Below are 70,504 nucleotides of genomic sequence, written 5' to 3'. Positions count from 1 at the left end.
ATTAAAATTATATGAATGGGATAGTGCTTGTTGGATACAAATCATTGTATCATATCCCTGTTCCTTGGTTCTTTTGCTTTCCATGTATTGGCAGTAAAAGATATAAAATATAATATGGTTTCAGCTGATGTAGAGCTTCACAATTATAATCTAAACTGCAGAGAGATACAATATTCTGAACAGATTCTCCATTTCATATTTTGTCCCTCCAAAGGTCAAAGCAACTGAGATTTTTACGGAGAGGCAAGTGGGAAGGCACCATTTTATTCACTATATTAGTAGAGAATCGTTATATGGAGATTTAACTTTAATTGCTTTATAGCTACAAAATAATTCCGCTTCCCCAAATCTAATGTTACATGTCTGTTCCCAGGTTCAGCTGATGGTCTCCTTGTATTCTAAAGAACTGTTTATGCCTCAGTGTTCGGTTGGGTTGAAAGTGATTTGAGTGTCACTTTCAATCACTTTCAACCAAACACTGAGGCAGTTTTTCAGAATAAAAGGAGACCCAGTGAATTTAAGATAAAAGCAAACTTTATTGGTTACAATGTGTATTTAATTGCTCCTTCACATACGTACACACACTCATCCACACTTACTGTATAAATACAACTTAGAGGTGGTGGGCTTCAGGATCTCTTTTATCCCCAAAGTTCTTGCTTTGTTCTGGTTTGTGAGACTTGGGTGGGGGCTTCTCATGTGTTCAGGCCCAGCTTCTTTTATCTGATTCAGGTGAGATTTTTTTCTTTCTTTCTTTAAAGATTTGATTCCCTCTTAACTACTTTTTTCTGAGGGAGCTTTTCCAGTTTTTGTCCATCCTGTTTACATGTTTGCTTCATGGCAGCTTAGGCCTATCAGATTAATTAGAATTTCAGTTTCAGATTCTACATTTTTTTGGAGGATGAGAATTTACATAAGACAGTTGCAGTAAAGCAATTAAAGCTACATTACATCTTAAAAATGAAATCAATATACTTTCAAATATATAGCTGTTGTGTCACTCATGGTCCACTTGGTTCTGGAAATTTGAGCTTGTATAGATGCCCCACTCTTTCTTATAGCAGATGGGATCACTGTGGGGACTATCACAGCTTGAACAATTTATACAAGTGGCTTTCAGCAGCATCGAAGCCAAAATGTTCAAGGGAAAAATGTAACTGGCATTTCCTGAGATTTTTCTTCCATGGATAGTTTATTATTCATCACATTTTTATATCCTGTCTTTCCTTTCCATGAAGGACCATAAGCAATGTAGTTGACATTTTCTCAGCATTAGCCTCATAACCTTGTAACACAGATTAGATTGAAAGATACTAATCCCCCAAATATTAGTTCATCTAGCCTAGTTTTATTTTTTTTCCCCAATGCCAATGGCTCTCTTACTCTTTCCTTTTGCTGCATTTGAACCATTGTTAACTCAGAATGCCAGGGCTAGGAATTTCCATTGCTAAGCAAGTTGGTTGTTAAGTGAGTCATGCCCAATTTTATTATGGTTTTTTGCCATGGTTGTTAAGTGAATCACTGCAGTTGTTAAACGAACCATGCAGTCATTAAGTGAATTTGACTTTCCCATTGACTGCTTGTCCTAAGCTGGCTGGGAAGGTTGCAAATGATAATCACTTAACTCTGGGATGCAGCACCTGTCCTAAATATATGCCAGCTGCCAAGCGCCTAAATTTTAATCATATGACCGTGGGGATGCTATGACCATCATAAGTGCGAGAAACAATTGTTAAGTCACTCTTTTCTGCAACTTTGTAACTTGGAACAGCCACTAAACGAAGAAGTTGAGGACAGTCTGTATATCATAGTGAAACCCAGAGGTGGGTTTCAGCAGGTTCTGACCAGTTCTGGAGAACCGGTAGCAGAAATTTTGAGAAGTTCAGGTAGTAAAAATTCTGACTGGCCCTGCCCTCATCTATTCTCTGCCTCCCAAGTCCCAGCTGATCGGGAGGAAATGGGGGTTTTTGCAGTAACCTTCTGGTGGAGTGGGATGGGAATGGAGATTTTACAGTATCCTTCCCCTGCCACGCCCACTACGTCACGCCCACAGAACCGGTAGTAAAAAAATTTGAAACCAACCAAAACCCAAAAATGGTGAAAGCCCTCTAACTCTTCTTCTTCAGCGTCTTTTACCAATGCAGTCACTCCTTCTGCTTTACTCTACTCTAAAAGTCCACTTTACTCTTTCCTTTGACCTAACTTTAGTGGCTACTCCGTGAGCCACGACAGGGACCTCCGAGACGCCTAACTCCGGACTTGGCGCTCAGCCTCCCGCCTGTCGGAGATCGAGGAGCAGCGCCGCCACCCAGCCAGCCGCCGCCGCTCTGTCCCGGCCCCGCCAACTATTCGCGCCTTTCCACAACAACAAACCCTCCCCGCTGGAGATGAGTAAAGACAAGGGCGGAGAAAGCGGCTTCTAGGCCGGCCGACCCCTGAAGTCTCCTCTGCGGCTACCGACGACCGAAGCGGAGCTGGTTTTGTAGCCGAGCCGGGCGGGAGAAAAGGTGAGAGCCTCAGCCAAGGGGGGCGACGGCGGCGACGTTTGCCTGAGGAGTCGCCTCCCCACCCACCCCGTGCCCGCCCATGCTGCTTCCACTTCGGCTGCGGAGGGCCGTGCCCTCTTCCTCCTGTTTCTCTCCCGGCGGTAGCCGGAGCACACGGTCGTGAGAGGGAGCGGAGGCGCTTGAGAGCAGCGGCGACGGGCGAGGGGAGCAGAAGCCGAATCGCGCCCCGTGCCAAGAGGCCCGTCCGGAGGAGAGAAGATGCTGCTGTCGGTGCTGCTGCACACTTACTCCATGCGCTACGTGCTGCCCGCCGCCGTCATGCTGGGCACCGCGCCCACCTACATCCTGGCCTGGGGGGCCTGGCGGCTGTTCTCGGCCCTGCTGCCCGCCCGCTTCTACCACCAGGTGGACGACCGCCTCTACACCATCTACCAGAGCATGGTGCTCTTCTTCTTCGAGAACTACACCGGCGTGCAGGTGAGGGAGGGCGGCTCGCGGGCTGTGCTGAGGTTGGGGGACTCCGTTCTCCCGCTCGGCTCTCCAAGCCCGCCCCGTCCCAGCCAGAGAGGCCGGAAAGGGGCCGGGAGAGAGAGAGAGAGATGCCTCTGCAGGCTTCCCAGCCCGAGCAGAGGACGCTTTGTTGGGGCTGGTTGAGCGGCAGTCGAGAAGAGGCAGAGTCCACCTGTGTGCTCAGTTCAGACTCGACTAGCATTGCAAATACTGACAAGAGGAAGTTGGCCTCACTTGTCAGGGTCCTCTCCTACACCAAGGATAGTGAAGTATTGCATTTCAGGTTGTATTTTATCCATACTCATTTGGAATAAATTAACTGTGAATTCTTAGAGAGATATAGCCTTGTCTAAAGACAGGTAGTCCTCGCCTTACGACCACAATTGAGTCCAACATTTCTGTTGTTAAACGAGACATTTGTTAAGTGAGTTTTGCCCCATTTTACAACCTTTCTTCCCACAGTTGTTAAGTGAATCGCCGCAGTTGTTAAGTTAGTAACATGTCTGTTAAGTGAATCTGGCTTCCCCATTGAATTTGCTTGTCAACAGGTTGCAAAAGGGGATCACGTGACCAGCGGTCATAAGTATAAACCAGTTTCCAAGCACCGGAATTTTGATCATGTGATCATGGATATGCTACAAAGGTGGTAACTGTGAAAAACGGTTATAAGTTACTTTTTTCAGTGCCATTATAACTGAACAGTCACTAAATGTACTGTTGTAAGTCAAGGACTACCTGTACAGTTCTATTTGCAGAGGCTGATCAGGCATCCCACTTTATTATTTTTTTATTTTTCTTTATATATCAAATTTAAAAACCACCCATTTCCATCTCACAGCGGGATTATAGATGAATTCACATTCTCAGTCATTCTTACTATACACAATTGGGTATAATTGGGCACAATTTGAATATCAAAGTTATATGGTAATAGCATAACCCATCTTTAAGAATTGAAATAAATATATATAGGGATACATGTTGGCTTAACTGTAGTAATATACACATGATGACTTTTGCAAGAAAACATGATTTTTGAAATTAGATTTCATTTAAAACTCCACTATTGAATCACAGAATAAGCCTGTATATCTGTCGGTGCCTTTGATTATATAGTTTCAGGCTATATGTATTTATTTATTTATTATTGCAATTTATATGCCGCCTTTCTCCCAAGGGACTCAAGGCGGCTTACAAAATGACAATTTCCAATACAAATTACAACAAGATAAAAATTAAAATCAACACCCCAATTAAAACAGTTTAAAATTATAACAGTGTACACCCAACGGATCAGTTGAGTTGACGGAAGAAGAAGAAAGAAACAAAAGTTATGAAGAAATATGAAGAAGAAACAAAAGTTAACCCTTGGTTTTAAATTTATTTCTATATAATTAAGATAACTAAGTACTTTTTCTCCTTTCCTAGGTAATTCTGTATGGTGATTTGCCTAAAAGTAAAGAGAATGTGGTATATATATCAAATTATCAAGTAAAGGTTTGTACATTGCTGGTTTCTCTATAAGGCATTTTATGTAATGTTAATAATTATAACTCTGCATGATATGCTACATAGCATGGGAGGATCTGATGCTAAAATAATAATATAGGATCCAGATTGGGTTGGTCGTTAGGTCCCAGTGACCAACCCAAATTGGATCCCGCAACATTATCCTGGGACATATATATTCACCTTTATTCATAAAATAATAATTATAAACATATAGGGGGTGAAGTAGAACTATAGGTAATCTTCACTTTATGACCATGATTAGTTGTTCAGAGTCTTGGTTGTTCAGCAAAGTGGTCAATAAGCAAGATACCCACAACTGTTTCACTGAACAACTGCAATCCCAGCATTCCCCACTGTGCCGTTGCAGGATCTCACATGTCCTTAAGTGAACTGAGCCCCTCTCCATGCCTGTGTAGTATATAGTATATAAAAATACTATATCTCAATAAAAGGAGCCAGATAAAACAAGTATACAATAAATTAAAAATGTTAAAGGCGGGGGAGGGTCTTCAAGATGCTAGCCAATCCCAAGTTTACAAGCCCCATGTGAATTGGCAAACTCTTTCAAAAGGCCACGGGAGTGGGGGCTTGTCTCACTTCGGAGGGGGGGAGGGAAGATATTCCAAAAATAAGAGACAGCAGAGAATGCTCTTTTTCTGGACTCCACAAGTCAAAATTCTTTAACCTATGGGATCCGTAATATACCTTCTCTGCCTGAGAAATGGGCTGATGTAATGGGCATAACACCAGTGGTGAAATCCAAATTTTTTTACTACTGGTTCTATGGGCGTGGCTTGGTGGGCATGGCAGGGAAAGGATACTGCAAAATCTCCATTCCCACCCCACTCCAGGGGAAGGATACTGCAAAATCCCCATTCCGTCCCCACTCCTGGGGAAAGGATATTGCAAAATCTCCATTCCCACCCCACTCGGGGGCCAGCCAGAGGTGGCATTTGCCAGTTCTCCGAACTACTCAAAATTTGGGGATTTTGCAGTATCCTTCCCCTGGAGCGGGGTGGGAATGGAGATTTTGCAGTATCCTTCCCCTGCCATGCCCACCAAGTCACGCCCACAGAACTGGTAGTAAAAAAAATTGAATTTCACCACTGCCAGCACCCAATGCAGCTCACACAACAGAGGTGTTGCATGTGCCATCTTTAGGGTACCCAAACTTTTATGAAATGTATTTTATGCCCATCTCGTATGCAACAACTCTGGGTGGCAAATTTTTCTCATAGCCGCATTTTGTCCCAGCAGAACCTTCCTTTTTCTAGTGGCACAGTAGTTAGAATGCAGTATTGCAGCCTAATTCTGCCAATTGCCAGCAGTTTGATCCTGATCGGCTGAACATTGACTCAGTCTTCCCTCCTTCCGAGGTTGGTAAAATGAAGAGCCAGATTGTTGGGGGCAATATGCTGACCCTATAAACCACTCAGACAATGCTGTAAAGCACTGTGGAGCAGTATATAAATCTAAGTGCTATTGCTATTCAAGGGTAGTCCCATGTAGAACATTTCCAAACTGGAAATGACCAGGATCTGAGTGGCTGAAAGAAGGGCTCCCAAACCAGGAATGACATAACTGACTTCTCAAGCAGGAGCCATGAATCCAGGAGGATCCACAAATTACGCACCAGGATCTGTCTGGGTTAGTGCAACCCCAGCAAAGACCAGAGATGATGAACTCTTAGATACAAAGAAGCCCTCCCATACACTCACAGCCACTCCACCCTACCATGGTTCAGGGTGAAGCCTGTTGTTCCCCATCCAGATCCTAAAACCTCAAGGTATGGCAAAAGAACGTCCAGAGCAGCTTTTTCCCTAAAACTGGAAAACAAAAACCTTCATCTCCAAGTTAGCCAAGTAAAAACTTGTGCAAGAAAATGGAGAGTGCTGGGTCTGCGCAAGCTTTTGCTGTCCTTCCTGTAGCCCAGCTAGGACTTAAAAGGCTAGCCCAATGTTTCTCAACCTTGGCCATTTGCAAATAGGTGGACTTCAACTCCCAGAATTCACTTGTGGTTGTAAGTCCAGGACTACCTGTACAATGGGTTACCATTGTGAAATATTAATTAGGTTAATTGAATCCGGTGCAAATGAGTTTTAAACTAACAGGTTGGAAATAATAGCTGTGGAGTACTATTGAACTACTTCTGAACCAGAAAATTCTTCCACGTGGAACTTTTTGTATCACTGATTAGCTACTTTTTGTGAACCAACATTAAATACTCCTTTTGTAATCTATTCAAGGTAGCTAAATAATTTGGTGTCTGATATTTTCATTTTTTAAAATGCCCTCTTTAATTCAGCTTTTAAAAGAAAATTTGGAAAACAACCATCTATATCTACCTAGTTCTATATTATATTGAAATCTTGACCTTAGTGAAGTAGATTAAATAGCACATTAATAAATTGTATTAATTTAAAAGTTGAGAAGTAAGTGGAGAACAAAAGTGAAAAGACTAAAAAGAGAAGGAATGTGATTGTGGAAAGGTTATTTTACTTTGTATCTGAAAAGCTCCGTTTTTAACTTCAGCAGTATTTGTTTTTCATGGAAGAGAATTGCCATTGCATATACCAAGGATGTATTATGTTTGTAAATATTTGTGTTCTGGGTTTGCAGTTGATTGGATTATAACAGATATTTGACCATCAGGCAAAATGCTTTTGGACATACTCAATGTGTTTTGAAAGATAGATTAAAATGACTTCTTTTGTACAGCTGTTATTTTTCTCAGGTAATTCTCTTTCTGCAAATTTATTTGTTTATTTGTTTGTTTATATAGCTGCCCATCTCACAGAAAACTTTGTAGTAATGTAAAGTAGCTAAGAATTACTGCTTATTTTTGATACAATTGATTCTGCAAATATTTGGAAGTAAATCCATTAGTTTCAGTAAAATACCATCTCCAGTAAAGGACATGGGATCTTATCTTGCTGAGGCATAGGGCATAAGCACTATAAATAAATATATCTTAGTAATAAATTACCATTGCATATTTTGAAAAAAAATAAATAGAATATCATTTTACTTTTCAAATTAATTGATTTTGTTTTTATGTTCCAAAAGAACTGTATGCTTGGTTTTCAATCTGATTTAGTTCTCCTCCCAATCATAAACATAGCTTACCCCATCTTCTACTCCACCCTCCCCTTGTTAACTGAAACTCACCTTAATGTGAATGTTTTTGCCATAATAAATGGCTAAAATTGCTACAGTACTTTCATTGTGCTGCAAGATTATCTTCGTTAATGCCCAGAAAAATGCTAAATATTTCAATCCTAATTAGATTTCCTTTGATTTAGAAAGTAAATTACATAGCACTCATTACAGCCAAGCAAATTGGCATCATCAATTTATGTAGCCATTGAACCAAACACATTTTAGGATTCTCATGTAAGATATCTATTTTAATGTTAACATCTATTTCATTAATGTCAATAAAGCAAAATAGAGTTCTCTTACAGAAGAATGAAGCAAAACAGTTGAACACATGCTGGATATGTTAAATGTGGCAATATACCATAATTGATAATAGATTTAAAGAAGTTGAATCTGTAACACAACCTTGCTTGACACTTCAGAAAACTTCAATTGGTGATGTGCAAGGGAACATCTCATTTGCATACTGAAATTCTTGTAAATATTTTGACAAGAATTAAAGGGTATATTCTACATTTGTGCCTCCTAATTTTATCCATAGCTTGCTTCCATCATTAAACTAAGATATATGCTAAAATAGCAGTGCCAATATAGATTTTACTTTTGCTATAACGTACTTGTTAATTCCAAATATTAACAATGGTCAAATGTTGAAAAATAGTTGTAAACCCAGCTTTGTTTTTCAGTAGAATATGCTCCCAGTTTATGTAATGGTATATAATTTAGTAGCAATATTAATAAGGATAAATAATCTGTAATTTTAGGGGTTTGTGATCCCTTTTTTGTGAAGAATCAAATGATTATCCCCATATTAGATCTCTATCACTATAAACAACCATTTTTCATCCTGCATGAACTATTTACTTACATAAATTCTTACATATTTTTTTGTTTTCAACTTAAACTTGATGGCAGATTTTGTTCCAGTAAACTCTCAAAGTTCCATTAGATGGAATGATTGAAATTTATAAACATACACTTAGCAGACTACAATTGCAGTGGTTAAATTAGTGAAACCCCTTTTATGTGGAGATAATCTGGCAATGTTCTTCTATTTTTATGCAGTTTTCCTATTGTAATTCTGATAATTACATAGTGGCTATTTATTTATTGTGTGTGCACACAATTTTGAGCTATTGACTGGACTAGTCATTATAAACAGTCCTTCCCTTGTCCTAAAGAGTAGGACTCCCATTTCAAAATTCATCCTAGGTCTATTACTATAGCCTGCCTGCCTGCCTTCCTCCCTCCCTCCCTCCCTTTTCCCAACAACTCTAGGAATAGAATAAAAAATAAAGATTTTTAAAAAATTAATAACTATTTCTGTCCTATAACTCTCTGGCATTCATTTTCAAAATACTGTCATTTTTAACTCTGCATCCATTTGGCCAATAAGTGAAGTCACAGTGTCTTTCTCGTTGCCTGTGCAGCTTCAATAGAATCAGCTGCTGCATGGAAGATTTTTTTGTCTTTTTCCCAGAAGGGGAAACTGGTAAAGAACATCACATGTTGTTTGATCACATCAAAAACTCTATATAATCCAACATCCTCTTTCCTACATTGACTGTCAGGTGATAGTCCTGTTGCTGCTGATTGTCACCAGCTTTATATCCTACATGGCTCAAAATGGTAGAAGTCATGTATACTATAAAATACATGGAAGTGTTGATTTCATGCATGATTTTATCTGCATTATTCTTTTTCTTCTTTTCTCTTATATCTGTAGCTACAAAGGAATTCGATGGTACAGTATTTTTTCCTTATCTATTTCATTTAATTTTTCTGAATATTAATTCAGAACAATCCTAAACATACAGTACATGATGACACAAAACATTTTTTTTCTTTAAAGGCACGTGGTGCAGATTTGAAAATAATATATTTTTATGCTGTTTGGGGAACCACAAGTGAAATAACTCAGTGGCTGAATTAATAACTCAATGCTGGAAATAGTGCTTGCTGGTATTTAAGAAATAATATTGTACTGGCTTATGAGAAATCTGCAGTGCCAAGTGATATGTATATTTTACTCTCATTTTTATGCCCGAACCCTGTGCCAGATCTGCATAAACACGAAAACACTTCCTCTTCTTCCTGTTGATGCTGTGGTAGTGATGTCACTCGCACTCAAGTAAAATTTCCCTGTGACAGTTGATTACAGAATTGTGATGGAATGTATATTTCCTACCTCTAATAAACATCCTGTTGTGGAATGTGTGTATGTTCTCAATATGCAAAAACAGAACGTTAGTTCAAGGAAAGCACACTAGTAAACACATCTGAAGCTTTGGTTTTGATCCACAAAACAGGTCCTTATTGGTGGCGTAATAAGTAATGTTTAAAAATTAGTAACAGATCTTTAAAAAAGATTCTTTGACACAGTTTCATATTGCTTCAAAAAAATACGTGGATGAAGTGATGGTATATCTGTATCAAATATAGGGTTTTGTTTTGTTTTGTTTTGTTTTGTTTTGTTTTGTTTTGTTTTGTTTTGTTTAAAAAATACATTCTCTGAAGAAAAAACAGAGCATAAGGGAAACAATACGCTTGATTAGAAAATTGCTGTTTCAGACAAAAAAAATGCAATCACATGACCACAAAATGCTGCAGCCAGTCATAAGTGTTAGCAGGTGCCAAGCACCTCAATTGCAATCATGTGATATGAGGTGGCAGTGTGACGGTTATCATAAGTCACTTTTTCAGAGGCCACTGTTACTTTGAATCATTACACATCATAAATTGAGGACTGCCTGTACTCCCTTTAAAAGAAATGTATTCCTTTCTGATGCCTCTTTTTCTTTTAAAAGTTATGCAGTGTTTCAGATTACCAGTTCCAGGCACAAAAATCAGATTGAATAACCTGACAACAGTTTGAGTCATTTCATTTTTTTATTATTATATTTATGCTTTCGTGTCTGAAAAAATTGAGGGTCGAATGGATAGGAATTCTCTGAGTTGAAGACTATATAACTGTGAAATTTCCCTGTTTTACTGATAGCTGGAAGGAGACAAGTTTACAGGATTCAACAAAAATAATAATTGACAGCCTTGTTTGTTTTTTGCAAGAGAGGTGGGAAAACGGCATGATGACATTCACATTTTCCATTTGTTTTAGAATTTTATTATGACCAGCAGATACAGCTTTGCTTATTCTTGCTATTTGATGTATATAAGTGTGCACCTGTATGGAGCAGCTAATCTCTTCCAAAATGAGGTGCTTTCCACAATGAAGGCAATTTAGTCCAACTGCCATTCAAAAAGGCTTGGCTGACACAAAATAATGTTCCAGTTTTGCTTTGTTTTTTGGAAGCCAGAAGGAACAGAGAAAATTGTGGAGACATTACTTCAGAAAGCTGCTTCTGTTAAAAGTTGGTTGAAGCTTCGCCCTAAAAGCTTTCTATAACGCTAATAAAGCTGGTGTGAGATGTTTGGCTCCTTAGCAACATAATGATAGAATGAGACTGGACAAAACATCTGAGGGACTTTCATAAAAAACAAAACAATCCAAAATAAGAAATAAAGTCTTTTTGACCCCAGCTACTCCTGATGATAAAAATATTTTTGTTAACTCTTGGTATCATAATATACCAATCTCTGCATTAGCTCTTATGCAAAGCAGCATTCATGAAATCCGTATTGTATACAATATTTTAAATGAAAAAGGTGTTCCTAAAACTCAACAGCTTCTCTCTTTATTCTTCTTGGAGAAACCATTCCAAATTATTTCTTTATAAGAGCATTAAAAATGTTCTAGTGTATTTAATCAATACTTTTTATTTACTTGGACTGCAGACTTTTTATTTACTTGGACTGCATCTATTATTAAATGGACTTATACAACAGGACTTTTAACTTTCTCGATCTCATCATAAATTTTGCCATGAGACAACATAGAGCATGATTTGAAATATGGTGGCCTGCAGGAATAAGGTGTACATTCATTGTCATTTCCATTGTTAGTGAGAGAACATTGTTAAAAGACTATTGTATGTAGCTAAATATGGTACACTCAGTAAGAATTCAATTCAAGGATTCAATAATTTGCTGAAACATACATAAGTGATCTAATAGGTGCAGGTACTCCTCGACTTACAATAGTTTAGTGACCGTTCAAAGTTACAACAGCATTGAAAAACGTAACTTTTGACCATTTTACACAAGACCATTGCAGCATCTCATGGTCAGGTGATTTACATTCAGATGCTTGAAAAATTGACTCAAATTTATGATGGTTGCAGTGTCCTGGGGTCGTGTGCTTCCCTTTTGCGACCTTCGGACAAGCAAAATCAATAGAGAAGCCAGATTCAGTTAACAGCTGTGTTATTAATTCAATAACTGCACTGATTCACTTAACAAATGTGGCAAGAAAAGTAATAAAATGGGACAAAATTCACTTAACAAATTTCTCACTTAGCAACATAAATTTTGGGCTCACTTGTGGTTTTCCATTGAGAACTACCTGGACTTTGTATTCCAAAGCAAAACTCTAGACTTAGATAAATTTTTCTTGATGTATCCATATGGAGTCAACTGTCTTTGGGTTAAAAACGACATTTTTTTCTGTTTTCTTTTTTTAATAGAAAAATATTGTAAAATAAAAACAAAAAAAAATATCTTCATGCTCCTATTGTTGCAAAACCAAATTTAAGAGCATAGAAAGCTGCTTACCCTACAGCAGTTAAAATGCTGTTACATTATTTTTTATTGTTTTATTAATCATTAAAGAGTTATAAATATAATCAATTTGCTTATATAGTAGCACAAGTGGAGTGTACATGAAATTAAGTGCTAGATTTAATGAAAAGAAAATGAGGAACACAATGAAAATCCAGATGAAAGCAAAAACTCTAGTAACCTTCCTTATTTCCTCTTTATACAATATATGTTTCCCCCCCCTTTCTTCCCCTCCTCCTATGCGTGTGTGTGTGCGTGTGCGCGCACGCTTATATTTGTGGTATCAGCTTCCACAAATGCAAACTTCAGGAGTCAATTCCCTTTTCAGAAAATACTGCTTTATACTTTTCCTCCATGAAGTCAAGCAGGTATTCTAAGCAGTTCTTTTGATTTGGTTGCTGGAAAGATAAACATTCGTACTTTTCCAGGAAAAGTCCTGATATTCAGATGCACACCTGTGTTTATATAGAAAATTTAGACTAATACCTCTTAACCTAAATTAAACAAAATTTATTTAGGGACAAAGTCTAAATTTAATTTAAACTAGAGTATACAACTAGTTTTGCAAATGTTATAGGAGATGGACAATTGGCCCGATATAATAAACTGAGTTTTGCTTTTAGTACAGCAATTCTGGCTGAGCTCCATATTTCACAAATTACATTTGTGAGAACTGATGGAAGCACAAAGTAATTGTGTTATGCAGGGCTGGAAGAAAAATGAGACGTTTTTGACTGGAGCAACCTCATTGAGGCTCAGTCTTAAGACTGAACTGTTTAACTTAATGAAACTGTACTATATATGTTTAATTCCATAGATATATTTTGCGATTTATCCAGAAGGAACATTTAATAATCCAGAACTGCCCAAAGTAATTGCCTATAGCCACTCATATGAAAGGTAATGAAAACTACCAAGAGCTGACAAGCTCAGTGTCTTTAACCATTGAGCCATCATGCCTCATCTAATTCAGTTTAATGAAGGTCAGAGAGATAACAGCCAAAGCATGCAAACCAAAACAGTCTCTGGCAGACACATGCCTGAACAGTTTACTCTTATTGGGAGTGCACAGAATAGCCCAAAATCAGTCCAAGATTCCAAGAGCCAGTTCAGAAGAGCACAGGCATAATTCATATGAATTGTCATACAAGAGCCAGAGATTAAATAGTTGTTTCCAGTAAAGGGCTATAACTCAAGGCTGGCTCTTTAATCAGGCTGCAGCCAACTGTTGCTAATCAAGTCATTTACTCACTTGCTTGACAAGATGCTTCACAGAACGTCTTTGCTGTTCTCTCTCTACACACCAGGCTGTTCCAGCTGTGCAGGAGGTGCCTGCTTTTGATTGGCCTCTTGTGATTCATGTGGTTTACAAAAACAGTTTCAAATCAGAGTCAAAAAATCCAGACCTAAAACTTGGATCAGTTTTTAAAGATTGTAAAATAAGTTTGCCTCTAATTTTACAAATAACTGAAATTAATCATGTTATAACTAAAGAATTTGTGGTGTTCTTCTGGATTTTAGACTTTCTTTGTAAGGAGTGCTCAAGAATTCATATCCATATTGAACAAATTGAACTAAAAGACATTTCAGAAGAACAAATGTTTATGAGAAGGTGACTTCACAAATGTTTTGAAGTCAAGGACAAGTAAGTGGTAAAAGGCCTAGTGCTGTCTCTGGAGTGTTTGATTTTTTTTTCTTTATTACTTGCATTAAGAAATTAGTAGCTGTGAGAGTGGGAAATATCACCCAAACTGCTTTTGTGATACTTGTGGCTGTAACTGTGAATCAATATGGAATTTAATATTCTCAGGCCAAAGTACTTGGTCCAATTTGAATCAGAATAGCCACATCTATAAAATAATGTTTTATAATAGATATGGCTATACTAATTAAAAGTAGACTAGTTACTTTTGCCTGAAAATAAAGGATATTCATTCCATATTGATTCACTAGAGTAAGGTAACTTGATTGATTTTGGCTTTGAATGTTGTATATATTCACCCAGTGGGAACTTAATCTCATAAACGTGGGTTTATTATATAAATGTGCTGAGAATTTATAGCTTAGCTAAAGCTCCAGTCATTTTCATTTGAATCCATTTAGCTGCTTTAATTATCTATATTTGCTTACTTCAGGAAAATATAGCTATGCAAAGCGTTCAGAATTAGTCCTTCCCAAAGCACATCAATATGCACGAAGCTGAAGTTTAAAGCAGCCACATCCTTTGTGAGATTCATGCAGCTGCTTCAAAACACAAGAATGCTTCCATTAGAATTGCTAACAAAATTGTCTGTATCTACACAGAGGCAGCTGGCAATATTCCTTCCAGGGGTTGTGACTGCTTGAATATTTCAGACAGAGAGGCTTCATAGGTGCTAAATTGCTTTGTATAATACCTCTTTGAATGCTTTGTACAACCCTAAAAATAAGTCTGGCCAAATTACACACTGTAATAAAATTTGTGCTATTTGCAGATGAAGATTAAAAAATTCAATCCCTGATGTATGAAAGAAAGAATTCCAAGTCAAATGTTATGGTTCTTAGAGGAAAGTATTTGTGATAAATTATCAGAAATAACCAGAGAATTGTATAAAAACTTCTAACCAAAAGTTTGTGATAAATAAATCTCGTTTTTAAACCTTTTCCTTGCTCTTAGATTGCTTAATAGAATTTTATGATGCAAAAGATTCTAAAAGAAGAAATAAGTTCCCTGGGGAAAGTGTTCACTCCAAACTAAGTCCCCAGAAAACATTGTCATCCTTATTATTTTTAAGCAGTTTGACTGCCAGCATGCTACAGACAAAGTCTGGAAGGAAACTTTACATAAAACATGTATATATGGGAGCTTACTAGGCTGTCTCTGGGTCAGTATTAAAGCATAAAAATTCTGCACTTTCATTCAGTGGCTTTTCTCTCTTGATGCACATCACATCAAATTCTTTCCTAAATTTTATATTAAAATTTTAAATAAAGTCTTATCAATTGAATAAGTCAAATTGCAAGTCCATCCTTCCTGATTACAAAAGCTTCAGGAACCAGTTGACTCGAGCCTCTTGCTTTGATCCTCTCTGAATTCTTTCAGTATCCTTTGAATGATACGAGATAACTCCCAAGTAGTTTTAAAGCTATTTGCACAAAGTCACCCAAGCACACCGTGAACTTCCTACAACTTCCTGCAGAGTCATGTGAGGCTGCAAAGGAATTTAGCAAAAAGGATTACATTTCTGACAGATTACTTGGCCAGGATAGAGTTTGGTATGATTAGCTCTCAGTAGGTATATACTACAGGCCACCCAATCAAGCACAGGAAATACACTGTGGGCCGTTTTTGGCTGGAAAAGGCCCTGAAAAACGGCCTGGTTTTTTGGCCATTTTGGGGGCGTTTTCTGGCACTCCAGTGCCTGTGAAGACCAGCGCCAGAAACTAGAAGAGCAACTGGTGACGGGCGCGTGCCCACAGAGTGGGCTCTGGGTGCCACCTCTGGCATGCGTGGCATAGGTTCACCATCACAGACCTATGGCAATGTCATTCTTTTTTTTTCCTTTTACTCGTATGCATTCAAGGAGGCTTTCATCCTTTGTTTTATGCATTTCTGTAGAAGTATAGTGATTTCTTACATATAATGCAACTCCACATCCTCTTTTGTTAGATCTGTTCCTTTTGAATAGTTTATATCTCCCCAACAGTATATTTCAGTCATGGTTTTAATTCCACCAAGTTTAGGCAACTATATTATACATGCCCTCATGTACTAGACCTAATTCTCCGTGTTTCTTCCTCATACTTTGAGCATCAGTGTACAGACATTTGAATCCTTTATGGCTGACCCTGCATTTGTTTCCTACATCTCCTGTTTTGAGTTCCTTTTCCTTCCCACCACTCCCTACCTGATTGTTTGATTGGTTGTCTTGGGGTTTATGCTTGGGATCAAGTCCTAAAAATTGGTCACCCTCCCCTTCCTTTTTTAGTTTAAAGCATAAGCAAACACAAATACAAATACATTCTTCCTGGTTCTTCCCAATATTTTTTACAGATACAGTTGTTTCAGTATAAAGTTTGTTGGGTACAGTCCACTTCATGGATGGTTATCCCAGGGAAGGAATGTTACATATACATCCATGGTGCAGAATAATCATAAAAGTAGATGAGAAACAACGAATTGTAGTACGTCAAAAGTATTTTTCAAGCAGGAGACCTATGCCATTCCAGACAAATGGTTGTCCAATCCCTTCTTTAAAAACTCCAGTGTTGGAGCACCCATAACTCCTGGAGGCAAGTCAAATATTTTGTCAGGTACCTGAGGAACGGGGACTTCAGCCGTTCAATATGTTCTGCATTCTTTTTCATCCGCAGTAGCTGGATTTGCAGAAGGGCACTGAGTTGAGCAGAAATAAATCTTGTTGTTCAGTTCTGTCCCAGGAACTAAAATGTTCATCTAAGGCAGGGGTGTCAAACTGGCAGCCTGCGGTCCAGATGCATCACACGCAAACTACACACACACACACACACACACACACACAGCTTTGCAAAGGGGAAAAACATTGTGAAACATCACACGAGGGCAATGTGACGCCATGAGTTTGACATCCATGCTCTAAGGCATTTGGAGCACTCTAATTTTTAAAGTTAGTTAGATTGTTGTTAATTATCTGGTATTACTTGACCATGCTGGAAATATCAGTGAGAAATAGCCGAAGAACATAGCAATATGTTCTTCTGAGCCAGGCATTTTCTTCAGATGAACTGCATGAATGAGGGAAAATGCAAGAACTCTTCAACTTTTTCCTTATTTTGCTCGTCAGCCCCCTTCCTCTTTTTACTAAGGTATTTAGGTGTTCATAAAACACAAAAAGATACAGAAGCAACTGTTAATTGCTTTAATTTTAGGTTGAATTAGAAAAGAAACTGAAAAGGAATAAGAATAGCAATTACATATAATGACTGTCAGTCAACAATAACTAACGTAACACTGAAACATTTTCTTTCTTATACATCTGTTCGTGCGCAAATGCACATACGTAGTCTACTTTCTGTTGAAAGTTCCCAGACTGGATAAAATAAAGTAAGACGATAAAATCCAAAATTATAAACATTGAAATCATACAAAATTCTGAAACCATAGAAGAAGACCATGACAGGGCTGGAAGCAGAAGCTGGACCACATCTGGAAAGCATTGTGCAGAGGAAGACTGGGTTATGTTGCACTAAAGTTGATGGCAAATAATACATAGAGATTTTTGTAAAAAAAAAAAAAAATCCTGGCACTGCACTGGGTTGAACATTTTGGGAGCCAATTTTATGACATGGGTTGAATTGCAGCGTAATCAAGTCATCAATTTAATTTTCCCACTAGGAAGAAAAGAGTAATTCCACGCAGACATCAATTTAAACACCTTTGGGAACTCTCGTTTTATGACCTGCAAATGTGCAATTCTAAGCCAAAAAATCCTTGTTAACAAAATATAAATGAACTTTCCGATACAGATGGTCCTCGATTTACAACAGTTCATTTAGTGACTGTTCGAAGTCAGCACTGAAATGGCACTGAAAAAAGTGAGTTATGACCATTTTCACACTTAGAACCATTGCAATATCCCCATTATCACTTGATCAAAATTCAGATGCTTGGCAACTGACTCATATTTATGACAATTGAAGTGTCCCGAGGTCATGTGGTCTCTTGCGGCCTTCTGACAAGTAAAGTCAATGAGGAAGCGAGATTCACTTAACAACTGCAGTGATTCACTTAACAACAGTGACAAGAAAAGTTGTAAAATGGGGTAAATGTCACTTAATAAATATCTCACTTAGCAACAGAAATCTGTCGTTCAGTAGTGATCATAAGTTGAGGAGTACCCATAGTCTATGAAGCCTGAGTTCTAATATTTTCTATGAATGTTGTGGTGTACTGTATGTAATGACATCTGCATTAGTTTACATTTCAAATATTTACAAACATTTTTGTTTCAGTGCCAACCGCCCCCCCCCCTTTCTTTTTTTTTTAATCTATCAGTTATAACTAACATCAACACATTGTGGTACATTCAATGATTTATTACAGCATTCTTAAACTAAATTTCTTTGGCTAGGACACCAAAAAAAGGTGTAAAGAAATATATTTGGAGTGGGTTGTTTTTTCCCCCCTTTGATAGCAAAATATGTGCTCTGAATTGTTCCAAAAAACATAAAGCAATATAAAGTTTCTCTGAGGATGACCTCAAAATCTCCTAGAAAGTTTTATGCAGATAGTCAAATATCCAGGTTACAGAGGTTGCAGTAAGTGTTAACATTCTTGGCTGATCTTACTTTATTGATGTCTTTGGTCTTCAGAGAAGACAGTTAAATACTGACTCTTGCACAATTAAATTAAGAGAGTCAATAAGTTGTTTACAACATGTGGAAGTAAGTAATCTGAGGCCTGTCTGAGTAAGTCCTCAAGGTTATTGAGAGGGAGAGAAAGATCCTCCTCAATTCTGGGATGGTTATATTCAAACTCCCCTTCTCTGAAACTGGGTCAGTGAAACAAATGGAATGTGGGAAGCATGTAATACATTCATTTATTTCATTGGCAAAAGATACCCTTCACAGTAATTTCAATATTGTTCCGAAGGTGCTTTTTCAAAGAAGCTTCTTGGCTTAGAAGCAAAACATCTTTAAAGAAAAACCAGAAAGTCCGGTTGCCTCTTGGAAAAAGCACCTTTGGGACAACCATGATCTGGATGACTGAGAATCTCCATAGACTAAGGTGACCAGACGTCCCGCTTTTGGCGGGACAGTCCCGCTTTTGAGCAATTTGTCCCGCGTCCCGCGGCGTTTTAAAAAAGTCCCGATTTTTCATTCTGCCTCCTGAGTCCCGGCTGCCTCCTGAGTCCCCGCTGATGGCTAGAGAGAAAAAACCTGTTTAAACTCTTGCCGCGGGGCTTCAAAGGGCCGCCCTACGTTGATTAGCTCGGCTTCCCCCTCTCAGCTGATTTGCGCAGGGCTCTGCTCTTGCTAAATTGCTCAGCAGTTTTTTTTTCTCTTTATGCAAACCAAGCTCAAAACGAAACTGAAAGTAAAACAGGCTGTTGGCTTTGCTGTTTGCTTGCAACGTTGGAAAATTAGGCAGCAGATTTATTTTCCTTTTCCTTACCAAAAAAGGTAGGTGCAAACAATGGGAAATTATTTAGGGCAAAAGAGGAGAGTTCAAGATTTTAAAACACAAAAGAAAAAAAAGCTCTTTTTAACTAGGGAATTGTAATAATTGAGATACTATTAATTGTATACTGTGTTGAAAGCAGAAATGGTTAAGTTGTTTGGAGGAATATATGGGGAAAATTATTTGGTTTATTATTATTGGTAAATATAATTAATTGATTTGTAAGAAATTGGATTGCATGGAAATAATTGGAATATTCATGTTCATATTGATTAATATACAAAGAAGATAGTTATATAACTAATTGATTTATATTAAAATGTTGAATTTGTATTAAACAACTCATATTACATAATTAACCAATGTGAGGATGGATATAAAAATAGATGACAATGGGAAGGGGTATAATATAGAATAGAAGGGAAAAATTGAATTTGATTAAGATTAGAGATGAGGATGAAGGGTAATATTGTTTTTTTAAAAAAATAGATGAGGAATAAATATGGCAAAAAGGAAATATAGAAATTGTAAATTAAATTGAAATGACTAACTAACTAACTAAACACTGTTTAAATTTGTGAACCAGCCAAATATTCTGTTCAAAGAAAATACATTGTATGTTTGTATGTGTGTTTCTAATTATTGCTATTTATTCATATTTGTTCTCTTTTATTCTTTAAAGTTTAACAATTCATTCTTTATCTTAATATCTTTATATTTGTTTGGGGTTGGCTTTCTTCCCTTTCATCTTTTTTATTGTACAGCAATCTTTCTCCTCAAACCTACCACCTCTCTTTTCTTTCCTTCTTACTTTCTCTTCCCCCCACCCTCTTCTTCTCCTCCCTATTTCCTCTTCCTTTCTCCTTCTCCTCCTCTCTTCCTCCCTCTCTTACCGTCACTCCTACTCTAATTTCCCTTCCCTTCCTTCATCCCTCTCTATTACTGTATCCTTTTATGCATATGGACTACTCAGAGGGCTGAAAAAGTTATTTTTGACTGGTCCTCACACTTTTGACCAGTCCTCGACCTTACGACTGTCCTCACATTTTACGTTTTTGCCCTATCTTGTCACCATGGTGAAGAGAAGCAGTTGTGAAATGAGTAACATGGTTGTTAAGAATGCTGCACGGGCATAAATGTGAGGATGGTCATAAGTGTGAGGACCAGTCAAAAGTGCGAGGACCTGTCAGAAATGACTTTTTTCAGCCCTCTGGTTAGTACTTTTGTGCATATGGACTACTCGGAGGGCTGAAAAAGTTATTTTTGACTGGTCCTCGCACTTTTGACCAGTCCTCGAACTTACGACTGTCCTCACATTTTACATTTTTGCCCTATCTTGTCACCATAGTGAAGAGAAGCAGTTGTGAAATGAGTGACATGGTTGTTAAGAATGCTGCACAGGCATAAATGTGGGGATGGTCATAAATGTGAGGACCAGTCAAAAGTGTGAGGACCTGTCAGAAATGACTTTTCAGCCCTCTGAGTAGTCTCTATACACATAGCCATGGCCACCCGGTCACATGACCAGCTAGCCACGCCCACCCAGTCACATGGCCTCCAAGCCACGCCCACACAATAAGCCACGCCCACAATGTCCCTCTTTACCAATGTTAAAATCTGGTCACCTTACCATAGACATGTAGTTTCAATATGTTCACAATATCAAGTGAAACTTCTCAACCTTGGCAATGTTCTTTACAATCTAAAGTTTGGCTTTTCGTATTCCAAACAATGTTCAATATTTGCCTTTAAAAATCAAACGATTTTGTAGCAACAGCCCTGTTCACTATTAACTTGCAGAATTTGATAAACCCATACCTTTAAAACAATTATTTCAATCCACAGATATCCAGAAATATTGAGATTAACCTCAGTTAATAGTATATGAGTTTTAACCTTTAATGTCATCTAGTAAAAAAACAATGTTTGAGAACTTTATCAACTACAGCCAGTCCTAAATTGTGCTTGAAATTAAGTTACTCTGGGAAATATTTACTTTTTACAAGTTACGTATAAACTGTACACTTGTTTCTACATGACGTAGTAGCCTTTGAGCATGAGGATATTTGGTAACTACAAGAACATCTTGTATCTGAAAATTTAACTTATGTTGAGCTGTTATGGAGAAATCATAACTGCATCTTTGTCCTAGGGACAAACAACAAGGATAACATGTGAAATATATTTCACTTCTATATGCACAGCTGCCTATATGTAAGACAGAAAACTAGCAGTTTGAAAGAAATCAGCCCCTTGAGGATGGAAAGGATGTAATGAAGAGGAGAGTGGTGTATCATAATTTAAAATAGCATTAGGAAACAGGATCATTGATAACCTGGAGGAATTTGTGGTGCGATAGCTAGTTCTTCGTTAAATGAATGGAAGTGACAGATATTGTGAACCAATCATACAGCATTTCAGCACCATTTGGTGTGTATTGAAAAAATATTTTTTGAATCCACCAACTATTTACTTGCATCTAGACCAGGGCTGTCAAACTCCCGGCCCACGGTATAGATGCGTCATGTGCTGGCCACAGCCACATCCATTTTAGCAAAGGGAAAAAAGTCTCAATATGTCACATAACATTGCTGTGACAATGTGAGTTTGACACCCCTGATCTAGACCATCAACCTTAGGAACTTTAAGAAGTATGAACTTCAACTCCCAGAATTCCCCAGCCAGTGTGATATTGAGGAATTCTGGGAGTTGACGTCCACACATCTTAAAAATTGCCAAGATTGAGAAACACTGATCTAGACATCATTGATTTTGAAGCAGAAGCACTATATACTTTAGCCAAGATGCATCCTTCATTTAAAAGTGCTGAAGCAGTGGATTTTTGCTGGTGCGAGCCTGGTTTCTTTGGAGACATTCGTTATAAGGTGATATGTGATTCCCAATTTTTTAAAAAAATTAAATACTCCTAGTGAGGGCCATAGTCTAGCTACTTGATTTATGCTCAGCACTGTATAATCACAACTATCCTTGGACAGATATATTGGTATCGAATACAAAAAAATATGAAGTCCTGGAGTTCATTCCTGTCATGAATCAGGCCTCTGAGTGCTGAATCTAGCAAAATGTGTTTGTGGAAAGCCTGTGCTATGTTCACAATTGACCTATACTGGAGAGAGGAGCTTCAGCTAGATGGTCCTTCTATAAATAGATGACTTGTCCAAGAATAAATGCACTTCTGTACCCGTTAATAGAACACCATGCTCTGCTTAATCTTCATTGCCTTATCTTGTCTCCAACATTTCATTTCATTTCATTTCATATTTCATGTTTACTTATTTGGCTGCATAACTTGCTTTTTCCTGATAGCTCAGTCCAAACAATATTCATTAAGGGAAGAAAAAGGAAAGGGGAAATGGAATGTCTTATTTGTAGATTTTTTTTAAAAAAGGAGGATGTTTGAAATAATCCCAGAACTGAAGAAGCTTCTTGGATGAGAAGTGAAATGTTTTCAAAGAATAAAACCCAAGAAAAACCAGTTGTTTTTGGAAAAGCACCTTTGGGACAACCATGACTTAGATAATTGAGAAACTCTATAGGCAATCCCAAAAATAACTTTAGCTGGGGATCTAACTAATTTGGCAAAAATAATACTGATTCTCTGAATGAGTTAAAGAACCCTGAAATATTTACTGTGGTCAGATGTAGAGCCTTTCCTCATTGGCCACTTGTAGCAACATCTGAACCCCTGGCAACCTAACTTTACCTCCAACCTTGACCCCATCTCATCCCTAGCCTATGTTTTAAATTATGTTAGTTTCCCATTGCATTCCCAGAAAATCTCCATTCTTTCTCTTGAGCTGCTGAAGCATCATAGAAGTAAAAGCTTTGTAGAATTTCACCTCTTTGTGAAGATGTCATTATTTTAGTCAAAACACTGTTCCATCACAATGTATAAAGTTTGGGCTGTTGCATCTGGGTTGCAAAAGGAGAAGCTAAGAGATGTCTAGATGACAGCGAGACTCATTACCTACACATAGTAGCTATGCATCCCATTTGGTTAGCCAGCTAGGATAGCAATGAGGCCAGGGCAATCAAAGGACAATATCTGGTGGACAATATCTGTGACATCAAAATATACAGTCTGATGTGGATTGCAACTATTTGTGGTAATATTTCATTGTTGCATCACATTATTCTGGCCATCTTGCAAATCTTATCCTCTGTCCCTGATGAATTCTTCAACCTGATAGCATCAGCTCCCAATTCCATGACATTGCAATTTTGACAAAGTTCTCACCCCTCCTCTCTTCAGTTGGTGTCAATAGGGAAGATTTTGTTAGAACGTTACTAGCCTTTTTATTTGTGAATAAGAGTGAATGGTGTACAATTTTTTTTTTAATACACAAACGACACTTAGTACATCAGTTAATCCTTTCGTGTGTCATCTCGGTGTTGTTTCTTCTTTCTTCATTTTCTCTTAATCTATTACAACCTCTCTTCAACAATACAATATTTTAAGTATATCATACTCTTGCATAACTATTAATTTGTTTATATCTCTTTTCTAGCCAATGGTAGAATTGACCCCATATCTTAAAATATTCTGAATCCTCTCTTTCTTTAATTATCATAGTTAATCTATTCATTTCTGCACAGTCTAAAATTTTCTTAATTATTTCCTCTTCCAGAGGTATTTTCTCTGCTTTCCAGTTTTGCGCAAATACAATCCTCGCTGCTGTTATTACATGAATAATCAAATATATCTTTTCTTTACTAATTTTCTCTGGAAGGATATCCAATAAGAACAGCTCCGGTGAAAATTGTGTATATGAATGTGCATTGGTTGTGGATTTCTAGCTAATTATTTTAGATTATTTCTTTATTTTCATGTTTGATTTTAATCTGGATTTTAATTATGTTTCTGTTTAGGGCAGGGGTGTCAACTGGCGGCTGGCAGGCGCCTGATGCGTCACATGCAGCCACGTCCACCCCAGATCCGCAAAGGGGAAAACCATCGCAAAACATCATGTGACAGCAACGTGACACCGCAAGTTTGACATCCATGGTTTAGGGTTTGCCTTATATTTTCTTTGCTGTTGCAAGCCACCTTGTTTGTCAAGGGGATAGAAAGATGAAGGTACAAATGAAATAATTAATAATCAAATAAAAATAAGAGGGATTCAATTCTTGGGCTAAAATACAATTTTATTAATGAGCCAGTGTTATAATGCTGGATTTATGGAACCATTTGCTATTTTCTGAATGTTATAATAAGTGCCATGACTACGAGTAACATACTGCATGTATTTCCAATAATATTAATTTTCCATATATAATAGTAACTCAAAGACTGTTGTCAAATATGAGAATTATTATGATCATGGATATCTAAGGGCATTTTTTAAAAAACACAAGAAGAGAAACTACTATAGTATACATATTAGGTGTTCTCTACACAAAAGGCAAATGAAATATATGCACAAATACATCTCATAAATTTACTTTTATGATTTGTATTGATGAAGCTTAACTAAGGCTATATGTTACACCTTCAAACTTACAGAAATAGTTGGACGGCATTAAAAAGTTACATTTTTACCCACCAATTCAAATACTAGAACAAGTTTTTCAAGTTCTGAATGCAAACTGAGTCTGGTACTGTAAAAGTGCTGAAAAAGAAGATGATGATGATGATGATGATGATGATGATGATGATGATGATTAAAATTTATTTGCCTATCACACTGTGGGGCTAGGCAAGAGAACAGCAAGTTCATTTCCAAACGCTACCCCTAGTGCTTTAAGGGGAAGTGCCAACTAACTCTCCTTATCCAACTCCACTCTTCTAGTACAGGTAGACCTCGATTTACGACCACAATTCAGCCCAAAATCTCTGTTGCTAAGCGAGACATTTGTTAAATGAATTTTGCCCCATTTTACAACCTTTTTTGCCACCGTTGTTAAATGATTCACTGCAATTGTTAAGTTAGTCACATGGTTGTTAAGTGAGTCTGGCTTCCCCAATGACTTTGCTTGTCAGAAGGTTGCAAAAAGTGATTTCATGACCCCAGGACACTGCAATCGTCATAAATATGAATCGGTTGTCAAGTATCTAAATTTTGATCATTTGACCATGGGGACGCTGCAATGGTTGTAAATGTGAAAAATGGTCATAAGTCACTTTTTCAGTGCTGTTGTAACTTTGAACAATCACTAAATGAGCTGTTGTAAATCGATGACTACCTGTACTTCAATCTTTCTTTTTTAGATTAAGTTTCAGTTTGTTTGCTCTCATCCATAGTTTATTTAGACCTTCTTCAAATTCCTGAGGATTTCCCTATTTTTCCAGTACTTTTTATTTCCCTTTGTATTTTATGTTTTGATACACTAATAAAAAAAATTGTAAAGGTATTTTTTTCCCCTCATCCATTCCTAATCCTAAACTGGTTTGCTAACAAGAACATGCAAGTTGCAGAAAAATATGGCCATATAGACCCAGAAGGCATAGTAGATATCTCTGGTATATAAATGATATGGTTTGTATCAGCAAGCCATCAGCAGAAGCTAAGTTATCTATTTTAAAATGTGTTTTGTAGATATCCTGTCTCACTGAGATACAGATTATGTTTTATGACAGTCTCCAGGGACAGACGTGCAAATGGAAATCTTGAATTATCATCTCATCTCATACAGGACTATCTGTATTAAGAAAATTTCTGGGCAAAATCACCCTGTAAAATCATCATAACCCTGAGTAATTTTCCTGGCAAGACTTCTCTCAAAAAAAATAAAACTAGATAACACAGAGTTGTTGTTTTTTTCTTTTTGCCCTGCTCATAAATTCAATTGGTTATGAATTCCAGTTCCGCGATGTATTTCACTTCTAAAAACTTGTCTCTGAAAGTATGCTGGATAGTGTTCTGAAGTTGCCACATTACCAAAGGTTTTCAAGTTGTGTTCTGCAGAATCCTGAGGTTCTCAAGGGACTATGGGTAAAAAAAAGTTCATTCAGACTCAGCCAAGAACCTCCCTAGCCATTTTTATAAGAGCAAGGCCAGTGGACATTCAGGAGCCCCATCTCTCCCGAGGGACTTTCTTCTCATCATGACTAATCACTCTGTGGGTGTCTGCATGGCAGGCAGTGGGGATTCCAGGAAAAGTTCTTGTTGACTAATAGGATCTATGGCTAGGAAAATCTGGAAAACCCCTCTAGATCTCATACCCAAAAATATATGAAGTGCCTCCACAGATCCAGTGAAAACTCTCCTTGGTAGTTGATGTATCGAATGAAGCAATGGATGGAAACTAATCAAGGATAGAACCAACCTAGAACTAAGGAGAAATGTCCCGACAGTTAGAATAATCAATCAGTGGGACAATCTGCCTCCAGAAGTTGTGGGTGCTCCAACACTGGAGGTTTTTAAGAAGAGACTAGACAGCCATTTGTCTAAAATGGCCTCCTGCTTGAGTAGGGGGTTGGATTAGAAGACCTCCAAGGTCCCTTTCAACTTTGTTAATGATCATTTCAGTGGTTGCCCCTGGATGGAGAAAGCCCAGCTTCAAATCTCTAAATAGTTTGTGATAATAATGGAAGGATCTCTAAGCCAGTCAACCAGTCAGTTTATCACAGTTTTAGACCAGTACAAGGCTCTCCAAGCTAACTGACACAGGACAACCTTCAAAGGACAATAAGGTTTAACTGCTTCCACCAATTCTGTTTGAACATTAATTCATATTTAAAAATCCATTGTCTCCCCATTTCTTCAATGCACTAAAGATGGCCACAGATCAGTCGCTGGAAGAATGTATGTATCAGTGTTGGAGAAAGGGGAAAATGTTGCAATAGAATCCTTCTGAGGGCAGAAAGGTCCCTTGCTTTATGCTTAAAATCCAAGGATCAGTTTCTTCTGGCATGGTCCAAGCAAATAGAAGTGAAGATTGGTGCTTGGTTGCTAGGCCGTCTCTGTTCTGTAGAAGTTGACAAAGTTAGCAGCCAATATATGCTTCTTTTGTTATTATTAAAGACTAACACTTGGATCTCGGGATCAACTTACTTGAGGTTCATGGAAGAAAAGTTTCCCATCTCTTCCCACAAGCACCTTTGATCTTTAGAAATTGTCTCCAGCGAGGCAGACAGGAGGGGCTTTCCTATGAGCCCAACTCAACCGCCTATTCCTGAAAGCTGTAAAAATAGACCTGAAAAGGTTATAGACACACATCAGATGAGTGGGTTCCTATGGTATGTTGAGCCACAGCATGATTTGCTTGGTTCTGGCTCTGTGCATTGGGTGATACTAGACATCCCGGTTTTTAAATCATGACCCGTGGCTTAACACTTTCAATGAGTCCATGTAAGGGCTGCCCATCCATCGAAGCATGGATAAGGCAACAGTGGATCAAAGCAATATTTGAATGAAGTCAACGCTAGTGAATTTAAGAGATTGGATGAGAGGAGAATTGAAATTGGGATAGCTTTGATTGAAAGAAGACATCACCTTTTAGTTAAACCCAAACCAAGTTTTGTTACATATGTTACATGGGACTTTGCAAGTTATTAGACTGAGCTTACTGAAGGTGTACCTCCCTTAGGGAGGTACAGTCAGAGTCCAGGAGAATTGTGAAGAACCTTTTACATCGTTAGAATAAATCCATCTTTCCTAAAATTTCAGTGTGTTGTTTTTATTGTTCATTTGTCTTTATTCTGGTGCTTAGATTCTTAGGGAAGGTGTGCGTATTAAGTATACATTAAAGGGAGGTATAATGGCAAAAGGTTTAGGAACTCCTGTTTTAGAACATCACGGATACATTAAATCAATGCCTTCGTAGGCCGGGATGGGAAAATATTGGGCACCAAAGGATTATAGGTAGTCCTCGACTTACAACCATTCGTTTAATGACCATTCAAAGTCACAACACTGAAAAAAGTGACTTATGACTAGTTTTCACACTTACGTCCATGGCAATATCCCCACAGTCACATGATCATACTTTGGGTTCTTGGCAACCAGAATGTATATATGATGGTTGCAGCATCCCAGGACCTGGAATTGTCATTTGCCACCCTCTTAAGGAGCTTCCGAGAAGCAAAGTCACTGAGGGAAGCCAGATTCACTTAATGACAGTATGATTCACTTAGCAGCCGTAATGATTTGCTTAAAAACCATGGCAAAAAGATAATATAATGGGGCATAACTCACTTAACAAATGTCTTGCTCAGCAACAAAAATATAATTTTCCATTATTATCTAGCTTTGCAAGCAGATTTTTTAAATAATGGGGCATTTTATTGCACTACCATTTTTGTGTGCTTCCAGTTGCATATAACAGCAGGACACTGATAGTTTTCAGCAATCAGGGTCAGAGAAAATTCAAGGAGCATAAAAAGAAAAATTAGGGCGCTAGTGGCCAACCTTAATTAATACAGCAGTTGATCTGACAAGTTAAAACTCCCTGAATCTGCCTCCTCTTAGTCCCACCATGACTCACCTGGTTAATATTTTGAAAGATAGAAGATCACTCTTCTGGTAGAGATCCTAGCACATTTTGTATTAATAAAGGGGATCTAGAATGAGGAGATCCCTACTTTAAAAGTGACACACTTCCAGATGGAGGTTCAGTTAATACTTTGATACAGGTTTTCATTAATTGAAGCGCTCTGATTTTCCTCCAACCAGACCTTGTTTTAAAAGAGATAAATGTTTTAGACTTTTAGGGAAGAAGATATGGCAAATTTAAATTACATAGGAAGATTATATGTAAGAAATTAATGGATGGGAATTATTTTCCTTTCTACATTTAGTTCATTTCTATAATCTTAGGAATATAATTGTATTAGAAAGCTGGACCATCTTGAGAATGAGGTTTTCGCCTTTAGCTTCTTCCATTTGGAGTATGGGATATGGTTTTGGTAATAGGAAAGACTTTGAGCATCTCTCAAAACCCGGTCAGATTTCTGTATTTAAATTGTATTACAAAATGGGAATGTTGGATTAATATCCAAAGAAATTAATGTTTTTGAGGTGGGTCCCAAAGGTGCTTTTTCAAAAAGCAACTGGGCTTTGTTTTTCCTTGAAGACATTTCGCTTCTCATCCAAGAAGCTTCTTCAGCTAAAGAAAAAGGAACATTGAAGCTTCTTGGATGACTGAATATTTCCATAGAACATGTTTGAGGTATGTACATTTTTTTCTTGCGGACGAAAACAAGATAATTTTTAATGGACTGAGCAAAACTTTTTTCCACCTATTTAATGTATGTTCTTCTTGTCATTTCTTCTCTATACACCATCATGAAAAAGTGGTCAGAAATCATTTGTACTGGATTCAATGGAGTTTGCTGCCCAGGGCTGGGTCTGCAGCTGGAATCTTTGCAAATCAAGTTCTGTCTTTTCGCTGGACTCCATAGTAAAACACATGCTTCATTCTCTAAATTCATAAAACTATTGGAAAGAAAGATATGATAGTTTCATTGTAGCCCCATAAATCTCTCTTGATTTCAATTCCGAGTCTCTGAACTCCAACAAAATTCTCATGAGAAAACAAGCATCTATCTATAAAAACTCCTGAACTCCCTGTGGGATCTGGCTGGTTTAGAAGAGTTCAAGGGTTGAAAGCTGTGACTTGCTTGCTAAGATTTTCTCAGTAAATACACAATGGTAACACAGCAATAAGAAGTACTGCACTCAGTGTAAGGAATGCCCATCCTTCTTTATATGATTTTGGAGCCATCAGATAAAAAAAAAAAAGAAATTAAGATAATCTTAACTGTTTGGATTCAAATGAATTATCATAACTCTTTCTCCTTTTAATAGAGTGTATTCAAATTATTAATGCTGCGCTTCCTGTTTTGAATAAATTTAATCTTGCATTTAGATGATGAGAATAAGGATCAGAGACATGTGGTGACTGCCATTGTATCACTAAATCTAGAAGAAAGTTCTGATGGCCATTATTAAGTATTTTCCTTTTTCTAGAAAATTCACAACCAATCCCAACACTGCATGGAACATGTTAATAATGATTCTGTAATCCCTGAGAAAGCTCCGAGAGATCACGTTCAGCTGTCATTGTGTATAGATGTCCTTTGAGATTTCCATTCTTTTCAACATATCTTTCATGGAATACATTCCAGGTAGTGCTTTTCTTGTTTGAGCTCTTCTGTGTACTGCACGAGTCAAAAAGAGGACTGTGAAAATATTTACAGACCCCTCACATCCTGGACATAAACTGTTTCAACTCCTGCCCTCAAAATGATGCTATAGAGCACTGCACGCCAGAACAACTAGACACAAGAACAGTTTTTTCTCCAATGCCATCACTCTGCCAAACAAATAATTCCCTCAACACTGTCGAACTAGTTACCAAGTCTGCATTACTATTAATCTTCTCATCGTTCCTATCACCCATCTCCTCCCATTTATGACTGTATGACTGTAACCTTGTTGCTGGTATCCTTAAGATTTATATAGGCTGTTTCCTAATATGATTTGATTGCTTATTTGTTCCCTATGACTACCATTAAGTGTTGTACCTTATGATTTTTGATGAACATATCTTTTCTTTTATGTACACTGAGAGCATACGCACCAAGAAAAACTCCTTGTGTGTCCAAACACACAATAAAGAATTCTATATTCTATTCTATTCTATTCTATTCTATTCTATTCTATTCTATTCTATTCTATTCTATTCTATTCTATTCTATTCTATTCTATTCTATTGACATTTTGGGAACTAACAGAGCTCCTCCAGTTCTCCCAAATACATACAAATACCGGCTTATAGATATAGCAATTCCACATCCAACAAAGGAGGTGCAATATGCGTGTTATTATGGGCATGGGTGTGTATTCTTATTCTTGAATAATATTAGAAAATTTACAGAAGGCTGAAAAGGAGTATTAGAATTTAAATGTCATTTGTCCTTTAAAACACAGTTTATATAATATTAAAAACAATTAAGGACCCTTCCTATTAACTGAACATATTTATTTTTAAAAAGATCAAATCCTGGTTTAGAGAAACATTTAGCAAATATCCAATATTTTTCTTACCAAATTAGGAAAATAATATTAATTTATTAAACTCATAGGCCAGCCAAGTAATGAAAAAATACAGTCTATTTTCAGTAGTGAAATCCAAATTTTTTTACTACTGGTTCTGTGGGTGTGGCTTGGTGGGCATGGTGTGGATTGGTGGGTGTGGCAGGGAAAGGATAGTGCAAAATTTCCATTCCCTCCCCACTCCAGGGGAAGGATATTGCAAAATCTCCATTCCCACCCCACTCTGGGACCAGCCAGAGGTGGTATTTGCCAGTTCTCCGAACAGCTCAAAATTGCTGCTACCGGTTCTCCAGAACCTGTCAGAACCTGCTGGATTTCACTCCTGATGGTCTATATATAAGGTATGTTAAAATGTACTAAAAATCATTTTAAATAAATATTGGTGCTACTGCTAATGCATTTTTTGATTCTTAACAAAAGAGAATGCCATAATCTCAAAGTCATTTGATTAAGGGTAAACTAGATTTAATTGTTTTGGTGACCATATTGTTGTCATATATTTTCCAAAATACAATTTGAAAATAAGACCCCTTTCCTATTGCATTTCCATAGGCGCCTTTTAAACAGTGATACCAGTTGCCACAGTAAACTACCCTCCAAATTTGATGCATGGAGTTGATTCTAGATGAGAGTGGTGGGGAAACCTCTTTTGGGCTCTTGCCTTGAAATGGAAATCAAAAAGCCTCTCAAAAAGTTGAACTTTCCATGACTAGACTTCCACTGGACAACAACATTTTTTCAGCTATCTGGTGAAAAAAAAATGTTCTTTTAATCCAAGCTGATAGGCCTAATAAAGAAAACAGTCAGCAGAGTTTTTCTGGAATATTTATTATGCTTAATCTGAAAAACGCGATGCTCAGAGTAGACAGGTGAATGGTTACCAGGCCGGCCTCAATTTTAGAGATCCCAATAGTAGAATTGTTAAACAACGGGGTGGGGGACAGATTTAGATCATGGTTGACTGAGTTTAGGCTGGCAAGCAAAGCAGCCTCTTCTCCTGAGACAGATGCCAGCATCGAGTAAAAAAGAAAAAATTAGTATTGAAAAATGTGTAACATTTGAGACAAGTATTATACACAAGCGCGAACACACACACATACATATATAATATGCATACCGATATATATTGCATATTACTAAGTGCAGTCATGTTGGGATATATACCATATCCATTATGCACGTATGTAAATGTCCATGGGACACATGCGTGTATTCTAAGAAATTACTACAGAGAATGAAAGCCCATTTTACTCAAGGCGAGTGAAGAATGTAGAACTGGGACTCATTCTGTAGTTGTTCTTGTCAGAAATAACCATTTCAAATAAATATAACCTCAAATTTGAGTTTATAGTGGAACACTGACTATTAGCTTTGGCACTGAAAATACCATTCTGATTCTTTTTTTAAGTGTAGATTCTGAAGCTGAGAATATAGCTAAAGTATTAAAAGGTTCCATGGGACAGAAGTAGCTCTGTGGTAAAGTTGATTGGCTCATATTGCACTGTTTGCTTTTTCTTTTCTTTTACCCAGTAGAACAAATGGACACCCTGTAGAGCCTCTGGCTTTGCTTTTGCTTTTCTCCCTCCAAGCATAGGTCCCATCATCACCCTCCAGAGAGAAAATGTAAGGAACCTCATTCTGCCAATTCAAATCCAAATATTATCCATTCCTGGAGCATGGGTAGGCATAGAACCAGCTCGGGTAGGCCTTCTACAGAACTAAAACCAAAAAGATGTGGTGTCAAATGCATTCATTAACAATAACCTTTGTGAAAAAGTTTGGAAACCAATACCTTAATAGCAATAGCACTTAGACTTATATACTGCTACACAGTGCTTTACAGCCCTCTCTAAAGGGTTTACAGAGTCAGCATATTTTCCCCAACAATGTGGATCATCATTTTTACCGACCTCGGAAGGATGGAAGGCTGAGTCAACCTTGAGCCAATCAGAATCGAACTGCTAGCAGTCGGCAGAATTAGCCTTCAATACTGCATTCTAACCACTGAGCCACCACGGCTAATGGAGAGGTGATACAGTTGTATAGTATGCCACAGATCTGCTTCTAAGAATGTTTCTGAACTCCCATTTAACAAGCAGCTTATCTCAATCAAATTCATCCAAAATAAGTGTATTATCTCACGGCAAGGGCAAGGTGAAGGGGATTAACTTGCATTACAGCAAAAATTAATATCTTTTTAGCTCAAAACAGATGCTGATTGGAGGGATGATGAGAAACGAGAAAGAATTGGTTTTTTAAAAAGCAATTTTCAACGGGTCCATTGGTTTCCAATGCTGGAGGATTTCAGTATTTGGGCAGCTGTGCTGTGAAGGTTTTCAGCCATTAAAATTTTATTTTATTTATTTAGTACATTTATATAGCTGGCCCTCTTTAAGACAACTCTGAATAGCTCTCAGTAAAAATAAATGAGAAAATAGATTAAAAGGGCTAAACATATGTAGTGTTTGAAACAGGAAAGTATGATATTGTAAATATCACATTAAGTGTTGAGTTTAATGAAGGATGAATATATTATAATTGTTTCTTAAATGATAAACCCCAAATATTCTATATTCTGTTTGGTTTAAGGTCTGGTTGCTTGGGGTTTTTTTTAATTGATATCTTTTTTTTTCATTTTCTGTCATAATCGTTATTCCAGAGCAACAATATCCAAATAATCTAGAAGATTACATATAGTAATATACATAATTTAATCATAAATTATAAACCATGAATACACAATCCTATCATAATTTTAAGCCAAGAGAAATAAAATTGTAAGTTTTTTTTAATATAAAAAATCAACTTCTAGGGACATGTTCAAACCAAAGGAATTATCACACACCAAAACCAAAAATAGAGAACATTCTCAGAAAATATTTATTCAACAGAGTACTAATGGCTTCAGCTGGATTGCTAAAAAGAAGCAGTTAAGGTAGGTTACTTCTTTCTGCCAAAAACATGCTTAGCTTCTATTCCTGGCCCCAAATCATAGTGTGGGAAGTCGTTCTCCCCAGAAGAATGAAATATTTTGGGAAATATTAAAAAGGCAAATTATTAAAGGGCAAAATTATTAAAAGGCAAAAAGGAAATATTAAAAATATTATTTTTTCTTAATAGCCCACAGCAGATGTCAGCACTTAAGAGATAAAGATCTTATTGAAAGAAGAAGCCAACTATATAGATAGCCCTATTCATAAGCAAAGCAAATACTGCAGGCAGAAATCCATTCGAGATAGGATATTTCGAAACTGCTTGTAGCAAAGTTTGACAGCTAACAAAAGCAGACTGATAGGATTAGAAGCAGCCCCTCACCCAAAATCCAACACAGGACGAAAGCCATTAAGCCAGAGGTTGACCAGATTAGCTCAGACAAGCACCTAGGATTTGCATTTCCTCTTTTGCCTCTAGAGCCAGCTATGACCCCTACATAACCCCTGCATGACCCCATAGGAATCTGACAACAGCCAATAGAATACTAAAGTAAATGTTCTTGCACAGGAACAGGAAGCTCAAATGCAAAGCCCAAAGAAGGTATAAAACCTACCCACTCTCAACTCCATTTTGTCAGCTGCACCAGAACCATAAACGCTGGTGAACCATCTTTTCAATCAGGCTCCATGTTTCCAGTGTCTTTCCCCCAGCTTGGAACTGAACCAGATGAATATTTCTTCCAACAATTGCAACCTTGGGAGAACCAAAATATACTAAAACTATCTCAGTGCTGATAAGAGTTTACCGTATTTTTCGGAGTATAAGACGCAGTAAGACGCACCTACCTTTTTTGGTGAGGAAAAGAAGAAAAAGAAATCTCCCTCTGCCTCTGAGCAATTTTGCCTCTTTGCAGCAAACAGCCTGCTTTACTTTCATTTTCGTTTCAGCATAGCTTAATTAGCACAAGGGGGAAAAAAAAACTGCTCCAGCAATTTACCTCTTTGCAGCAAGCAGCAGAGCCCTGCACAAAACAGCTGAGAGCAAATCAGCTGAGAGTCGGGAGGCCGATCCTATCAACTTGTGTTAATTAGGCTGTGCTGAAGCTGAAAGGAGCTGTTTTTTCTTGCTGTTTGCTTGCAAGGAGGTAACTGCTGTGAGGCAGAGCCAAAAGGTGGGGGCCAGTGGGTGGGTGGGGCTACATTCAGTGTATAAGACACACCTAAATTTTCACCCCCTTTTAGGGAGAAAAAAAGGTGCGCCTTATATTCTGAAAAATATGGTAATTTGGAAGCCTAAGGTCTATTCCTGTATTTGATCATAAAAGGCCTTTACGTTCTGTAAGCATTTAGGATTGATTCCTGCAACATCCTTTCCAATGCTTCAGGAATCCTCCGTGGTTCATTTCCCTCTTCCACAGAATCCTCCACAATCCACTCTTTCTTCTCCCCTGCTCTTCTGAGAATAGCCGTTAACAAGACCCTACTAGATTTTAAAATACCAGGGGTAGTTTCAGAGACAGTGTTTCCTAGCCATTCTTCTCTAGGGATGTTCAAAATATTGTGTGTACAAACCATTCCCTGCACTTTTGGCTGTCCTGCATTCAAACTAATCCATTCAGTCCAGGCAGCCTTTAATTCAAGTGCTGCAGATCCCACTTGGGGAAGTAAAAAGAGTAATCTTGGGTGGTGGGGGGGGGGAGGCAAGAAAAAGCTATTTCCATAGGTACCCAAAAGACACCAGCAACCTCCGAGGAGATTTCAGTTTTGAGGGGGGGGGGGAGATCCTTTGTGTTTATTATAGGAGGGGCTGGGCAACTATGGCCTTTTTACGACCTGCGGACTTCAACTCCCAGAATTCCTGGCCACATGAATTCTTTGAAGTCCACAGGTCGTAAAAAATTGAAGTCCACAGGTCGTAAAAAAGAGGGCAGAGTTGTCCGCCCTTGCTTTCATAGCCTTGTCCAAGTGCTCTTAGCTTCCTTCTCCCACGGGGTGGCAGGCTCGCTCTATCCTAACCGGGCCAGCCTTTAACCCGGAGTTAAAAAAAAAAAAAAAAAAAAAAAAAAAAAAACTAGGCCAAAGGACAAGAAAAGCGAATCCGCCCGGCCTGGGGAAAGGAAAGCGCCGCTTCCCGCTGGACGGCAGGGGGCACCCGCGAGACTCGCCCCGTGGGTGAGAGGGAGGGAGGAAGGGATTCGGAGGAGGATTTTAAAGCGAGAGGGGCGGCCTCGCCCTACGCCCGTCTCGGAGTCGAAGGTATGCGGAGGGACGGTGGAGGAGGAGGAGGAGGGGGGTGTAGTCCGGAAGCCCTTCTCTGGGCGGAGGGGGGGAATGCAGCCTCGGTGCTCAGCCCAGGGAGGCGGCGGCGGCGGTGGTGGTGGTGGCGGCGGCGGCGGCCGCTGCTGCTGCCGAGAGCTAATCGCCTCCTTCCTTGCCGCATTAACGCCCGGCCTAGAGTGACATGGTGGGGGAGTGGGGGGGGGAGATGAAAGGGGGAATCCCCGCTTGCTCGGCGCTTGCGGGACGATCCCGAGAGCTGGGAATGAAGCCGCTTTTTTGCCCGCTGCCGTGTAAAAATTAAGCATGGGTTTTGTAGTCTTGTCTTGCCTTGCAACTTCGAGCGTGCCTGGAAGCCAGGGGGGTGGGAGTCAATTGCACGCGTGCAGTCAACAGGATCGAGGGACTGTTGCACGCCCGGAGTTTCTGCGTGGGAAGTAGGCGGCTATATAAATGTGTATGTATGTCTGTGTGACATACGTATGTATCTACACATGCATGCATAAGCACAGACAGAAAGGTGTAAGCCACGAGTTGGGTGGCTCTCTAAATTTGTTTTCTGTATATGTATGTATGTACATAGGTGTGCCTATACACATACATAAAAACACAGGTATAAAACAATGTGTTGGGGTGACTGTAGTAAATTTGTTTTATATGCATGTGTAGGTGAGTGTACACACATTATTATATCTTTTATGTGTGTGTGCGTGCGTGCACACACCCCTTGTTAACTTTATATCTGGTTAACTCTTATTATTTGGGCATGCATTGCATTGTACACAATCGATCTTTCTGGTTCCTGTTGGTTAGTAGGATCTCCCGAAGCCACATTCCTCATCTTTCGGAATGTCATCAGTAAGTCTTGCCTGTGTATAAGGGTTTGGGTGCTTCATAGAAAACGATCCAACTGCATTTCTAAGAAAAGGATCTGGCCCTCATGAAAGAGGCTACCAAGTTCACATCAAGGATACTCCCCAAAGACAAAACCAAACAGTAGAAGAAGCGATCAGTACAAGTGTATATCAGTCTTATATAGATTCAACCATGGTTTATTAAATAAACAGTAATTGAGTTTGTACAGCACATTGAATGTCCAACTGATGAGCATCCATCAGCAGCACTGAAGCTATTGGGATTAGCCACACAGTAAATTATATGGGAAATAAAATAGGGCAGCCAAACCTCATTTAACCTCCTGGTTTATTGCAGTGTCACCTGTTCACTACACCTTAACAGGGAAGGTCTTGTCATCTCCGGAGTTTGCCAACCTCATCTCTGAAGAACACTCATTGATTTTGCCATAGGAAGCAAAGTGCAGAGGAATGTACTATGGCCACTCCCATTATGTAACAGTGGGAAACTTGCATACGTTTGTATAAGACTACCAGCATTCCTTATATTCCAAGGCATGGAATCAGATATGCAAAAATCAAAGTGAAAAGAAAGTCAACAAACAAATGACAAAGGGAAAAGGGTTACTTAGCTTGAGGAAGGGATGCCATGTCTATTTAAATATCAATACCCTTACATCATTCCTTAATTGTAGTGTACTACAATTACATGTGCATTTAACTTTATTCATAAAGTTTATATGCTGCCCATCTCACTACTGAAGCGACTCAGGTAGCTTACAAAATGATACGGAGAAACCCAAAGGATCCAATTTTATATGTATTGCCTTGGTCCAAGAGAAGAAATAAGTCATCAGGAAGAACCTAGGAAATTAAACCTACTGGGAAGAAGATCAGTTTGATCCCAAATAGGTATCCAGATACTGGATTCAATCTTGCTAACACCAGCTTTGTGACATAATCGCATGGAATTTGGAATAAGTCCTGAGTAACTAAATCCAAAAGAGCAAAAGAAGTCTATGGAATTCTTTGGGCATCAACTAATAATTTTGCTTGGACCTAGGCTGAATGCACTCCCAAGTGCAGCAGGAATATACAGTGCCCTTTGGGTATAAAGCAGGCATGTCCAATTCATGGGTCGCACGCAGCCTCACACACCCACACCCAAATAAAGGAAGTTTGTTATTTGTGAACATTAACTATATTTTATATGCAGCCCAAGACAATTCCTCTTCACTCAATGGGATCCAGGCAAGCCAAAAGGTTGGGCGTGTGTGGTATAAAAAGGAATGCTTGGAGGGCCAGCAATATGAGAGCTTCACATGTTTAGTCACAGCACGTGAGCTGGCATTAAGCCAGGAAAGGATTGTCCCATCTTTGATTGCAAAATTGGGCACAGAGTAAGGCTATTTACAGTCCTAATCCTTACACAAACCAGTGAGTTAATTAATACCTCCCACAACTCTGGTCGGTTTTTCTCAGAAGATCTGGTTTCACTTTTACTGCTGGATGATTGTTAGGGCATTCCTAAAATCTTTCTCTGGTTTCCCTCCTGTTGAGTTTAATTCCTGGTAACTACATTGCCACATTCACATTTTTTTGTTGGTAACAGTGTGAATTCCCATCACCTTTTTCCTGCTATTTTTTTTCACCAAAAAAAAAAAAAAAAGTCCAACATGCCTTGGGAAATATTAAATGTATTCATTCTGACCTTTCTGAGATAGCCATGATTAATTACAGGTTGCTTCTTGCTGTGACACAATTACCCTCTCCTCCCTCCTCTTAAATATAGTTTTAGCATGTTCATTTTGCTATTCTGTTTTGTTCTCCAGACTTTTCACCATGAGTGTGGATTGGATTGGCTTTGGTTATGGGCTGGTCGTGGCTCTTGGCGGTATCGTAGGATATATTCGCAAAGGTAACAGCGAACTTGTATAATGGAGAAAATGATGTAATTGTTTTCTGCTGTTTCTTCTGTATTTTCTCAAATATTTTTGTTAAGTTACCCGTTGTTTGGCAATATGTTACAGCTCAGAAGAGGAATACGTGTAAGACAATTAAGATACTAAGATAGATCAAACTAAATCTATATACCACTAAACCTCTTGTGTCAGTCTGATACTCTGTAACCTTCATCATAGAGCAACAATTTTTGAATCAATGTATCTCAAATGGGCTCGTTTACAGAATACGTTAAAAATTGGGAACCTGTATGTTCCTATGGGATTGAAATTTGCCAAAGTTGTGGCTGCTTCAGTGGCACATGCCTTCCAACTACATTTCCCAGTTACCTGTAGGCTGTGTGACATGAGAGAACGGGTGCCCTCATTCTCTTTCCCACCTCCCTCTGACCCCTGCTCCAAATTGACGGTAGCAAAGCCCAACAGGTGAGCAGCCATTGGCTACTTTGGAACCAACTGAAAGTTGAAATCTCTTAATGGTGGTGACCAGTAAGGGGAGAACAAGGGAATAACTTGGAAGCTTGCTGGCAAGGTAGGGCTGGCTTGTGGGATATTGGCAGTTGATGAGTGAGCCATCTTCCTCCCTGAAAGGAGGATGATTTTGGGGAATAAAACATTGTTTCAGAGATCTGTTTCTGGAATGTTAAAGGCCAAGTGAGGAGAGGTAGATTCCTTTTTCTCTTTTTGTCTCTGTAAAACAGAAAAATGTATTTAACATTGATTTCTAAAACTTTCCCCTTCCCAAAACATACAATTCATCATATTTTAATATGTTCTTGGTGCAACCGCATTATTTTTCCCATTGAAAACTAATAGTATCTAATTCCTTCCTCTCACTGACAGAGTGAGTGAGATAGATTCTCTATCAGCAGAATTGGAATAAATTTGGAAAGAAACAGGAAGACGTGGGAGAAACACACTATTAGATTACAGAAATGCCATGTGCATATTAGATTGGCTGCATGATGCACATATGCTCTACCCCTGCTAAACACTTAATTCCAACAGCACTGTCTTATATCTAAAGATATTTCCCCATGTAGTAGAGCTGTATTACTGTTTGTTTGTTTGTTTGTTTATTTATTTATTTATTTCATGTATTTATATGCCGCCCTTCTCCAGAAGGACTCAGGGTGGCGAACACAAGTTAAAAACATGTACAACAAAATCCCATTTTAAACCAAATTAACTAATAAATAATAAATAATAAAACCCAGAATTAGAGTCAGCCTATTTGCTTGAACAGCCAAGTTTTCAGGTCCTGACGGAAGGAGTGGAGATCAGGAGCCGTCCGGAGCTCAGTAGGCAACTCATTCCAGAGGGTGGGAGCACCCACAGAGAAGGCTCTACCCCTGGGCGCCGCCAGAGGACATTGGCTCACCGTCGGAACCCTGAGGAGAGCAGTCCTATGTGACTGAATAGGACGGTGAGAGGCAGGCAGAAGAAGGTCCTGCAAATATCCCGGACCTAAGTCATGTAGGGCCTTATAGGTGAGAACCAGCACCTTGAAGCGGACCCGGAGAACCACTGGTAACCAGTGCAGCTCATGCAGGAGAGGTGTTATATGGGAGTAATGAGGGGCTCCCGTAACAACCTATGCGGCTGCATTCTGGATCAACTGGAGTCTCCGGGTGCATCTCAGAGGCAGGCCCATGTAGAGGGAATTGCAGTAATCCAAGCGGGAAGTAACCAGGGCATGAGTGACAGTGCGAAGGTCATCTCGGTCCAGGAAAGCATTTGCATAATGCTCTTTGGGATCATTTCTCTCCTGTAGTAGGATAGTTACTATACATAAAGTGATTGCTGTAACTGCAACTTAACTCCCCCAGAGTTACTAATGGGTTCAGAACAGATCCTGAAAATCCCAGGAAACCCGAATACACTATGTCTGCCAATGTCAGTAATAGTTTAGATTAGTCACTCCTGTTAAACCACCTCTGTGAACACAGTAGTATCAAGTCACTCTACTATAACAAAAGAATGAAGAAAAGAAAATGATTGGGATACAAGGACACAGAAGCTTCCGAATGAATCTATCCCTTGTTCCGCTACGGACTGCACACTTTTGAGTTTCATCCCTACAATTTTTTTTTCAATAAATTGGAGTATTGTTCAAAATAGCTGTTAATGTTGCACTGGCAACAATTGGCATAGCCAGAGATCTCAAGAGCCTAAGCCTCTTTCTCCGTCTCTCTCCCTCCTTCCCTCTCTTGCTCTCCTTCCCCTCCCCACCTCTACATTGCCATGTTATTCTTGGGTCCTAGCCATTCATGTATAAGAAATAAAACTCTTGTTTCTGTGTAGCTTTTTCAGAAAAAGTCTTTGTCAAATTTAGTCACTTGGCATCCTTTATTGTCCCTTTTTGCTCTTATTATCTGCCTGCAGAAGAATAGTGTTGAAATATGTCAAATAATTAAATACATTTTTCGGGTTCCAAAAATCAAAGACATGTCTTTCAAAAACAGAAGTACATATTCTTAAAGAGTACAATAAAACCTTTTTTTAATTTATTACAGGAAGTAAAATCTCATTGGTTGCTGGCCTTTTGTTTGGCTTGCTGGCTTGTTATGGAGCATATTGGGTAACACACGATCCCAAAGATGTAAAGATATCATTATGTGAGTATCCTACTTCTTTAAAAGAGAGGGTATGTCTCTTTAGCAGAAAGAGTTTTAAATGTACTTTCATTATATATTGGAGTTATCAGAATAATCGGAAACTGAAAACTAGTTGCTGTCATATGCACTATTTGTAAGATCAGAACATGCAGGGTTTTATTTTATATTATTTTATTTTACAGCTTATTGCTGTCTGTAAATTGCATTGGTATTGCATTTAGTCTGGGAAGCCATGATGAAAACCTTGAGGCTTGAGAGCACTCCCTCTCTGCCTAATTAACTTGTTAGTCTTCGGAATTTTTTTGTTTTGAACTTTGATTTCCATTTTTAACTTGCACATTTTAACCGTGTCCTTAATTCTGTTTTTAATTGTGCTTTTAGTCATGTGTTGTTTCCAGAGTCACTTGATTGAGATGGGAAGCTATGGAAATTGAATAAATAAATGAAATAAACCATTTATATTTTGTTGTTGTAAACCGCCCAGATTCACTCTCTCTGATGAGATGGGCAGTGTAAAAGTTAAAACAAATAAATAAATTTAGTTTTGAACTGTAAGATTGAGATAGGATGGTTGATTCATGTTCCTTAAGGATGAAGAAATAATAATTGGCTTACTTGTGCAAGCCTGCATGTATTGGGACATTGAGAATTTTTCCATCCCGTGGATGGAGCAAGCTTTGTAAAACATGGAATTACAGATGCTTTATCGTTCTCATCAAGCCTTGTTACTGGCTAGATTAGCTGGAATAATGGAATTTATAGATCCACATTTCTGAAAGGCTCCCAGGTTGAAACTAGGTTGTGCACTTTATGGATTCACATTAGACACCGGGTTGCCATTTAATTGAAGTCCGAATTTGCACATGACTTGGCCAAAACATGTCTGGCTCACACAGTAAGATGCTTTAATTTAATCAAAACACATTCTTTGAAAGGTACACGAGCTATTTCTTGTTTCATAAGTGAAATATTATGAGATATAATTAGGAAAATAGTTATGGAAAAAGAACTCTAGAGATCACTATTGCTGAGATGTAAAGATAAGAGGTTCAGAACAGGCAGAAAGACACAGTTTGTCTTGACCTCAGTATAAAGATTTCTAATTATAAGATGATGATGATGTAGAAAAAAACTTACCTTTTTTGTTTTGGAATATTATGACATTTTAGTGATTTCTTTCTGTCTCAATATCTGTCTACTTAATTTGGAATAATTTTAATTTGTTGCCATAAATAATTATGAGAATATAGTTAAAGCACAGCATAATATTTGCTAAAATAAACATCCTGTATTTTTGCCTGCAGTGACAGCTTTTACACTTACTACTATAATGGGAGTGAGGTTTAAGAGGACCAAGAAACTAATCCCAGCTGGAATTATAGCAGGTCTCAGGTAAACCGTTTCTGCTTTAAAACACAATCCAAAGCTTACTTATCTAGCCCCCAATCACTACAGTGGGTCATACTTGAGATTACACTTGTGTACGAGTACACAGTGTGTGATTTTAAATGCTATAAAAGAGTCCCTGGATGTAATGGGACTGATTGACATAGAATCAGTTTATAGATGACTGGACACTTGTTGTCATCCAGATGAAAGTATGCTATTTCTGAATTTACATTCTAGAGCTGTGATGCGAACCTATGGCATGCGTGCCACAGGTGGCACGCGGAGCCATATTAGTGGGCACGCCAGCTCAGCTCTGGGGCGCATGCGTGCGCCGGGCAGCTGGTTTTCGGGCCTTCTGGGCCCACTAGAAGTAGGGAAACTGGCTGTTTCCTGCCTCCGGAGGGCCTGGGGGTGGGGTGGGGAAGGCCCGTTTTTCTTTCTTACCTGGCTCCAGATCCTCTCTGTGTATCTGGGAAGGACAAAAACAGCCTTTCCCACTCCCTTGGAGGCCCTACGGAGGCTGAAAGGGCCCATTTCCCGACTTCTGGTGGGACAGGAAGTGACGGTTTTTCCTGTCCCCAGCCTCCAGAGGCTCCTAGAGACTCCTAGAGAGGCTCCTAGAGACTCCTAGAGAGGTTCTGGAGGCTGGGGGCAGCAAAAAATGTCACTTCCTGTCCCACCGAGAGTTGGGAAATGGGCCCTTTCAGCCTCCGTAGGGCCTCCAAGGGAGTGGGAAAGGCTGTTTTCGCCCTTCCCAGATACACAGAGAGGATCTGGAACCAGGTAAGAAAGAAAAACGGGCCTACCAGGCCATCATGTGCCAGGAGCAGGGGGAGGGGGTTGCGCATGCATGCGCGTGGGCACATGCGCGCGCGACCCTCCCCCGCCCCCCCCTCTCCTGGCACGCGATGGCAAAAAGGTTAGCCATCACTGTTCTAGAGTATTCTATGATTCTACCGTCACTAAAATAGGTGTGGACGGGTGGGTGGGTGGGTGTGGGTGTAGAAAGAGAAAGGGGGGGGAGGTTGATTGGTTGGTTGTGGAATCTATTCTCCTGACTTCAAAAGGAACTATTTACATAAGAAAATTATCCTTAAGAGTTGAGGATTTGCTTTCAGGTATTCAAAATCAAAGACTTCAGATACTGTGATTCCCAGGCAGAGTCCATGCAACCTTAGATTATACCCTATTTTCCCCAAAATAAGACATCCCCTGATATTAAGCCCTATCGGGCTTTTGAGTGCATGGCAATAAGGCCAAGTGCTTATTTCAGGGTTCAAAAAAATATAAGACAGGGTCTTATTTTCGGGAAAACACTGTAGTGGTTGAGACCCAACATATCTGCAGCAGCTGCCAAAAAAGCCAACGCAGTTCTGGGCTACATAAACAGAGGGATGGAATCAAGATCACGTGAAGTGTTAATACTACTTTATAATGCCTTGGTAAGGCCACACTTGGAATACTGCATTCAGTTTTGGTCACCACAATGTAAAAAAGATGTTGAGACTCTAGAAAGAGTGCAGAGAAGAGCAACAAAGATGATTAGGGGACTGGAGGCTAAAACATATGAAGAACGGTTGCAGGAACTGGGTATGTCTAGCGTAATGAAAAGAAGGATTAGGGGAGACATGATAGCAGTGTTCCAATATCTCAGGGGTTACCACAAAGAAGAGGGAATCAAACTATTCTCCAAAGCACCTGAGGGTAGAACAAGAAGCAATGGGTGGAAACTAATCAAGGAGAGAAGCAACTTAGAACCAAGGAGAAATTTCCTGACAGTTAGAACAATTAATCAATGGAACAACTTGCCTGCAGAAGTTGTGAATGCTCCAACACTGGAAATTTTTAAGAAGATGTTGGATAACCATTTGTCTGAAGTGGTGTAGGGTTTCCTGCCTGGGCAGGGGGTTGGACTAGAAGACTTCCAAAGTCCGTTTCAACTCTGTTATTCTAATATGTGAACTGCATCAACTAGAGAAGCTTGTTTTGAAACATATTGCAGTAGACATGTGCAATTTCCAAATTTTTTTGAGGATGAAATTTCACACAGATTCCCCATTCCTGTTGAAGCTCTCCATTCAGAGCACTCTCTCTCTCTCTGTGTATGCAACTGTCAATATAAAAATATAAAATTGCTCATGTCTTAACTGATCGCTCATTTTTTTTCTTTTCTTTTCTTTTAATACAGCCTGGTGATGGTTGTGAGACTTGTCTTCCGGCTCATATGAGAAAAGAAGCACTTCCAGATTTCCACACAATCAGACAAAGTACTCATTGAATTACAGATGTCCCTTCTGAAAGATCAGCCATTTTTGTTGTGATTAGGATGATATAAAGACAGTGTTATTCCTCATGGACACAGAAATGCATTCATTCCTTATGTATGTGGGGTTGCATTCTTTAATGTTTTAACTAACATTTTGTTGATTTATGTCCTTTTCAGACCAATGACTAACTTGGCCACCTAATTATTATTTTAATTTGTGGGATAAAGTTTCAATTTATGCTTTATTCTCCCTGGAATGGATAGAAGTCACAGGATTTTTAAAACTCAGGTTTGTCATATATGGTGGCATCTAATAAAATCATACCCAGTCCTGGATGAAGATAATTACATAGATCAAGATATGGAATAATACAAATGTATGTATATGGTTTATATTGATTTTTATCTTTGTAAGCCACCCAGAGTCACTGAGTGATTTGGGCGGCCATATAGAGTTTCATAAATAAATAAATATTGTATTTCCGTTCCATTAAAATATTAATGAATGCTGTATTAATTTCTTATAATGCTAAAAAATCAGTTCCAAAACAGGTATGGCTTATGTCTTGAAATGCAAACAAATACCATATTAAAAATAAAAACACTTTAATATTTTGGATACAAACTCTCTTGTAAGTTGTTGACTTTCAGTATTTCTTAGTGATTTGAATGTGATTGACTGGAAAAAAATGCTAAATTATAGATAGGGTGGGACAGAATATAATATATATATCTTCTCTTCTCATTACTTGACCAAGGCAAAGGTTTATTTAGCAGGAATCCCCAAAAATGGGGAGGTTGAAGTGCACCTATTTTAAACTGTTTTTTATCAAAATACCATAGTGTCTGGCCAAGGGAGCTACTACAGGTAATCCTTCTGTTATTGCTGGTGTAGATATTTGTACTTACTTTTGTAGATACCAACCTATTTATTTTAAATCAGTGCTCACCATCCAGCAAAGATGTTAGACCACCTTAACTTGTGGGTCAAGGCTATGTTTAAGGTAAATACTAATTATGCTTACATTGGTTTGAACATATGTCATAAATTACAGAACAAAACTAGTTTGGTCAACATCTAAGCATAAATAAGAACAATGACTCCTTCAAGTTGAGGTGAATATATGAACACATCCGTGTACTTTTCTTGCAACACTTAAATGATGAAGGGATTAACAACTGCCTTTTCAGGGATTTTTCTTTAACTTCCCAGACTTTCTGAGAACCCTAATATTTCCTGGTGGATTCCCATCTTAAACTGTAACGATTTTAAGCCTTTTTTTCAAGATCAGCCAAAGTCACCAAGATGCTGCTAACTTACTGAAACTGCTTTTTCTGTTTCAAACAATACCTATAAAAATTGGAAAAAAATTTTTTTGAAGACTTGAATAAATTAACTTTGAAATTTATTTGGCAAGGAAAAAAGCGAGAATAAAACTGAAAATATTACAAGAATCTAAAGTAAATGCAGGGGAAGGATACTGTAAAATCCCCATTTCCTCATAGATCAGTTGGGACTTGGGAGGCAGATAATAGAATTGGGCAGGGCCAGTCAGAATTTTTACTACCGGTTATCCAAACTACTCAAAATTTCTGCTACCGGTTCTTCAGAACTGGTCAGAACCTGCAGAAACCCACCTCTGATTTAGAAGGACATGACCTACAATTGGGATGGCACGCCTTCCTATGGTATGAAAATTCACAGATACTTTCAAAATCATTATATAAGAAACTCACTAATATCAGTATGGGAAAATGTAAACCCAACATATACACAAAAATTCCAGAATGACTCTCAACGATGGAAGCCTTTACATACCCAAATTTGGTGAAGTTTCAAAAAATTGTGACAGATTTTGTGAAGATTTTGAACTCGGAAGGGAAATTAAAATGGAAACAAGAGCTTGAAGACCAGGACATTAAATACAATCTAGATATGATTTAGATATGAAAAAGTATGGGTTTTATAAAGGGCAAACACACTTTGATCAAACACTGTGGAAATTGGATTAAAAATTAATCAAGATTTATAACTTTTTATTAAAATTAAAAATGTAAAAAGGACAAGTAAAAGATACAATAGTACAGTGGGAAAGTTTTTTTGGTCATAATATAGAATTAGAGGAATGGCAAAATTTACGGGAAAGGAATTATAAATTAGCAATGACAACTTCGTATAAAGAAAACTTACATAAAATGTTTTATAGATGGCACTTACCACTGGCTAGGTTAGCAGAAATGTTTAAAAATATGCCTAGGAAATGTTGGAAATATAAACAAAAAACGGGCACATATCATATGTGGTGGACTTGTGGTAAAGCAAAAAAAGAATTTGGGAAAAATATATACCATATTTTTCGGAGTATAAGACGCAAAATTTAGGTGCGTCTTATACACCGAATGTAGCGCTGCCCACCCACTGGCCCCCATCCTTTGGCCTCTGCCTCCCAGCAATTTACCTCCTTGCAAGCAAACAGCAAGAAAAGCAGCTCCTTTCAGCTTCAGCACAGCCTAATTAACACAAGTTGATTGGATCAGCCTCCCAACTCTCAGCTGATTTGCTCTCAGCTGTTTTGCACAGGGCTCCGCTGCTTGCTGCAAGGAGGCAAATTGCTGGACCAGATTTTTTTTTCCCCTGTGCTAATCAAGCTATGCTGAAAACGAAACTGAAAGCAGTCTGTTTGCTGCAACAAGGCAAAATTGCGCAGAGGCAGTGGCAGATTTCTTTTTCTTCCTCACCAAAAAAGGTGCATCTTATAGTCCGGTGCGTCTTATACTCCGAAAAATATGCCTAGAAAAGATTGGAAAGCATGTAGATTTTAAACCTGAACTATTTTTATTAGGTATAATATCAGATAAATTTGAAAAGAAAAGTATGTATTTAATATTGCACATCTTGACAGCAGCAAGGATTGTATTTGTGCAATGCTGGAAAAATAAAAACCATGACAAAGAAATAATTAAGATACTAGAATATGCCGAAATGGACATTAAAAATGAAACAGAAAGAATATGCAGAATATTATCAAACATGGAATCTATTTTATCAGTGGTTGGAAAAAAGAAGTGGAGATTAAGAAAGTAATACGTATTGTTAAGCAAATTAAATACCCAGACAACACGATGTGTATTAAGCACTGAGAAATGTAATTAAAAAAAATTTAAAAAGATGGTGCCACCTGCTATGATTAGTATAAATTAGTGAACTATATACAGAGGTGACAAATGGTCAAAGGATACCAACAAATTCAGATATGACTCTACTTGTGTCCCAGGAGGTTGTTTGTAAGTCTATTTAGTTCACAAATCCAGCAAGCATAATAATATGTGTATTACAGATCTTGCCTCACACGGATAGCAGTCTGGGGCTTTGAGTGGTGGCCGGAGAGGGCATGGAGGGAGAGAGTCAGTTTCTGGCATGCCTCATATGTATAGTAAAAGCAATAGCACTAAGACTTATATACCACTCCATAGTGCCTTACAGCACTCTCCAAGCAGTTTGCAGAGCCAGCATATTGCCCCCAACAATCTGGCTCCTCATTTTATAGACCTCAGAAGCAGTGGTGGGTTTCTACCAATTCGCCCCGAACCAGGGCAAACTGGTAGTGGCGGCAGCAGGAGGTTCCACCCACCCACCCGGACATCGTCATGGACGCTCTGCGCATGCGCAGAAGGTTCTGTGCATGTGCACGCTCCCGGTTCTGAACCGGTAGCGAAGGTAAGTGGAACCCATTACTGCTCAGAAGGATGGAAGATTGAGTCAACTTTGAGCCAGTCAGGATCGAACTCCTGGCAGTGAGCTGAATTAGCCTGCAATACTGCATTCTAACCACTGTGCCATCATGGCTCTTAATGTATGTGGCACACTAGAAGCTGGCCCTTTCCTGTCTTCCCCACCGCTGCTGCCCAAGTCAGATTCTTCTGCAATGCTACCGTTTATGTGGGGTGAGAACTGTGTTGTGTCTGTCCGCAGCTCCACCCTAGAGGGTCCCAGGGGTCAGGAGGGGGACGGGTTTCCAGTGTGCCACATGTGTTTTTGCCATAACAAACTTGTCCATTTTCCAACTCCCAGGTGCGGACTGGTTTGTTCACATCAGCAAAAGTTTGCAATTTGAAGATTCATTAGTAGAGAAATGTTTGTAGGCTAGAATGCATTGCTGTAAATCGACAGGTTTAACTTCTGTAAAGATGTGCAGAATTCCATTTTACATAGTAACAACTACAGAGACAGGGGTTAATGGCATTACAAATAAGGAATCACTGGGGTTTTTTTTAAAGGTATAAACTGCAATAACATAATATCTGGAGGGTAAAATAGAATTTATTTGCTGGTGTGAAAAAAAAACAGCATTATACACAATAATTTTAGATGCAAGGCCTTCAAAAAAATTTTTCATCTAAATTACTGATTTTACTGATTATAAAACTAAAAGGAATTGCAATTTTACTTAGTTTATCTTTCTAATAATAGGGTCAGTTAAAATCAGCAATATATTGGGGAAAAACATGTTAGTAGAAATATGTCAGTATTTGGAAAAACCCTTTACAAATTGAATATTTTTTTTATTTGTGCTAGCATGTTGTCATCCAGTGGAGGTTTCCTTTGACTTCCAGGCTGCAAGAATTTCTTTATTGTAGGGATATTGCTTATTCTTGTTTTGAAAGCCTAGGAAAGAGAGAGAAAAATCCTCTAAGAAACAATGAAAAATAAGATACGAGTTTACTGACTGAAACTGCTATCTATTTCTAGATGCAAAATGAAAATGTAAGGCTAGCAATCATTAAATGTTGAAATACTAAAAGTTTTAAATGCTAATATTACAAAGTACTGCAAGGAAATATGTCAATGGGTGAGGTCAGAAATCTTAATTTCAAAATGTTTTTCTGAAAAGTAAATAGGAAATTAGCAGAAAAACACACACTCCGTAGAAGCTTGAGGAACTGATTGTCATCACAGAACTATTGTGAGTTTAGGTCTTCCTTTTCCCTCGTCCTTCAAATCTATACAATAAAATTGGTAGGTTATTGGTGTCCATATAATTCTTCTACATCAGGGCTGTCAAACTCGTGGTCCGCAGCCCGGATGCATCCTGCACTGGCCACACCCGGTTTAGCGAAGCGGAAAAAGTTACGATATGTCACGTGTTGATGACGCTGTGACGACACGAGTTTGACACCTCTGCTCTACAGAAACAAGATTCTTCAAATAAAGCTCACTAATTAAGCAAGTTTATATTGACCAAGAATCATGTATGACAGATAATATGTAGGTTTGTGGTTCTCGATACTAGCTTTGTAATCTATCTTGGATGTTCTTGGTGGAAGACTCCCAAATCCTTTCCAGTATTTAGATTGCCAAGAAGTCATTGAAAAAAAACCCCTACAAATTTATTTCTTTTTTCCCCTTCTCCCTCCCTTCTCTGGTCTTCCTTCCACACTCCTTTTTGCCCATCAAATCACCTGATGGTTGAGCAATTGGAAATAGTGCTTAAATATTGAGCAATCTGTACAAGTTCAAACTGCAATCCAGGCTAAGCTGCAAAGAAAGGATCTGGCAAAGCATCAAAGAGCTTCGTGATGTGTGCAGGGAGTGGGTGCAGTTCTTAAAGGGAACCTTTGCCTTCTTGGATGTTTTTGATCTATAACTAATAATCAACTTCAAAGAAACATCAACTAGAGATAGTATTGATGAAAAGTGCCACACGATTCTTCTGCAGCTAAACCGGGGAGATCTACCGGTGCAGATTCTGGTGAATTAGATAATATGCACATTTAAGGAAGAACAAGAAAGCCTGCTTAAGTTCTGGGACCTCATGAAATTGAGATTCAAAATCCTGATTGCTCTTGGAAGAGGTGATGGGTTTTTTTTCCAATCATGTGCCATGTATCAGCATAGGCCCATGATGGCAAACCTATGGCATGTGTGCCCGAAGTGGCACGTGGAGCCATGTCGCCTGACACGCATGGTGTCGCCCATTCCTCTTCCAGGTTTCTGGTGCGCATACATGTGTGACGATCAGCTGGCCTTTGCGTGTGTAGCAGAGCTAGTCTTCCAGTTTCTGGCATCCACATGCATGCTGGCCAGCTGATCATCGCGTGCCAGAAACCAGAAGACCAGCTGTCCAGTGTGCATGCACGTGCCGGAAACTGGAAGTTCATTTCCCAGTGTGCATGCCCCTTGTGCCACTTCTCTTCCGGGTCACTTGGTGCCAAAAAAGTTCGCCATCACTGGCATAGGCAGTGATTAGAAATGCCTGCATTTCAAAAAGGCTGTAGTCCTCAACTTACAAAAATTTATTTAGTGACCATTCAAAGTTACAACAGCACTGAAAAAAGGGACATGACCTATAATTACAAGCTTTGCATCAGTCCCATGATCATGTGACCAAAATTCAGATTCTTGGCAAGTGGTTCATACTTATGACCGCTGCAGTGTCCTGGGGTCATGCGATCACTTTTTGCAGCCTTCTGATGAGCAAAGTCAATGGGGAAGCCAGATTCACTTAACAACCAGGTTACTAACTTATCAACTGCAGTGATTCACTTAACAACCGTGACAAGAAATGTCGCAAAATGGGGCAAAACTCACTTAAAAAATTCTCACTAAACCATATAAATTTTGGGCTTAATTGTAGTCATAAGATGAGGACTACTTGTATATCATCCCAAAGGGACAGAAATTCATACTCATTCACTACACGAGATTGCAGATGTCAAAGTCATTATTATTATCAGCATCAGCATCATCCTCGTGGCATGCTGGTAGCTGCAGTGGTTCTTTTAAAATAGCCCCCATCAGTGCCTGATGATCTTGTCTCTGTATTTACACTCTGTGAAAATACAGATTGCCTTATACTGCAGTCACATGGCTTGCCAATTCCCACAGTTTTAATAGTGTCCTTACCTGCAGCAGAGGAAATTTAGTGAGAGCATCAGACTTGAACTCTTCAACCATTAAGATAGCTTCCAAGAGATGAACATCTGCCCAACTAAACTGGTTACCAACCAGAAAATTTTGTCCATGGTCTTTCAAAATCTGTAACATGAAGAAACCCAAAATAAGATGAAGATATTTGTCCCCTAATATTGCAAAAGGCAAATATATTATTTTAGACAGATAAGCTTCCCTGGTACATTTCTAACAGATGCAATATTTGCAACAGGAGTAAAATAATTGCTTTGGCTACTGGTGCTATACAATGGATGGTTCCATACTCTTCAAAGATAGTGCTAAAGTCCAGTAACCATTGTTTGGAGAGTATTCTGATTGCAAGATATAAATTTAAGAAATAAATAAATTCTGCCGTGTCACATATTTACATCTTGGGAAACCTACACTGGAAGATATAAGTTCTGAGCCAACCTTTCCAAGCTTGTAGGCTTGATTACAACACCCATCATCCTTAGTCAGTACAACCATGGGGATTACGAATGCTTTAGTTCAGGGGTGTCAAACTCAAGGCCCGCAGGCCGGATCTGGCCTGTGGGATGCTTAGATCTGGCCCATGGGGCTGGCCTGGAAATATCAAAGGACCGGCCCACGGTGCCTCTGCCGGCCAAAATGGCAGACCCCTCTGTGGCTTTCCCACTTTTGGCTGGGAGAATGCTGCAGGAAGCTGTGGAGGCCAAAAACAGGCTGCCGAGGGCCCACCCAGGGCCTCCATGTGGCCCGTTTTGGGACGGCCAAGTGCTGCAGGAGGACTGGCTTGGACTGGATTACAATTATGTGGCCTCAAGTAAGTGCCTGATCTGGATAGAAAACAAGCAACATCCTATGTTAATACTACAGTTTAATGACAGATTTTACGTACTGTAGGTCCATTTAATCTACAATCAACTATCTATTTTGTATTCTGTATTCTATTCTGTATCTATAATTGACAGCCATTTCTATTTACTATCCTGGAAATTTACCTTTGCTGTTAGATCTTGTATTATCATGCTATTTATGCTTTTGTATTTTTATTATTAGTTGAATAATAAAAATACAATAGTATAGCTTTTCTAACAGGAAAAGCAATTTGCTATTAAACAATGGGATATTCATTTAGAAATAAGAAGTTTAGTGGAATATGAAGACTAAGTAATAAATGTTTGCCAGTAATATCTGGTAGAAGAGATAGGAAAATGGTTATAGTAAAGAACTGTGGAAAGAAAGAAGGGGAAAAATGCATCTTGAGCCTGTGTCAAATGCCCATCATGGCCACGCCCACCTGGCCACACACACCATGGCCACGCCCAACTCTGGCCACACACACAGCCCTCCAAGGTCAAACACATCCCTGATGCGGCCCTTAATGAAATTGAACCCCTGCTTTAGTTCAACCCAACTGGAAGGAAATACTCGTGGAAGACGAGTTTTAAATCCCCGACCTCATTATCACTTACCTTCTCATATACTGGAAAATATCTGGTTGTAGCTCTTTCAATAATCAAGGCTCTTTGCTTTTCTTTATTTTCAGCAGGCTGTAAAGGAAGCATCATTATCATTCCCATCAGATCAGTGGTTCCTTCCACATACATGTCAATCCTGAAAGACATGATCAAAGGGGAGAGAGAAAATATTTTTAAAATTAGGTGCCCCTGAATTGGGCCCCAAGTGACTATAGGGACACGTATCCATTAGTTTGACCTGTAAAAAAGTATTTAAAATTAGTAGTTAGGCTTTTTTTGGGGGGGGGGAAGCTATTTAAGAAATTTAAACCTGATAGAAGTATTTCTTAGTTAATGTGTGCAACCTAAGGCCTGATTCCACTTTGCATGCATTAATGTATTAAAGGTTAGTCAGTTCAGTCAGTTAAAGACAGTCGGTTCCTTTCCATAGATTGCCATTTATTAATGCATTAAAGATACATTAATAATTGGCAATCTATGGAAGGGAACTGGCTGTTTTGGCAAAAAAAAGAGGTTTAAAAACATCTTCCACAACTGCTATTCTATAAAACATATTTTTTCTAAGATCACTGCGCAGGAGGGGAACTCACTGTTGGTACAAGAGTGCTGACCTTCAAATGAAACACTTCAAGCAACATGGCCAATATTGAAAGAAGCTGAACATTTTAACTCATTAACACCAGGAAGACCATAAGTTCCTCATTCATGCTTCAGAGGAATGCTTTAAAAAAAAAAAAAAGTCTTGCTACATACACTTTATAGGTTGCCCTTTAAATTATTGTTTTCTTACTCATTGCCACATTGCTAAAAAGCTACACATTGCTAAAAAGCTACTTGTTCCAATCATTTGAAGTCCAAATGAAAGATTTTTACCAGGCAGGGAAAATAATAATACCGTATCACTGGATCTGTATTGCAAAAACTGGAGTGACCAGCAGATGGGAGAAAAGAACTATAAAAAGATCCATCTCTTTGCCATCATCTAGTGGTTGTTTGCAATACTGCAGTCTACACTGCATTCTTGAATGCTAATATAAAGCTACACCTCAAAATACATCTGCATTACATGTTATATTTCTGTTACAAGTCTGTAATAAATTCTAGATTTTAATCAAGATAGTCATAACCCCATACAGTGCTCTTTCTTTCAAATCCTTCCCGTAGAGATTGTATTTTGCTGCAATATAGCTGAGAATGGCTCGTGTTTGCACCAGCTTCATCCCATCAATTTCCACCATGGGCACTTGCTGGAAAAGCAGGCATCCATCTGGTGAAAGACAAATAAGAAGAACAATTCAGAAAACAGAAATTCAATTTAAATTAAACTAAATATGTTTATTGAATATTTCAGATTGATTTGACAGGCCTATTTAATATGTTCTACTATTTTTTTTAAAAACCCATGCATTAAAAATGCAAGGATTACAGCCTCAGGATAGGCAGCACACCTTAACAGAGCAACATCCATGTATAACCAGGATATTTAATTAATATGAATTAATTTCTGGGCTTCAAATCCCAGCAATTTTAGGAACAATTTTGCTGGCTGAGGAAACCTAATCCAGCTCATAGGAAGGGCCAAGTCATTCACATTGTGGCAGTGGTAAAATCGAATTTTTTCACTACCGGTTCTGTGGGCGTGGCTTGGTAGTGTGGCGTGACATGGCTTGGCTTGGTGGGCGTGGCTTGATGGGCATGGCAGGGGAAGGATACTGCAAAATCCCCATTCCCTCCCCACTCCAGGGGAAGGATACTGCAAAATCTCCATTCCCTCTCCACTCCTGGGGAAAGGACATTGTAAAATCTCCATTCCCACCCCACTCTGGGGCCAGCCAATGGTGGTATTTGCCGGTTCTCCGAACTACACAAAATTTCCGCTACTGGTTCTCCAGAACCTGTCAGAACCTGCTGGATTTCACTCCTGCGTTGTGGGGACAATTCTACTGATGATAAGATACATGGAGTCCTCTATGGAGCTAAGTAGTATAATAGTAAGAAAAAGCCCTGTTTAGGATTAGATCCAGAAACAAGCTGTCAACTGCCCAAGCTCCCAATAAATCTTTGCAATTCAGATGATGCCATTCAATTCACCTCAAAGCAGAGTGTCTATAAACTCTTGTCCTGAGTTCATCATAAAGTGGATGATAAATTATATTTAAAATTTGCATCCAACTCACCCCTCCGCAACTTCTCCAAATCTTCATTCGTTTCTATAAATTGTTCTTCAAACTGCAATGCAGAAATAAAATGAAATGCTTTTTCCTTGTTTTATAATAACATTTTGGAGAAAGTAGAGTAGCTCATGCTTGGCATATTTTTTTTTTTTTTGAAACAAGTTGTGTTTAACATCCCCCACCCCCCAAATATAACAGAGCTTTCCTATTCAGGGGTGGAGGCTGATTCAGGTTTTTATGAAGAAGTAATAGGTGCCTTTGCAAAATGGCTGTGGAAAGAACCTTGTGCATTTGCAAAGAGATTGCCACAACTACAGCACCAATTAAAAAGGTCCCAAATCCTTCAAGATGACCTCAGTGCCTGTAATTTCAGCCTTGCAGTTTTCATGCTCACAATTTGCGTCCCTTGTTCTGGAATATTTTCTTCAATTTCCTCACCTAGCGCATGGTCATGAACATTCCTAGTGCCCTTTGATCCAAATTCTAATCAAATTCAAGTCTGCTTAGCTTGTTGCAATCAACCAAGGTCGGCTAAACACAGCAAAAGGCTTTACGAGCATATCGCCTAAAAAGGAAATCAGCTCTGTATTTTTTTTAATTCCATTGCAAAACATGGCTTTGATCTGGAACCACTCTAATCCCCTTCCTGATTCTGATTTCATTGTCCAGACAGGTATATCAACCCTTCCCAAACTTGAATATCAGCTTTTTTTTTTTTTTTTTTGCACCTCAGATGCTTTAAATTCACCAATCCAGAGCCTCCCTAAGATTTTGAAAAATCTGTTTCACAAGAGAAAAGAAAAGGGAGTCCTGTCCCTCACGGCAGAAAATATCATATGAATGCTTTGATTCTTACACCTGTGGATGTATCAACCCATCCATTTAGTGAAGAATCTGTTGCAAGGGTGAATCATTGGTCAGTCTCTGATGCTGGTATTAGAAAATCCTTTTGACACGTCAGCTAGAGCACTAGCTGAATTCTGCAAAAAGCATGCTAAAACAGACCTCAACTCCGGCTGCTGCAAGGAGCCAGCGGATAGATTCCATTTTTCCTCTTCCTCGAGTGTAGTGCAGTTTAGGTTTCCCTGCCATCTTTTTGGAAATTCTTCAGAGTCTCAAGCTCAGCGTAGAAGGAAGATGAACTTTGTGGACGTCCTAAAATAGAAGTGGAAGAGGAACCATTATGAATCCAGAAGTAACTGCTTTTGCCACAGAAGCCATGAAATACAGTCCATAGCATACCCTGAGCTGAACTTCTGGACTGGCTGTCGCTTAATGGTTGGGCTCCCATCTTAAGCAGAATTCAACAACTCTAATTTTCCTCAATGCCACCAGTAATTGGAAAATTTGGAAAACTTTATAGTCTTAAATTTCTACTTGCCAGCCCCATCATTAAGTGTTGTACCTTATGATTCTTGATGAATGTATCTTTTCTTTTATGTACACTGAGAGCGTATGCACCAAAGACAAATTCCTTGTGCGTCAAATCACACTTGGCCAATAAAGAATTCTAATCTAATCTAATCTTCAACAATGGAGAAGTCTTGCTAAAAAGAAAAAACCTGCAGCCCATTTGAGAATATGACTTTAGAAAATCTAAAATTACTCTTTGAAGTATCAACATCTAGCTTGAGAGTTAAGAAACCTACAACAGAACAGAATAACAAAGTTGGAAGGGACCTTGTAGGTCATCTAGCCTCCTGCCCAAGCAGGAGACCCTATACCATTTCTGACAGATGGCAGTCCAGTTTCTTCTTGAAAGCTTCCAGTGATGAAGCTCCCACAACTTCTGAAGGCAACTTCTGTTCCATGGGTTGATTGTTCTCACTGTCAGAAAATGTCTCCTTATTTCTAGGTTGAACCTCTCCTTGATCAGTTTCCATCCATTATTCCTTGTCTGGGCTTCAGGTTCTTTGGAAAAAAGTTTGAACCCCCCTCCCTCTCTGTGACAGCCTCTCAAATATTGGAACACTGCTATCATGTCTCCCCTGATCGAATTAAGACTCCATTATGGCTCAATTTTAAACCAGCATATCTCATCTCTCTCAAAGCGATTTGTTTTTGCTTAGATACCTCTCCCCCAAATCTACCAACTCCAGACAGCTTCAAGTTACCCATATAATCCCAAAAGTATCTAATATAATAATATACATTGCAGGGCCTGAATTTATCTGTAATTACTGCCAGACAAATCTAGCATAAATGTCCATGTAGATAACACTGCTTATCATAGCAGGCACTTTAACTGCCAGAAGCAGCAATTAGAAGCACTCACCAGGTGTAACTTCTCTGCTGGGTAATGTGAGAAATGCCTCGCAAATTAGCAAGGAGCCTGAAGTCCTGCCTGCTTTTGTACAATAGCTCCTTTTGGGAGGGGAGGAAAAAGGGGGGTTTAACCCAGTTTTAAAAATATGCTTAGTCATACCGTATCTCCCTTCAAGGATGAAGGGATTCGAATTAATTTGTGAACTAAATTTTGCAACAATTTAAAAAAAAAACCTGACAGAGCAAATGATTAACTTGTGTTCAGAGCTGGCGAAGGAAGGTCACTTATCAGGGTCATTCCTCAGCTATGCAACAGATATAGACCGTTCAGCAGGAATACTGTAGTTTCTTTCACACAAAGGGAAAAAATGTATCAGTTGAATTTCATGCTGTCATGCAGCTGATAGAGGAAAAAAAATATATTCACCAACCTTTGGGCCCAGTTTAGCTCCAGTCCTGACAAATTACATTCAAACAGTTGTCTTGGTTACAAGTTGGCTCTGCCAATTGACTTGGGGCCCTTTCTGGAATAGTGAGTAGATTAGATAAAATCCTCCTTCCAGCCTATTTATGCACTAGGTTCCTTTTATCTAATTGTTTTAGCATTTATAACTTTTCATTATCTTTATTGTTATTTAGGATAGTATAAGCTGCCCAGAGTTGGTTGACAGTGAGATGGATGGCAAATAAATTTAGTAAATAAATAATACAATCATGGCTTGCTATTTCTTTCTTCCAGAATATCATTTCAAGCCCTCTACTTAGTTTAAGCACTGATTTTCCAAAGTGGTCTCTGACTGAAGCACAAACCAATTTTTTTTTCTCTCTTTAGCTTTCTAAATAAGCCAAGATGACTTAAATGCCTGGTGAAGCTAACTAATCAATTATAGAGTTGCCAATTAATCAGAAAAAGTAGCAGAGTTGTATTTTTGTTCTTCAAAGGACTGCTTGATATGAATAAACCAAGAAGCGTATTGTTTTATATCACACAAACAAATACTAAGGGATGCCTAATAATCTTTCATTTCAAGAAATGTGTATGCAGGGCATACAATTGTGCTTATGATCAACTAGGACAGTCCACATTATCTCTCATTGTCATGCACACAAAAGAAAAAGAGACTGAAGACCATACAGGTAGTTCTCCTCTTACAACAGTTCTTTTACTGACCTTTTGAAGTTACAACGGTACTGAAAAAGTGACTTATGACCGTTTTTCACACTTACAACCATTACAGCATCTCCATGGTAACATGCTCAAAATTCAGGTGCTTGGCAACAGACTGATATTTATGATGGCTGCAGTGTCCCAGGTCACATGATCACCTGTTGCAAACTTCTGACAAGCAAGGTCAATGGGGAGCCAGATTCACTTAACAAAAGATGAGATGCCTCTTTTTCACCACTTACCCAACAAATGCAAAATGATTTTGCCAATCAGAGAGACATTTGATGATGTGTGTAGCCACTGGGTGGAAGTTCACTGGAGGAGCCCACCATGCCCATTTGGGAAATGTATCGACTGGTTTCTGAATGCCCTATTGCAGAAGTGTAAAGTTCAAGGCCAGGGGCCAGGCCGGCCTGTGGGGTGCTTAGATCTGGCCCATGGGAATGCCCTGGAAACAGCGAAGGATCGGCCCACAGTGCCTCCGCCAGAGAGAACAGAGCTCGGGAGGGCTCCGTTTTCACTGGCAGAGGGTTGCAGGAGGCCGTCACAGCCGAAAACAGTGCTTGGAAGCCCATTTTCACTGGCAGAGTGCTTGGGTCAACACAGACGCCCCCGACATGAATGATGTCGAGCTGGCCACGCCCACTCCAGCCCCCAGAGGTCAAACACAACCCTGATGTGGCCCTCAATGTAATCGAGTTTGACACCCCTGTCAGCCCTTCATAATTTTGCTTTGAGACCAAAGTAAAATTATGAAGGGCTGACAGTTCATCAAGCTGTAAGAAAAACTGACTGCCAAGTTATCCCTTGTGAATGTTTGGTCTTTAAATGTTTGATAATACATGGTGAAGTAAACATCTTTGAAGGGGTGGAGGCACATGGTCAGTGACTAGATGGTGTTTTCTAACTGGCCAATCCAAATAAAGGAGATTATCCAGATAGTCCACTTGCATTCTGGACAGCTGCTCCTCATGAATGAGCAGCAGGGATTGAGGTTCCTGCAGTCAGATTGTGAGTTGAACATCTCAGGGTTGAGCAAATTCCATCAAGCTCAAAACAGCAATGTAATCCTTATAGGTACACCGCCAAACTCATTTCTTGATTACTTTGGGAAAGTGGGTTTTAGCACCTTTTCAGCTATTAAGAGTCATACAATGGACAACAGGTCTGATAACGTACACTGGGTGACTTCAATTCTTAGCAGGAAAAAAAACGTTCTAAAGAGTTTAAGGAGAAAAAAAAGACAAATAACACCTCCCCCCCCTCTTTTTTCGGAATAAATAGCAACAGGATGATTTTGGAAATTTAGAAACAGACTAATAGTCCAGATGGACTTTGAAATTAATTATAAATATCCTACCCCTGTAAAAATTCTGTTTGAATTCTTTAAAAAAAAACATGATAATAGGAGAATTTGAACATTGGACACTAAAGGGAACCAGAAGGAACGGGCCATTACAACTAAAATGGAAAAACACTTTTTGATCCACTAATACAGAATGAAGCAAAATATTCTAATATTTGAAGAATGTTTGATATTTGAACAATATAACAATTAAAGGATATTTTTGAAGAATGGACCCAAAAGTTAATTTTTAATTGCCCTTATAGGCAGACTGTGTTTAAAAGAAGTTTTGGGAAGAGGAACAGGTTTTACATAACTAGACTGGGACTGATTTGAAAGTGGTTCCTAGGAAAAGAAAACCACATTTATTTATTTATTTGATTTTTAACCTGCTTTTATTACTTTATAAATAATTCAAGGCAGCCAATACACACAAAACTCCTTCCTCTTCCCATTCCTCTTCCCTACAGCAACCTGTGAAGTGAGTTGAGCTAAGAAAGAGTGGTTGGCCCAAAGTCACCCAGCTGGCTTTCATGTCTAAAATGGGACTGAAACTCACAGTCTCTTGGCGATTGTCCCAAAGTTACCCATTCATTACTAAGTGATTGGAACTCACAATTTACTAGTTTCTAGGCCAGCACTTTAATCACTACAGCGAACTGTCTCTCTACAAGACTTTCTGAAATAAATAAGGTGAAGCATTCATAATAGGCTCTCATAGAGCAGCATAAGATCAAAAGGGATTGTTCCCCTATTTGCAAGGTGAGGTTCTAAAAGGGAAAGTGTAGCCAATGTGAATTGGGGCAGAAAGCATTGTGCCCTTGTTGAAAATTGTCCAACAAGAGCACAATTCTGGAACTGACTTGGTTCAAAGGAACAAAGCTTTCAAAATCAGTCCTGGGAAAATGAAGGCCTAATATTGTAGCTTTAACACAGGGGTGTCAAACTCACGTCGTCACGGTGGCGTCATATGACATGTGGTGACTTTTCCCTCCTTTCACTAGACCTGTCGCGGGTGTGGACAGCGCATAGTGCACCTGGCCCATGGGCCACGAGTTTGACAGCCCTGCTTTAACACATGAATTCAGCTGTTTTTTCATTTGTTAAAAAAAAAGACTACTATCAAATCACCATTACTTTCCAGACCGCTTTCTCCCTCTGCATAAGTTGAATACTGTCAATCTATCAACAAAAGAAAGGATTTCCCACTCCCTGAATAGGTGTGGGACATCTATAATAGGAGCTCTTTAAAGGAGCTTAAATATCAGCAGATATTTTATTTATTTACTCATTACAAATTTATATGGCTGCCCATCTCACACATGGTGAATAATCAAACTCTGCTTAATGAGTTAACGTAACTATGAAAAACAGACGTTTGGTGAAACTAATTACTGTAAGGATGTGTGACAAAAGTCAAAGCCAGCAGAATTTTTTAAACTGAGTTAAAGCAGGACAAATACGTGTATCTCTTGGTATTCGAACACAGCAGCAACTTTGTGGCTCGCTAAGGACTCAATGACCTAGAAAACTGATTCAGAGCCAGTCTGGTATAGTGGTTCAGACACCAGGCTAAAAACCAGGAGACCATGAAGATGGAGATTCTCAGTCACCCCAGTCAGGATTGTCCCAAAGGTGCTTTTTCAAGAGGCAGAGAAAAGAAAAACCAGAAAGTCCAGTTTTCCTCTTGGAAAAGAACCTTTGGGACAGGAGACTGTGAGTTTTAGTCCCAGTTTAGGCATAAATCCAGCTGGATGACCATGGGCCACTCAATTTCTCTCAGCCCTAGGAAAGAGGCAAGAGTAAGCCGCTTCTGAAAATCTTGCCAAGGAAACTGCAGGGATTAAGCTATGCAATTGTCATGAGTCAGCACTGACTCAAAGGCACCAAACCAATGACCCCAAAAAATGTACTGTAACACAACTGAAGTAATGGCTTGATAACCATTTACACATTGATTTCAGAAAGTTGACTCTTGAAGAGGCCTGAAGTAGCTTCAGAGAAACAGAGGAAATCTAACCTTAACGTCCCCAGCTTCTCAATTAATTAATTATCCTCCCCAGCACTGCCAAGAAAAATTCCATGTTTAACTTTTTTAGAGTGCAAAAATTAGATTCATAAATAACTGTCCTGTGCAACTGGCCCTTGTGTACATGTGTGTGTATGTCTGTGTGTTTGTTTGTGTGTCTTTTAAAGGTAGTCCTCGACTTATAACCGCTCATTTATTGACCATTCAAAGTTACAACACCACTGAAAAAAGTGATCTATGACCATTTTTTATAAGCTGCAAAACCATTGCAGCATCCCCATAATCCTGTGATAAAAATTTAGGCGCTTGATAACTGACTCATATTTATGACGGTTTCAGTGTCCTGGGGTCATGTGATCACCTTTTGTGAGCTTCTGCCAAGCAAAATCAATGAGGAAGCCAGATTCACTTAACAATTGTATTACTAACTTAACTTCAGTGATTCGCTCAGCAACTTGTCAAGAAAAGGTTGTAAAATGGGGCAAAACTCACTTAACAACTGTCTCACTTAGCAACATAATTTTTAGGCTTTGTGATCATAAATTGAGGACTACCTGTATAGGATAGTTTAGGAGCATTAACAAACCACTCCCAGTGACTAATAAGAATGGAACTGATAAATAAAAGGGAAAACTTTAAAGGGTTGCTGGTCTGCCCTGCAGCTTCTTGGAGTGTCTTTTTTTAAAGAATGAATGGAAAGAGATGAGCCAAGAGTTAAATTATCCTGCTGCCTAAACTACAAATGGAAATTCCTCCCAAGCCAATGATTAAAGTATTGCATTAGCAAAAATTGGGTTTAACCTAGAGGTTTCCAGCTGTCCACCCTCTTCCAAAGGACAATCCTGGTATTTCTGGTTGACTTTTTGCAATCAGTTAACCAATTAACCAGCCTGAATATGCACTTTGAACAGCTCGCTACACACCCAACTGCAAAGGGCAACATTTGTCTTTAATATATCAGTATGAAAAAAACCTCCCAGCCCTGCCTTCTGCATATTGACTCAGAAGAATGCAGCTCCATGGTGTTTAAAGACCTTCTCTTCTCAGTTTGAAAAGAGTTTTCAGCAGAGGCTAGCAGCCTGCCAGAATGAAGGCATTCAAAGCTTTCCCTTAGATCTGCCAGAGCTTCATCTGTTGAATTGATAGCTGCTACAAAAATACAATTCAGCCACTCTTCCTGAAAATAAGAATCCAAACTCCTACTCTTTTGATGTTTATTTAGTTGTTTCTAAAATCCATATGGCTGCTTACAGAGTCTGGGCAGTGAACAGCAATTACCACAAATATAACTCAGGTAAATTTGTGATGTCCCAGCAAGCTCTTTTGTCAGATAGGCTCTCCCCACCCCCAATTCTCAATGAATTAATGGTTTGTGTCACTACTCCTACAGCTTGTCTAGTAGGACTCTTTTATTTAAAAAAATCCAATAATAGCTTGCCAAATATATTTCACACAGCCATTTCCTCCTCCTGCTCCTCCTCCTTCCAACCAATGTTCAGATACTAAGAAAAGAAAGCCTTAATGCTTCTCAGATTTGCCCTTTGTCCCTTTCCAAGTTTGCTTTTGCTTACTTAACTGGAGTTCGTCTCTCTCTCTCTCTCTCTCTCTCTCTCTCTCTCTCTCTCTCTCTCTCTCTCTCTCTCTCTCTCATCTTTCTTGTTCTTTGAAATCTATGTCCCACTTCCTCTAACCAATATTGCCAACATTACAAAATATACAAAATGAGGGTTTAAGCTGAGACTGTAGCATTTGCCTTACTTCCCACTCGGTTTGGATTTTAAAATCAGGCAAAGTAAAGTAAAAGTGATAGACTTTTATTCTAATATCTAATTCTAAGATTCTAATTCATCCTAGATTTCTTTACTAACCTCCAAATCTTGAGCTGAAAGTTCTTGGTTGAGAACTTTATGAGGGTGTCTGCCACGTTGTTCAGTGCATTTGTACAATGGCTGCTCCTGAAGAGGCCAGGCACTTTTGCCTGAGGGGAAGCAATACTTGAAATTCAATCTTTTTTTTTTTTTTTGGCTCTGCCTTCCTCAGGCGAAGAGGAAAGGACAACGCTCAGTTGGAGCCTTCTCAGATTTCAAGAGGATAATTCTTAGGCAACAAACAAAAAATGGGCTTTATGGCTTCTTAAATGATATTCAGATTTATCCTGGCAGGCATTTTTGTATGCTAGAGCTCAACGATGAGATGCAGTTACTTTTAATTCTCAGTAGCAGTGAGAGCAGAGAGAAAGAGGCTTACATGCTCACACACTGTAGTTACTATATTTCATGACCCTGTATCTCCATTTTTTGTACACCCATGTACTTAGTCATGTGTAGATATGCACGGGTGCATGCAGATTTAATAAAGCTGGGCCAATATAATTCTCATCTGCCTATGAAAAGACAGCATGCTCTAATGTTAAAACCTTAGACTTGACACTCAGAACAATGCTGTTTCATAACCAGATTGACGTATCAACTTGAAGCAGACTAATCACGAATTCTCTGCTTAATCCACCTCACATTGTTGTGGTGTGAATAAAATAATACAAGGCTTGCTTCCTTGAAGTCCTTCAGAAATGAAGGCCAGAATGATAGTTGATCGATAAATAAACGATGCCGTGCAGATCTTTCTGAAGGTGTAAGGAGGCTGGTGGGATAACTGGACGGTTGAGAAACTGTATCCACCCAGCTGTTTATTTTCATAGACCTGCTTTTCTGCAAATACTAGGTCAGGGATCATGCAAGGAAACTGAAATGGGGATTGATTGAACCAGAAGTTTCAAAGTTTTGCAAACTCTGTTAATTTGGAAAAAAAAATCCTGGAATAAGAGGCAAAATTATCCTCCTTGGGGGAGGGTTGGAAGCAGGGGTGGATTCTACTTACCTTTACTACCGGTTCACATCGTGCCCACGCGTGCATATGCAGATCGCTTATGTGCGCATGGGCCTGGGTCAGTGGGCGGAGCCTGCTGCCGGTTTTACTACCAGTTCTTGCGAACTGTTCCGAACTGGGGGCAACCCACCACTGGTTGGAAGGAGTTAAATATCAGCCAACAAGATTCACCCTTTCTGCTAAACCTTAGAATTGTTATGGTTACCCCCTGTTCAAGTGAGCTTTGTTGTTAAGACTCTCACAGAAGCCCCTCAAATTCTGGTGGAATTCTAGAGTTCTCTCATCGTGGGTGATCTGTGCGCGCTCCCGCTGTGAACCGGTAGTAAAGGTAAGTGGAACCCACCCCTGCTTTGGAGGTTTTTATGTCCACTCCCTTGCCCAGTTCAGGAATCCACTTATTTCAATAAATAGTTCAAAGATGACCCTGAAGATGGATCAGCCATGGTAAGGAAACTCAGGCCTCAGGTTTGAGGATGCTAAACTATTGGCCTTGGTCCTATTCAGCTGCTAAACTTACAAGCATTCTTTCTCCCCAGACGTGTAGCTTATTATTAGTACTGCTTCCAAGCCGCAGAAGAACAGACAAAGCAAACCTATAGAAGAGGGGAGCCTGCCTCTGTGTCATTTTATTGTCTCCATAAAGCATGAGCTTTCTTCAGGCCCCTTAAACCTCAGTTCACATTTCTCTTGAGGCAGCTCCGTGCTCCAAAAGGCTATTGCATCTGAGAGAAATGCCCAGATATTACCTAATGTGTTTCTTGACAATGGTGTGATGCATGAAAACACCTGCGTGCTTAAATGTTGAAGTGAGCAGGTGGCCTTAGAAATTGAATAAATAAACAAATCTATGCATGCCTAGGCATGTCTCCTTTAATACAGGATATGTGTATATGAAACAATCTGTCAGATGTAAATGCCTTATTCTCTAATGTGTAAATAGTATATGAATGGGGTATCAGGGGTTAACTTATTCTTCACTTCTTAATGTATTCATAATTCACCACTCCCACTTATAGCTCCACCCATTGTATATATAAGGAGCCACCTACACCCTTTTCCTCGCTTCTATCTGTGAATATTCAGTGAATATAGAATGCCTATTGTAAATAAAAGGAAGTATATTTAAACCTTCAACTATCACTAATATTATTGAGTCTGATCCTGAAAATATTGCAACAAGCTGGTAGCAGAGGATGGTTAATTGACTCAATAAAAACTTAAAAATGTCTAAGAAAGATAGGCCCAACACCAGGGCCTACAGCAAAGAAATGGAAACAGAACAAGAAATAATCAACGAATCCACAAACGCAATTTCGAGAGAATCCGAAGAATACACCACTGAAGACGAAGAAATAATAGACGAAAATGATGACCAGGAGGAAATTGAAATAGAGAATAACGAACTCAGGTCAGAGATATTAAAACTATTAAAAAGCCAGAAGAATGATGAAAGCCTCATCGCGAACCTCCAAGAAATGCTGAAGAACAGCGGAGCAGCGAGAGAGAAAAACATCACTAATGAGAAGTCTAAAGACCCAAAAATAGTGAGTGATATGACTGCAGAGAAAGTCATTACGAAGAAGAAAAACAGTGATCCCGCGCGAAATTTTGAATGGCAGCCATCTTGGTTTCAACAGGCCTCCAAGGTGAGCGAAGCAGAGCCAATCAAAATGCTCAATTCAAAATTTCTGGCGCGAAAAACGTTATCAGACAACGAAAATGAAAAAGAAGATTCGAACTCCTCAGAAGAATCAGAATCAGAAAGTGAAGATGACTCAACAAAATCCCAAATAAAATCAGCAATGAAAACACTTTTTGCTGCATTTGGGCCAAAACTAAAAATTACCAAAGAGCCACCGAAGAAGCGAGCGAGCAAGCCGATACCTCAAGACTTGCCCGCTCCCATCCTGACTTCGAAAGCGACGACGCCCGAACCCAGAGAGCCTTGTCGATTCCGCCCTACACCACAGACCGAAGCAAGTGCCAACGCCCCCAAAAGAAAAAGAAGAGCAGCCGCCGTCGTCAGAACTCCCAAGGTCGAACCAGAGACCGACTCGTCTGAAGCAGAGCAGAGCGAGCGAGCCGCAACGGAGAGAACCTTCCACGACGACTTCAAAGAAGAAATGGACAACGCGCATGCGCGAAACTACGCAGACGGTCCGGGAAGACATGAACTGGCGAGAGAACCACGCAGACTCGTTGCGAGCATCCCCATGCCGTTTTGCAATTTTCTACACTTGGGAGACCACGGACTACCTCAGGTCGTAAGTAATGGACAAAATAATGTCGGAAATTTACCCAGTGACTTCCCAAAACTAAGGGTTGATGGCATTAACTTGCAAGAATGGTATCAACAGCTACAGGTTGTCTTTATGAAGGAAAATTTACTATTTTTTATCACTAGTCCCCCAAAAAGACCTTGGACTTTAAAAATAGATTGTTTACACCATAGAGCATTTTTCTTAATAATATCTAGTGTGTCTCCTGCAATGTATCATAGCATCAAACCTAATCTGACTGTTTCAGAAATTATACAATGCATGTTTAATTTGTTTCACAGCGATAGTGTGGCTACCACCACAAGAATGTCTAAGGATTTCTTTTCATCTAGAGTGAAACCAGGGGTTTCCATAAGTGAGCATTTAATATCTTTAAACAAAATAAGAGCTGAGCTGCATTTAAGGGGGGAGGTGATTTCAGACCAAACAATGAAAAGTGTTATTATCAACTCACTTGATTCATCATGGGACGGTTTTATGTCACATTTAGACACTATCAATCTAGGATATTTATCCATAGAAAGTCTATCCAATAAATTGATAGCAGAAGACAATTCAAGAAGAAATCGTTCTAGCAATCACACAGAACACAAACCTTATAGGAAAGTAGCTTTCCAAGAAAAATATAATGAAACATTTAAATGTCACAATTGTGGATCCAGGGAACACAATAGAAGAGATTGTCCCAAAATTTCAAAGGAAAGACATAGGTCAGAATATAGGAACAAATACAATTATAGACATAGATATAGAAGCCCACCAAATTACAAAGAGAATAGAGGGGGCAGAGATAATTCAAAGGATAGAAAATCTGGTTCACTAAATGGATTAAATAAACAAGACAACACTAAAATACAGCAAAATGAGAACAATAATTGGCTTATTGATTCTGGAGCAACTAATCACACCACTAATAACAAAAATATATTGTCTTCATTTACAGAAGATAAATTTGTAATAAAGGTAGCTAACCAAGAAAAGGTTCAAGTATTAGGCAGAGGAAATGTAACCTTGCCTGGTCTAGGAAAAATAGAGGGGGTATTGTTAATACCTGAAATACCTCATAACATACTAAGTGCCATAAAACTAAGTAGAGATTCTGACATTAATATAGTTTTCTCAAAGGGAAAAGCGACTTTGGAGAAGAATAAAATAAATATAGGCACTGTGATGATTAAAGGAGGCCTACCTTATCTGATAACAAAGGAAAAATGGTTGCATAACATTGATTCAAATATGGAAGATTGTATTGAAGCAGATGATGAAAATATTAGCAACAGTGACAATGATGAATGTAAAATATCTCATGATCACGCAGATGCACACAATAAAAAAAAACCAAAAATAGGTAAACCAATTCATGATGAGTGTGCTCACATCTTACATAGGAAGTTAGGACATGCCAGTTTTCCTGTAGTACAAAAAATGACTGAACACGCAGAAGGTGTCAAAATAAAAAATTGTGAAAACTATTTGGAATGCTCAGTATGTAAATCTACAAAACTAAAAACTAGTCCCAGGCCAAGAAAATCTACTAGATCAACTAACAAAATTTTTGACTTAGTACACATGGACTTAGTTGGCCCATTAACTCCATCAATCACCTATAGAAAACGTTACTTCCTGACAATAGTAGACGATTATAGCCGTTATGGGTTTGTTTATACATTAAAACACAAAGATGAAACCTTTCAAAAATTTAAGGAATTTTACAAACGCATAGAAACACAACACAATATCAAAATAAAACAAATTATGACAGATAGGGGATGTGAATTCATGTCTAAAGAATTCTCCCAATGGTTAAAGGATAGAGGAATGCTACATTACACGTCTAGTCCATTTTCTGCGTTTCAGAACGGGATTGCAGAGAGAAAGAATTCCACATTACAAACCATGATTAGATGCACATTGGAGGATGCTGGCTTAAGCAAACAATTTTGGTCAGAAGCCTTACATTATTCAAATTACACACAAAATAGAACCTGGTCCAGTATTGTAAATATGACACCATATGAAGTAATGTATAATAGGAAACCGAAATTAGCACACATGCACATATTTGGAGTCACTGCAGACGTACACATACCTAAGCAGTTGAGAAGAAAGGGAGAAAACGTATCCAGAAGACTCAGATTTATGGGAT

At 38.8% G+C, this 70,504-nt stretch overlaps 3 protein-coding genes across 6 annotated transcripts; 2 read left to right on the top strand and 1 right to left on the bottom strand.

Moving 5' to 3' along the window:
- The first annotated feature begins 2,621 nt into the window (after window positions 1-2,621).
- On the top strand, window positions 2,622-10,731 carry LOC139308633 (1-acyl-sn-glycerol-3-phosphate acyltransferase epsilon-like). Its single transcript, XM_070932312.1, has 4 exons — window positions 2,622-2,984; window positions 4,446-4,514; window positions 9,415-9,432; window positions 10,687-10,731. The coding sequence occupies exons 1-4, from the start codon at window positions 2,766-2,768 to the stop codon at window positions 10,729-10,731; spliced, it is 351 nt and encodes a 116-aa protein (XP_070788413.1). The 5' UTR covers window positions 2,622-2,765.
- A 25,817-nt stretch (window positions 10,732-36,548) lies between these two features.
- On the top strand, window positions 36,549-46,443 carry TMEM14A (transmembrane protein 14A). Of its 3 annotated transcripts, none has more exons than XM_070954891.1 (5): window positions 36,549-36,709; window positions 39,417-39,502; window positions 42,062-42,163; window positions 43,468-43,555; window positions 45,741-46,443. In XM_070954891.1, exons 2-5 carry the CDS (start codon window positions 39,427-39,429, stop codon window positions 45,778-45,780), a joined length of 306 nt encoding a protein of 101 aa, XP_070810992.1. In that variant the 5' UTR covers window positions 36,549-36,709; window positions 39,417-39,426; the 3' UTR covers window positions 45,781-46,443. The 3 variants fall into 3 exon arrangements, with proteins under 3 accessions (XP_070810992.1, XP_070810984.1, XP_070811001.1); XM_070954883.1 differs by lacking the exon at window positions 36,549-36,709 and adding an exon at window positions 37,037-37,167; XM_070954900.1 differs by lacking the exon at window positions 36,549-36,709 and adding an exon at window positions 39,135-39,155.
- Window positions 46,444-50,133: 3,690 nt separating this feature from the next.
- LOC139325121 (glutathione S-transferase-like) lies at window positions 50,134-65,144 on the bottom strand. 2 transcript variants are annotated; one of them, XM_070954869.1, is made up of 7 exons: window positions 65,062-65,144; window positions 57,392-57,541; window positions 56,390-56,441; window positions 55,347-55,479; window positions 54,207-54,348; window positions 52,723-52,854; window positions 50,134-50,484 (listed from the first exon to the last, which is right to left on the bottom strand). In XM_070954869.1, the coding sequence occupies exons 2-7, from the start codon at window positions 57,476-57,478 to the stop codon at window positions 50,362-50,364; spliced, it is 669 nt and encodes a 222-aa protein (XP_070810970.1). In that variant the 5' UTR covers window positions 57,479-57,541; window positions 65,062-65,144; the 3' UTR covers window positions 50,134-50,361. The 2 variants fall into 2 exon arrangements, with proteins under 2 accessions (XP_070810970.1, XP_070810962.1); XM_070954861.1 differs by lacking the exon at window positions 65,062-65,144 and adding an exon at window positions 58,662-58,743.
- Window positions 65,145-70,504: the final 5,360 nt, after the last annotated feature.

The sequence above is a fragment of the Pituophis catenifer genome, unplaced genomic scaffold (genome assembly GCF_029215685.1).
Source record: "Pituophis catenifer annectens isolate HBS135680 unplaced genomic scaffold, rPitCat1.0.hap2 SCAF_1, whole genome shotgun sequence".
Classification (NCBI taxonomy): Eukaryota; Metazoa; Chordata; class Lepidosauria; order Squamata; family Colubridae; genus Pituophis; species Pituophis catenifer.
Note: the sequence above shows the minus strand (reverse complement) of the source record. Positions and strands in the feature narration are given on the sequence as shown.

Coding starts and splice junctions, on each gene's coding strand:
- TMEM14A (XM_070954883.1), top strand. CDS start 37,037: ATGGGTTTTGTAGTCTTGTCTTGCCTTGCAACTTCGAGCGTGCCTGGA. Junction 42,164..43,467: donor AGATGTAAAGATATCATTAT/GTGAGTATCCTA, acceptor TTTTGCCTGCAG/TGACAGCTTTTACACTTACT. Junction 43,556..45,740: donor GGAATTATAGCAGGTCTCAG/GTAAACCGTTTC, acceptor CTTTTAATACAG/CCTGGTGATGGTTGTGAGAC.
- LOC139308633 (XM_070932312.1), top strand. CDS start 2,766: ATGCTGCTGTCGGTGCTGCTGCACACTTACTCCATGCGCTACGTGCTG. Junction 2,985..4,445: donor AGAACTACACCGGCGTGCAG/GTGAGGGAGGGC, acceptor CTCCTTTCCTAG/GTAATTCTGTATGGTGATTT.
- LOC139325121 (XM_070954869.1), bottom strand. CDS start 57,478: ATGGCAGGGAAACCTAAACTGCACTACACTCGAGGAAGAGGAAAAATG. Junction 56,442..57,391: donor TTGCAGCAGCCGGAGTTGAG/GTCTGTTTTAGC, acceptor TCTGCATTGCAG/TTTGAAGAACAATTTATAGA. Junction 55,480..56,389: donor TTTGGAGAAGTTGCGGAGGG/GTGAGTTGGATG, acceptor GTCTTTCACCAG/ATGGATGCCTGCTTTTCCAG.